Below are 71,399 nucleotides of genomic sequence, written 5' to 3'. Positions count from 1 at the left end.
AACTTGAATTTGTTTTTTTCATCCTGGATGTAATTTTTGGATAATTAATGTGAACCCTACTTCTATACTATTCTTAAGTGCTTTCATTTTTCATTTGATTTTAATTATGATAATGGCTTCTGTAGTTATTGCAACAGACTAAGGGGAGGGAGAAATAATTTCTCTTAAACCAGGTACTTTCAGTAAACCCAAGGAGAAGACCCAAGTGTCAACTTACTACATGTAATCAGGGTTAGATATAGATAATGAAAACTGTTGTTCAGTCAGTTTTCAGTTATGTCCAACTCTTTGTCCAGACTCTCTTGGGGTTTTCTTGGCAAGGATACACTAGAGTGGTTTGTCATTTCCTTCCTCCAGCTCATTTTATAAATGAAGAAACTGAGGCATACAGGGTTAAGTGACTTGCCTGAGTTCATACATTCAGTAAATGTCTGAGGCCAGATTTTAACTCACCTAGGTAAGTCTTCCTGACTCTAGACCTGGCACTCCTATCTGACTCTATTCACTGTATCACCTAGCTCTGTAGAATGAAAACTAGGTATCCAAAAAAAAATTTTTTTTCTAAATAGTGATGAGGAACTTTGAACCACTCAGTCTCTTTAAGGGAAGACCTCTGATCTCCATTATTAAAGAATTCTCTTGTGCCCCATATCTACCAGATGTGTTGCTTCTTTCTCCCTATTTGAACTGATGCTTCATCAAGAACACTAAAAATAATTATTTCATTTGAAGTGTTCTTATTTCTTAAAACATAATTGTAATGCAAAATCTCAACAATTTGGACTCATTAATTCCAAATGTATATTTATATGGAGACTGAAACTGAAAATAAAAAATTTACTGAGAAAATAGGATAAATTATATTAGGGTATGATGGGGTATGAAAAGAATAAGCTTATCCACCATTTGGAGGGAGAGAGACAGACAGTCAGACAGAAAATCACAGGATTATAAATTTAAAACTAGAAGGGATTTTAGAGGTCTTCTAGTCTACCTCCCTCATAGATGAGAATGCAGAATCCTAAAGTGCTGAAATGACATGCCTGAAATCACAGAGGGTAGTAAATGACTTATAAATTTAGTGTTCTTCCATTGCTACTACTTCCTTGTTAGGGCTACTGATATGATCATTATAAATTATTTTACCTGGGTCTGCAAGTACCTCTATCTAACCAGTCACTGAATATTTTAATAAAAACTATATTTTTATTCAAATATTTTATTTAAATATTTGTTTAATTTAATAAATAAATATTTTATTTGAATATTTATTGTATTAATTAAATTATATTTATTTTATTTAAATATTTATTTAAATAATAAATATTTAATAAAAACTATCTTTTTCTTTTTTTATGGTAAGCATTTTACTCTTTAAATTAAGCCTCCTTTATTTTTCCAAAGGAATGAAAGTGTGCCATATCAATCTGTCTTTTTCCAATCATTTATGCTATGATATGGGACAGATAATATTATCCACATTTTACTGATTGAAAAAATAAGGTGTACAAAGACATTAACAGCTTAACCAGGATCATAGAGCTGGCTGGATATTAGATGTCCTCATTTTCAGCCCAACACTATTTTCATTAGGAAAGCAAGATAATATAATAATAGAATGCTAATAAAGAATTTTTTAGATTGTTTTAAGTTAATAAAATCTCAATAGCAAGGAAAGGGGCAGCGCGATTATATAATGGAGCAATAGAGGTGGTAGATTTAACTAAATAATATGGATTGTACCCTGTTTTGACAATGGGGGTCCTTATGGATATAGATATTGGAGCTTATCGTTGTACAATCTAGACAAATCAGTATCCCCTAAGACCTCTCAGGAATAGCAAAGAGTACTTTTCGTCATTACTCTTTCCAGGAATGATTGTATTTTTATCGAATTGAAAGTAGATATATTATTTTGTAAGAGAAAAGGCAAGTTGTTGGTGATGGAGTTTTCCAAGTGTAAGGGAATCTATACCTCAAGTGTTAGTAATACTAGTAAGTAATAGCAGTAACAGCAGCAGCAGTAGTAGTATGCCAGGTATTATACATAAAGGACTGTATCAAAAAGTGAAAGAAGATGTGGTATATTGTTATACAAGTACATTGAATAGATATATCTAATTATAGAATGAACTAGGGTTTGTTTGTTTTTTCCCTTTTCTGAAAAGAATAGAAGGAAAGTAATAATCTTTGGATGTCATCCCTTGCCCCCCTTATTTGGGAGCTCAAAAGCTGATAGTCCATGTTTTGACATTATTATTAGACTTTTCTTTTTTAAGTGATGACATCTTATCATCTTATCTGAATTGAATAATTTTTGATTACTAAAATTTCATTCTTTCCTAATGAGCCTTTTGGGGTAATCTTATAATTATTCTATTTATATTATCCCTAGGAATCTTAACAATGGATAAGTGGTGATGCTGTCTCTGGGTATTAATTCCTAGTCTCACAGTACTACTAATAATTCCTGCCCTCAGTGTGTTTCATTGCTTAGGAGTTTATGCCTTATAAATGAAGAAGTCCAGATTTTGCAAGGGAAAGTGTTGCCTTTGAAGGCAACTGGATAGGTAAGTTAAGCAGCTCTCATACTTGCTACTTCATGCAATATACATTTTTCACGTGCAAGTTTATCTAGGGACCATTGTATCAAACTTATCTAGAACAGTAATCAAAAATAAAACTTTTAGTATTGAATCTATCAGTTTTCACCTTTTTCTTTTGTGGACTGCTAGCGCTCATCTCTTTCAATTAAGTTGATCTTTTAAATTATTTCGTATTTTATATTTCTGTGTGGCATTTCTTTAATTGATATGTTTTCTCTTGTTTAAAAACACTTTACCTTGGTTTCCAAAAGGTCACTTGAAAACATACATATATTTAAGCCAAGCCTCAATGTGTTCAAACTCGTATAATGGTTTTGAGTGGAAGTAAATGGCACAATGGATGAGGTGCCAGACCTGGAGTCAGGAAGATGCATCTTCCTGATTTCAAATCTGGACTCAGACACTTACTAGCTGTATGACCCTGGGCAAGTCATTTAACACTTTTTCCTCATTTTTGAAATGAGCTGGAGAAGGAAATAGCAAACTCCTTTAGTATCTATCTTACCAAGAAAATCCTAAATGGGGTTGGATGAAGAGTTGGACATGACTAAACAACAACAATACTATTGTTAGACCATTTAGTAAATTATAGAAATAAGCATTTCAGTTTGTTATGGAGAGAATGGCAACCTGCTTGTTCTGGGAACAGTTGATAGGAGTAAAGGTAATGGGATAAACATGGAATTCTCTTCTAACTAGACACAGTTTGCCCAGTATCTTTATGCTAATCTTGACACATCCCACTATGATTTGCTTTTTCTGTGAGTACTTCAAAATAGACAATTCTTTTATTTCTCTCTTCTCCCTTGCTTTAAACTTCCTCAATTAAACTATCCTGGCCTAGATAGATGTTAGATTTTTAAGGCATTTGATTAAAGGAATTCACATTAAGACTCTTTAACTAAGGGGCAGCTAGATGGCTCAGTGGCCTAAGAACCAGGCTTAGAGATAGGAGGCCTTGGGTTCAAATTTAGCCTCAGATGCTTCCTAGCCATTTGACCGTGGGCAGGTCACTTAACCCCCATTCTAGTCCTTACCACTTTTCTGCCATAGAACCAATATGCAGTATTGATTCTAAGACAGAAGAAAAGGGCTTAAAAGTAAAAAAAAAAAGACTCCCATAATTATTTGCATTTTAAAAAATAACTTTATTAATGAACCTTTAGTGGAATTAAAAGCAATGTAGGAGAGAGATTTTGGAGAGGAATGGAAGATGGAGCTTGACGGCTTCTGAATCATGCCATATTAGAGTCAGTTCTCTTAAACTGATTTTACTTTTCATGACTTATTCATCCTTCTTCCACTTAAAAACCTATAGATTATCTAAAAGTTCAGTGTGTGTGTGTGTGTTGTTTTTTTTTACTCCTAACTACAGATCCTCTCTACTCTTAACTGTGGGAAAAAAGAATTCTTCAATCCAGCTGGGTAGAAAGAAGGTCATACTTGATTTGTCCATCCTCTTCAGACAAAAAAAAATAAGTGTATCTTCCTGCTCTTGGTAAAATTTCCAGCAGGGTGTAGAGCATGGGCTATTCTAAACACAGGAAACCTCAAATTAGGGTGTCTAAATTAAGACTTAATATACCACTTTTAAAAGGTTACTTATCTATGATCACTAAAATGAAATATATAGAATGTTGTTTTAGAGGTTTTACAGAAGAAATGCCTATTAAACCAGACCATCCAAACATATTTCCTAAATTTGGGGGCAAATCCAAGTATCTTACATTGATTGAGAAGGGACCTTAAAAATATAGTCTAATCCCTTTGTTTTGCAGATAAAGAAACTGAGTCTCAAGGAAGGGAAGTGGCTTGACACTTGTTAACTGCCTGATATATTGCCTTTTTATGTAAAAGAAAATGTTTAAAAATACACACTCACACTCAAAGGTAAATTGCTGTTCAAGTGATTTAAAGGTGCAAAACATTAAGAACACTTAAATGTTTAACCTTAAAAACAGTTTTTTTTTTAATTTTAGTATCCCTCAAGATATTTGTTTATTTCAATTTCACTAGAAATATTTTTGCATTTAGGCCATATAACACACTTCTTTCCATTTTTTTCCACCCAACAACAGTGGGCAGTGGGGAAAATTTTGCAATGCAATGTTCCATACAGCTGGTTGGTGGAAGAGCTAGCCAGAACACAGGTTTCCTGACTCCCAGGCTTGAGCTCTGTTGACTCCTTCTGAACCTCTGTGTGTCTGCCTATAAAACAGCAGTTCTCATCCCTGCCCCCTGGCCCTACCTCTCAACAATGGTGATGCACCCTGTAGGTGCTCTGTGCACAAACGGCCTACTGGTGCAGAAGATCCTAGGAAGCCCCAGGAGCCACTCAGGAAAGGAAAGTTGCTTTCCGAATATAAGGTAGGGATAGGTGAGTGGTGGGCAACTGTCCTAATGGGCCAGAGATGGAGGGTGGAGGGACCTATCAGGGATGGAGCCACTGGAAATGATCAGCAGTTGGACAGCTACTTGTCAAAGATATTATAGAAGGGACTCCTATGTAAAATGCATTTTCTCACTAGTTCTGTAGCAGGTAAGAGTTTGGACCAGATAACCCTAAAGATCCTTTCCAACTCAGATTCTATGATTCTATAAAATTGATATCAATAGGGGGTATCCTATAGCGAATAGAAATACCTGTATTTGAATGGAAAGCAAATGTTAACACTATTTTTATCAGCTCATCATCTAAATATTCATAAAATCAGAAATTTTAGTTGCCTACTGCAGGATATAGCCTTGATTTTTATAATAGATGTTTTATAAATGCTCTCAAAACTGCAAAAATATTTTTAAAACTATAATGAAATGTTGAGAAAGATGATTAGATTAGATTCTTATCCTTACTTGGCACAAAATGACTGAACAGACAGACCTACCCATCTTTAGGTCATTGTTCCTAAACAACTAAATTATTTTGGTGGCATGTTTTCCCTAAAAAATGTAACAGTATTCAAATCTAAAAATAAGAAGACCTGAAGGTTGCAGTTTATAGAGCCATGGTCCAGAATCTCATCACTTCGGAACTATTGAGAAAATGTATCCTGTATTTTTTTTTTAAGACCAATTACAGCTAGGCTTATGCTAAATGAAAAGCATACCTTTTGTTTGGTGAAATGTGCTTCTGTTAAGTTTCTCTATTGTCTTCTTTTTTTTAATCAAAGGTCTACTGACCTTTTTTGTTAGACTTAGTGGGAAAAGCTTCCTAATTTGAAATTCCTATTTGAAGATCAAATTTAAATAATGTATGTTGAATTGACCTGGAGAGCACAATATAAAGTTAGCTACTTTCTCTATAGGATGTTAATTAAGACTTTGGGTTATAACACTTAAGTTTCTCCTTATTTATCTCAATTCAAAGAATTTGGATAGGAATTTTTAAAGAAATCTAATATTTACCTTTTAAGCATCATAGCTCCGTGATTGCTTCAAAATATTTGATAATATACTTTTAATTATCCCCTTTTGGGTTGAGGAAAACAAAACTTTCTTACATGATTGAAATTTGTGAACCAGGTGTCCTAGATATAAGCAAACTACCAGTTCTGTTAACATTTCGTTGGATACATGTCTTCTGGTACCTCATCCCTTCTCAGCTTCTCCATTGTTTTCATTATCTATTTGTTGCCAGGCAGTTTTTGGCAGATCATGTTAGTATGTCCATAACTTCATGATTCGATGTCATTCTCCTTTTTGTACTTTTATGTACTGTGTGTCAGGTTCTTTTGATGAAAATTTACTTAAAGGAACATTTTTGGTGAAGTTAATTATTTCACTATTATAATTGATAATATTTATCACAGTACTTGGGTTTGATTTACCAAATGCACTTAAATTGGAAGCAAGTCCTGCATCTGGGCCTTTTCATTCTTGACTGTAAATGGTGTTGAATTATAGAAGGTCATAGTAGTATTCCATTTAGCAATTAGGCCATACAACTATATTTCTGACATCTCATTATCAGAATTCCTATTCAATGGTAAAGCAACATAAAACAAAGAATGACCTAACAAGCTAGGCTACTTGCCTCCTAAAACATTGTAAGTTTTTAGCTGATTCTGGTCAACCATCATTTCTCAGTAACAAAAAATAGCTTGGCCTTTTGTTCTTTTTTACCCTGTTAAAGACATCAAAGGCCCTTTAAACCAGTCCATCCAAGAACTGGTGAAAGGGGTTAAATTCAATTCTTGGGGAATCCTGGCTTCAAGACTTGCCACAGTGTTAATCATTAAAGAATCACTTTTGCCCAAGATTTGTGTTCATTGTAAATCTGAGGGCCATTCCTTATCAAGTCATGACATTGTACTGCCTTAATAAAAATTGCCCAAGTGGCATTGTGTCTGCTGAATGGATTTTTCTTGCACCATCTGTTTGGCAATTGTATTTTTTTGTTGTTGCTCTCATTTGAAATGTGCTGATGATCTTGTTTTTATTCCATAGCATTGAACAGATGGGTTGATTATTCTTTTCAGATATTAATAAGGCAGCGGAAAGAAGAAATATGAATACGGCTCCAGCAAGACCCAGCCCAGCACGAAGGTAAAGTACCCTGAAGCAGCGAGTTACCCTGGGAGAGTCGGGCTTTGGGGAGTTAAGCCAAACTTCATCCACCAAGTGTCTCTTCTTCCCTTTCCCCCCAACAAATCAGAGGCGCTCAAGTGAACAATAAGAACATGAACCATGTGTGAAGGGCCTTGCTGCTTTTTTTAAACATCAGGAGATGCAGAGGAAGCTTTCTGTGTCCGGTGCCAAACCCAGCAGCGAAGTTCAGCGTGCAACAAATGTTGCACGGGATTCGAAGAGGACAAACTATTGTTTGTCCGTGGCTCATGTATCACTGGCAAACCTCTGCATCTATAAGGATTGCTTGAGGTCTTCAGTGTGTCCCATGCTGCCTTGCCGCGCAGTTATCACTGTTTCATCTCTTCATTCTTAAAGGCTGCCAGTACAGACTGGTTTTATGAAAAGCGCTGCTTAAGAGGGTGCTATCCCTTTGTCACACCTTTTATTCCATGTACATTTGGGTTACCAACTTGGAAATGAAATCTACCAGCCCTGTCAAAACCTCTTTTGGAAATAAAGGGCTTTTTCCCCACTCTCTCTCCTCTGGGCATATGCAAATGATATGGTCTTGATGTGACTCTTCAGGACACAAATGTGTTCCTATCTCTGTCAAAGGGAGAAACCTTAATTTTGTTATCCCTTGCACAAAGGGAAGATATATCGTATCTTCTCTATCCCTACAGTTCACAAGTGCAGGCTGCATTTTCAGTTTTGATGTGGATTGCAGATATATGTTTCATGCCTGGTGATCCTAAAGGAATTAAGTGAATACTCAATATCAATTTTTGGCTTTGGACTGAAGCTAAAATACAAGTTTACTCTAGTAAACTGAATACCACTTGTATCACAAGGTAGAAAAGGATACAGTGTATCCTTGTCTGTACAGTTTAGCAACACAGGTCACACTACATTGTGTACCTTAGCTTAACTGAACAGTTACATTCAACATACTATTTTGGGATAGAAGCTTCTGTATGTTGTCAGCTTCACTTCACAGATGAAATGACTGCTATGTAGTTTGTGTGTGCGCACGTTCCTATGTAAGTGTCAGATGTACTACATTGGAGAACACGGAGATTCTATATGGCCCCATGCTATACATTTCAAGAACACTCTGGGTGCATGGTTATGCTTTTTCCATTTTGATTGTGCTGCAAAATAAAGTGACAGTGTAACTACAACTACTTTGCTACTCTCAGATCTTCTGGACACCCTTGTGGTTTGAATGCCAAGTGTTAGCAAATACACTACTAATACTACTGATCTAGGAAGGTACATTGGTATTTTGTCTGTTATACTTCACAGTTTAAGAAATACTTTATATATTACTGCTTGTTCAGATTAACACTGATGTTCTTCTGTACCACCATGTTTGCCTATCTTCCATCTCTCCTAGTGTCTTGCATGTCTTAAACCTGTTATTCATCAGCTAGTCACTCTACCCCTTTTTTCCTATGGCCTCATCACTGCTTTGGCCTTTCCTTATTTCAAAATCTTGACCATATAGTTAGCTAGTCCATCTTGATACTCTCCTTTACCATTGAGTTCCTTTACCTTTATCCTTCTATGCCTAATCCTCTTTTGACCCCAGTTCAAGTTTACTACTACCATCCACCTTCTCTCCCAAATACTTGTTGCTGAATATTAATGAAATCATACAACTCTACTGAATAGTTCTACTACAGATTTATGTTATCCAGGTTCAACTGGACCATTACCATGCTCATCAATCTTTTCTAGGTGACTCTATCCTAATCCTCATATAGTCTGTTCCCAAATTTTATCTTCTTTCCTCAAATCATGTATACAAGGCACTCCAACCTTAACAAACAAAAAAACCCTTTTCTCTGTAGAGAACCTTGAACTAAAAAAATTAAGTCCATTTGTTGCAACCTTTTAACCTCACCACAATTCTACAATATAGATCACTTCAATATCTTTTCCTACTGTCTTCTTTTCTTCTTTCATCTTAAAGAAAAAGAAGTAGATGGTCCTTTTCCTAACAAATGCCAGCCCCTCTGTTTCTATCCTTAATCCCATCCCCTTCCTCCTCCAGGAGCTTGCTCATGCTTTCTGTCTCCCTAGCCTTTCATTTCTCTTTTTCCACTTAAGCCTTTTTAAAAAGACCTTTGTTTGATCCTCCTCCCTCCTCAAACTACCATCCTACATTTGTCCTTTTTGTAGTCAAATTCCCAACTTAAAAAAAACTCTTTGTATTCATTGTCTCCTTTTCTTACCACATACCTCTCAACCTTTTATAATCCAGTTTCCAATCTCCTCACTCAGTGGAAATTGTGCTCTCCAAATTAACAATTATCTATTAATTGCCAAAGCCAATAGCTTTCAGTTCTTCTTAACCTCTCCTCAATATTCAACTATGCACACTCCTGCATCGGTTTTGTGACTATGCCTTCTCCTTGTTCTCCTCCCACCTGAAAACTGCTTGTCCTCAGTCTCTTTAATGAAACAATATCTTATCTTTGTCTTATATCCTGTGTTTCTCTGTATCCCAGAGCATTATCCTGGGCCTACTTCTCTCTCCATCCTTATTTGATGATCTCATCAGCTCCCATGGGTTTAGCTGTCACTTCTATGTAGATAACTCCCATATCCATATATCCAACTCCACTATCTCTTCTGAACTTTAGGCCTGCATCACCAACCGCTTTTTTCAAATCTCCAGTTAGATTTCCCAAAGGCATCTCCAGCACACTTTGTCTAAAACCAAATTCATTATCTTTCCTCACATACTCTTCCCTCTTCCTAGCTTCCCAATTTCTTTTGACAGTGCTACTATCCTTTCAGTCACTCAGGTTTACAACTCAGATTCATTGTCACCACTTTCTCTCACAGCCATGCTGTTACCATTTCTTGTAGACTTTATACCCATAATCTCTCTTGTATTCCTCACATTCTCTCCCCATTTTTCTCCATGTATGGAGCTACCAATCTCTCCCCTGAAGTAGAATAATATCTCCTAATTGGTCTCCCAATCTCCAGCCGCTCTCCTTTCCAGTCTGCCCTCTGCTACAAAGCAATAATCCTAAAGCTTAAGTCTGGCCATGTCAATGCTCTGCTCAAGAACTTCCCATGACTCCATCTTTCTTCGTGGATGAAAAAAATTCCACACTTTAACTTTGAAAATTCTTTATAGCATGGCTTCAGCTTTCCAGGCTTATAGCACATTACTTTTCTCACATACTCTTTATATTCTGGCCAATTTGACCTGTCTGGTGTGCTTGTGTACCAATTTACCTCCTGCCCCATGCCTTTGCAAAGATTGTTCCCTTTGCCTAATGCACTCTTCTCAATTTTTACCTTGTTGAATTCTTAGCATCCTTCAAAACTCAGCTCAAATTACATTTTTAAGAAGTTTGTCCTGATTACTTCCACCCCAAGTTACTAGTGCCCTCCTTTAGGAAATACTTTGTATATATTTTTATAGTTCTGTGTCTACATGTTCCTTCCCCGCCGCCGCCCCCCCCCAAATAAAATATAATCTCTTTGAGAACAGAAACTTTTGTTTTTGTCTTTATAGTCACAGTATATGACATAGTATCCAGCATGTATAGGCACTTAATAAATGCTTTGAGAGTGAATGAATGAAAGATATATACTGTGTATCTTCTCTGTATCTTAGAGCATACAAATAAAAGATTATCTGAGACCCCTACAAAATCTCAGCTGAGTTTCAGCAAAGCCAGTTTATGTCTGCTCTCTTTCTTACCTTACACCTCTCACAGTTGTGCTGCAGATGTTAGATGGGCACATCGGTATTCTTCCTGCTATACTTCATAACCCAAGTAAATACAAAAATTAGTCCTACATATCTTGTTTTCCTCTGACATACAAGTGGATACAGAGTATATCCTATTTATGTATGGTAAAATCAAAGAGTTCAAGTGGAAACTGAATATGTGGTGTCCAGGTAAATTGAAAGTGGATGTGACATTTATCCATTTTTCAAGAAACACTAATGGGTACAGCTTATGTTCTTTGACCTGAGTGGCTTACAGAGGAGATGCATTGTTTCACCCTTTTAATATCACTGATTATACTACAGAGAGCATTCACACTGTGTCACAGGGAGATATGATTTCCTTCCTTTCCTCTCTAAGTGCTGCTTACATTCACTGTAATGGTATCTGTGTGTGTTACCTACAAGAAAAAACAGTAGGTGAAATGACAGAAGACAATGTACCTCACATTAATATGGTTTGAGGGGGATGCTATGTGTTAAGTTGTAAATGAATGTTTAACCAAATGCTTCTATCATTTCCCATTGGTGGTAAATAGTCCACAAACATTGACTGTGTCCGGGAAATAACTATACAGGTCAAAATACAAGAATACCAGTGAAGAAGATACCTTTTATTCCAGCTTTAAATGTACCATCATCAGTAGAGGGAAAATAGTTTTACATCTTTTAAAAATAACCAAAACTATAAGCAATGTTATTTAGAAATTGTCTTTTCAAATGAACCCCATGCCCTTACCAAATGTGAGTGTATATCCAACCACTATATTTCTTTTAATGTCACCTTCCTAAGAAATGAGTTTTAAATGAGATTTTGGGGGGTGAGGTAAGAGTACGAATTAGCCTGCTGTTTTATGATAGTAAACAGTAGGGACAACTGGGCTAATTCAGATTTCATTAAGAATTAGTCTTCCTCTTGGTAATATGTTGCTCACTGGGTTCCCCAGCAGGCTGTCATAATATGATGCATTTCTAAACAACCATGCATATTTGCTGGAAAAAAATGAGGGATGTGTTTATTCACTAAAATCCTTTCTGAACATAATCTCTAAAAAGAAAGAAAAAGTGAATGCTAAAGTCAAAGAATAGAGCATCTCATCATTATTAATAATGTGATCCCTAAAGATAAACTAAAAGAAAACATTCAAAACAGAACATGTTAATTACTAGATCAATATTTTTATCTTTACTTAAGATAGGAGTTCCAGACAAAATAAAATTTTATTGTTAGAAATGTGGCATCATTACCTATAACACTTGCTCAGCAAAAGGAGGTGCTTTTTGAAAATTAAGTTTGTGAGTTTCTAGTGTATGGTTAATCTCAGAAAGGATTTTGTCATTTATCCTGAAGGTAAGTATCAGGTATCATCCCTGCTTCAAATGCCTTCTTCCTACTAAAGCCCAGGGTTATCACTGAAGACACTGAAATGTTGACAGATACCATTTGGTACTCACATGGATTTTATATTCCTCAGGATCCTTTCTCCTTGATTACTACTTTCTGCCATAATAAAAATGATGTGCCTTTTGCTATTTCTGCTGAATTAAGAGTATTTGTTTAGGTTAAGACTTCATTTTTTTTTCATTTTAATTTTTTTTATGATATTTAAGTGCCAGAGCATCCTTGTTTTATAGGGTTATCTTGTTTTCTTTAAAATGGTGAAACAAACACTACAGTAATTACAAAAACTTTCACAGGATTGTCGCCACTTCAAATGTCTAATGTGAACTGGACAACTGCTAGCCCATCTTTCTTTAAGTAATTTCACCTGAATGAGTCATAGGTACATAATTGCTTTTTGTAAAGGTGTGTTCTAATCATCTTGACTGGGAAGCTACAACTTCAGATGACTGCGTGAGAAATTCTGCTTTGAAATAAATTCAAGTCAGTGCCCAATTATCATTAAATTATTGGGCTCTTATAGATCTAGGCCATTTGGTTCCCATTTAGGATTTAGCACATCATATCATGTGTGATAAGGTGTTGAATAGCAAGGCTAAACAACAAGGATTAGGCATTAACTCCCTGAATATTCAAGACAAAGGCAAGGACTGTCATGGTGCCAGGTGCACTTCTTATTTCCCAAGTATTTCCATATGACTTGAAGAAAGAACCTTTAATCATATTTGGATTATTTTCTCTATCACTTCATCTTTAATTTTTGGAAAACATGTTTAATCCATCATCAAGAATTATGGAACTTGAAGTTGTTTTTCCAACCGATGAGATTCTTGTCTTTTATCATCACCAGATCTCTTGAGTGTGAGGCCGCCATATCTATAGGAAGTCTTCATGGTTTTTTACTTCTGGTTTGTCATATAGATTCAGGCCTCAATGAAAATCATCTATACTAGGAATGATGAATCCAGCTGAGAGAACAAGAAATTTTAAATTAATGCTTGGAGGAAGACCAATTTTCTTCCCCGGAAGAAAAATCAATGTCCTTGTGACTTGATTTGCAACATTTGAGGGGCTTAAAAGATTTCACATGTTCTCTTTCCTGAGGGATGGACATATCTATATTCCTTGTTTTTAATGGGAGTATGCAGCCAGGCTCTCACACAGAAGACAGCCATTCTGAAAATTGTATGTATATGTGACAGATTGAAAGCTTGAATAACTGATGAATTCTTTCAGAGAATAAGGAAAGAAAAGCTAGTTCCCCAAGAAAAAGGAACACATGATATAAAAGATGGTGATCAGTAAGAAGTAATAAAACAATGGTTCTACACCCTCCCTCTCCTTCCAAAAGGATGAAGACCCAGAAATCTTTCAGGATATGAACAAGGCCTTGGTACAGTATCCTACTTCTGAGGTAGTGGTTCATTTCTCAGCAAAAAGAAGATCCAAACAGTATTCTCAGATTCATAAATAAGTGTTTCACTTTATATTCTGGGTCTTTAGGCACCCAAATGGAAAATACAAAAAGGAATGGAAAATACCTACCTCTTAGTAAAAGGGACATTTTTGACTTGTGGCCTGGATTTCTCTCATATCAATCCCATTACTTCATAATGGACATGGCAGCTCCCCTTGGGCAGAAAGTATGTGTTTTCTTTTGAGAATCAGGGAATTTGGGACATAATTTTGGAAGCAATTTCTTTTTAACTTGCCTTTATTTGGTCTGTCAATTTCAATCCTGAAAGTTCATAGTCACCAGTTTCTCTTTAGCCTTTAATAACCTGGTATCTAAAGGAGGTGATGCATTTGTTTCCTTTACTAAAACACCTCTAGTGTCATGGGATGGTGTTGTGAACCTTATTATGCTTAAGAAATCTGTTTTTGAACCACTTGTTATCTAAGGTCAAATCTCACACACATAAGATTTTATTCTGGTGGCACTTTGAATCCTGAACATTGTAGTTTTCTTATTGTTATCAGTGTTCTCGTTTCAAGTAAGATGTAGGGGGTGGCAGCAGGGGCCATTTTGTTCTGGGTTGTGGGTTGTTTTTTTTTTGTTTGTTTGTTTGGGTCTTAAAGTGAACCTAAAGCTTTTTTGTCCCCATAAGAAGAGCAATCTTGCATGCTATTCTTCTTCCAAAGGGAAGAAAATTACTTGCCTTTTCATTTTAGAGTAATATCTTCCCTTCTATTACCCCCCACTACTCCTTTTCTCCTTTTCTATCTTTCCCCTGTAACTATTAACTTTTCTACCTTTTTACTCAGCAATAATTGAGGGAAGCATTAGAGGGTTGTCTCAGATGGACTTTAAAAACTCTTGTGCTAAAGGGGAGGTCTTATCTGTCATAAACTGGAAGCTTGAACCCATTATTTGGGAATCTAGGCTAAAAGTCAGCCTCCAGAGAAGGAGACTTAACAGGTAAGTGAGGTTTTTTTCTTGAGATCAAGATAAAGAAATTATAAGGTTTTTTTTTTCCTTTTTCCTAAAGTTATTTGCAATAGTACTGCGAAAATATGAAAATTTTACCCTCTCCCATAGGCTTTTCTGAGCCTTAAAACTGATTGGTTGGCTGCTTGACTGGCTCTGTATATGTGTGTCTGTGGTCTGTGGTCTGTCAGGTTAGTGACCACTCTGAGTCCTGGGAGCCAGCCGGGAACACTAAGAGCTGTTGCCAGCTCTAATAACTGCTTCCAAACATTCCCCAGGGTGGGTTTATCCGTCAATCCATAATGGCTTCAAAACACTCTGAAATTGCCTCTTCCCGCTGGGCCTTGAATGTTTGCCCATGTTTTGTTCTTTATCAATACCTCACAACATAATATGAGAACTGCCTGTGTACATATGTATCTATTATGTGTGTATACACACATACATACATAAACATGTTCTGTGAAAAACATTTATGTTTGCCTTTCCTCATTCAAATCCCTAACATTCTGTTATTATTTTTGCATTAACAGGTTACGTAAAAAACACTAGCAAACCTCAATACATGAATGACCAGTGCTTTTCTTAGTATCCCATTTGGTATTTTAATTTAGTTTTGCCCTATAAGTCTATGTCAATGGAATGAAATTAAAGTTACTTGCCAAAGCTGTTATGTTATCTGCAAATATTTTTAAGTATCTGCTAAGCTCTGCGCTGGGGATAGGAAGAAGTATGACATTCTTGCCTTTTGATAGGCTTACCAATGCATAAAATAGATCTCATATATTAAAAGATAACATTACAAGGACCTGTGCTAGGTGATCAATGAATGGTTTGGAGATTAAGTACCACCATCTTACTATAGGAATCCAGAAGAGGAAGAAATTACTAATGACAGGGTGGTTGGATAACATTTTATTAGAGGAAGGTGAGCTTTGAGCTGGGCCTAGAAGGGAAAAGTAGGAATTAGACAAACAGACTTGGCATTGAGGGGAAAGGGTGGGTAAAGATATCCCAGACCGGGAAAACAACCTGAGCAAAAATGCAGAAGTGGGAATGCATGTGTTGTGACAAGCAAAACTGTTTGGCTTTATCTAAGAGTTCATGAGGTTCAGAAAATTAAAAGGATAGGGAGTAGAATGCAAAAATCCTTAACTACAAGGTTAAGAAGTCTGGTGTTTTTAGAAAAGGTGGTGATGTATGGAGGCAGAATATTTCAAGAAGATTAATCTGGTCTCACGTGTAGAATCAGTTGGAAAATTAAAACTGGTTCAAGTTGTTGCAGTAGTGCAAGCATGAAAAGTAAGAGCCTTGAATAGGTTGATGGCAGTGGAAAGGCAAAGGGAAAAGATGGATAAGAAAGGAATCAAAGGGGGTAGATAGGTGGCTCAGTGGATAAGAGTCAAGTGGCCCTAGGTTTAAATGTGGCCTCAGACTTCTAATGGTATGACTCTAGGCAAGTGACTTAACTTCAATGCTTAGCTCTTACTACTCTTCTGCCTTAGAATCAGTATACATCACTGATTCTAAGATGAAAGGTAATGGTTTTCATTTTAAAAGAAAAAAAGAATCATAAAGGAAAGATCAATCCGATTGGGTAACAGAATGTCAAGAGGAAAGGAAAAATTAAATAAACCGGACACCAAGAAATTTGAACCTCGATAAATGGGAGACCAATGACAATGAAATGGAAAAGTCTGGAAGGAAGTGGGTTTGAATTGAGGTAAAGGTAATGAATTCAGGTTTAGATGTATTAAATTTAAGATGATGGTTGCATATCCAGGAGGAAATCCCTTCTAAAGAAAATCTATTTGGAGTCACCTCATGGTCTCTATGGTATGATAAATATATTAGTCAGTGCATAGAGATTAGTGTTCTGTATTAAATCCCTATCTGAAAACTGCATAAGTCTGTTTTAAGTCAGCACATAAATTTATGTTTCTCATAGTATTCTACAGAATTAGTATTTGTAGTTCTAGTATACCTTGTTGTCCATTTTCCTTTCAGTTTAGCTTAATTTATTGGCAGACATTTTAACCATCATTTTCTAAAAGCTGAAGACAGTCATCACTCAAAAAATTGTTTTTTTCATGATATGCCGTTGGGCATAAATTATTTTATAAAAACTCATTATTTTGTAATATGTGACTTCTTATCAGTTTGTCCCTTTCTTTCCCTTGTGAGGCTCCTACTGGAGAGCCATACAGTTCTTACTATGGGCATTTTGTTTTTTTCTTTGCTCTTTCAGAACTCTTTGGACTATATATGTGATCAAATGGGGAGACTGTCTTTAAAAATCCAGCAGTGTCCTAGCTACTCTTGTTTGTTTGCTCTGCTTTGGAGAGTAGACTTTATTGGGAGGTGTCAGTTTGGCTATACCAGGTATATAAGAGTTGAAGGGCCATTGCTGTCTTTTTCATCACAGTACTTTCCTGCTCCCTTCCCCACAGGGATCCATATGGTTTTGGAGATGGTCGGGATGCAAGACGGGATCGGTCCCCAGTTCGAGGCAGCCCAAGGAGAGAACCCAGGGATGGCAGGAATGGCCGAGATGCCCGAGACTCCAGAGACATGCGGGACCCCAGGGATGCCAGAGACATGCGGGACCCCAGGGATTCTAGAGACATGCGGGACCCCAGGGATTCTAGAGACATGCGGGACCCCAGGGATTCTAGAGACATGCGGGATCCCAGGGATATGAGGGATCCCAGAGATGCCAGAGACATGCGGGATCCTCGGGATATAAGAGATCTCAGGGACCTTGGAGATCCTCGAGAGCTGAGAGATCCCAGGGATATGAGAGATCTACGTAATATTCGGGATGTCCCACGAGACCCTATGTATGACAGATACCAAGAAGTGAGGGATTCACGGGATCCTGTCTATAATAGGTATGTGGCAATTTTGTATGATACTGGTAAGATCCATACTCTATATAAAGCCTAAGGAGGGTAGTGTACATAAGCCTCACACTCTAGAAACCAGGAATAAGATAAAGATGTTTGTTCTTAACATAGTGTTTGTTGTAACCACTATGAAAGCAGGAACTCTTACTTTATTGTCCTTTGTAGTAGTAGGCATGCACTGAATACTTGAATAGTAAATTAATGAAGATACACTCATTGTGATTGAAATAAGTCATTTATGTTTATGTGTGGAAAAAACACTGGGTACAAATTATATTGTAGAAAGTAGGTAGTTTGGGCAAAATAACAGGAGTAACAGCTATATTGCTGCTTTTTATTGGTGGGGAATGCAGCACAGATGATGATAGTTAGCATTTATATAACCTTTTAAAATGTTCCAGGAGCTTTACAAATATCTTGTTTGATAATCACAACAACCCTGGGAGATAGGTGATATTGTTATCCCCATTTTACAGATGAGAAAACTGAGGCAAGGTCACACAGCTAGTAAGTGCCCAGGTCTTCCTGACTCCAGGTCCAGGACTCTCTCCCTTGCGTCTTCTAGCTAACTCTTACTAAAGAGTTCTTATGGGCATTGTGTTCTTTCTGTGCTCTGGCAGGCACTCTGGCAAATGGGGACACTGCCTTTAAAAACCCAGCAGTGTCCCAGCTACTCTTATTTGTTTGCTTAACTCTCAGTGTATATTTATTTACTTTGCAGGAGAGAAGAATCATATGACCGTTATTTGCGCATGGAAGAGTATTACAGAAGGAAGGATGACACTTATTTTGATCGTTACAGAGAACATTTTGATGGACGAGCTCCCCCAGGCCCAGAAAATCAGTCTCGTGCTAAAGGTTGAGTATCACTTTTCTTTAGTAAAATTCATTCCTATCCCATGTCCAGCAGAACAAGAAGTTTAATAGCTACTTATTGGGGGTTGGAAGAAGAAAGGGGCCTCAATGCGTTAATATGTGTTTGGTACACATAGTATAAAGAAGTTAATAGTGTCTGGACACAAGTAATTTAGTCTGTTTTAAGATCTTTGGGCAATTTAGAGAGGAAGTAGTAGAATGACTCTTAATGGTCATTCTTCAGCTATTCTTTGACTGTCCTTGCAGAACGTCTGAAGCGTGAGGAGCGGCGTAGAGAAGAGCTGTATCGTCAGTATTTTGAGGAAATCCAAAGGCGCTTCGATGCTGAAAGGCCTGTAGATTGCTCTGTGATCGTGGTCAACAAGCAGACAAAGTAAGAGGCCCTATGGAGATTTCTCCCAAATATGGACCAGTTCCTCATCTATTAGGAAGAAATCTAAACTCCTACTCAGAATTAGTGCCATAAGGGACATGGGCTGTATAGATACTGGTGATGGTATGCCAATCCTGAGATCCCCAACACATTCTGCCACACTGCTCAGGCAGTACCTCCTGCGCTCAGTAAGCATCCAGCACTGAGCTCAGCAGAGAACAAAGACTTCTTTGTAAAGGGCCATGACCTTGCAAAGCTGCTAGTCTTCAGTGTTACCAAAGCAAGAGAGTTCACTGCTGTGCTGTGCTCACCTCTATTTAACATTCTGTTCATCAAAAGGTTGAGTGTCTACTGTGGAGCTGAAAAGAAAGAACGTGGTGGGATATAAATTTGGTCGTTGCCATGTTATTTGACTGCCTTATAGTTTGAGATTAAAGAATTCATTCCAAAACAGTGACAAAAAGAGGTAGGTATAGAGACATTGAGCAGTAGGTAGACTTTGTCCTGCACTATTAAAAATGTTCACTTTTTAAAGTATAGACAGCTTTCTTTTGACCAAAGAAAATGGTGCCTGGAAAATCGTGGAAGGTAGAGTGGGAACCAGGAGGCTTGAGTTTGAGTCCCAGCTCTGCCTCAAATTCCCTTTGTGATAGTCTCAAGTTCCCTGTCTATAATGTGAGAAGGTAGGCCCTTTTCCATTAAAAAAAAAATCTTATCATTTGCATTTGAGCAAGATTGACTTCCCTCAGGAATAAAGGGAGAGGTGGGAATTAGAACCAATTCTAGAGCAAAGTCTTTATAGATTTGTAGTTCATAAGAATGTGTTAACCAAGGCCATCATTATTTCCACAGAGACTATGCTGAGTCCGTGGGGAGGAAAGTTCGAGACTTGGGCATGGTGGTAGACCTAATTTTCCTAAACACAGAGATGTCACTGACACAGGCCCTGGAGGATGTTGGAAGAGGTGGATCTCCCTTTGCCATTGTCATCACCCAGCAGCACCAAGTTCATCGCTCCTGTACAGTTAATATCATGTTTGGGACTCCACAAGGTATGAAGCCTCATGGCTATCAGTTAGAAGTTATAGTCCCAATCATAATGACTTCTTTTATCCCTCTGTCCCTTATCCTTCATAGACATTTGCAATCAAAATCAGAAGTAGAAGGGAAAGGAACTTAAGAGACAATGATAATGGACTCTAATTCTGAAATATGGCCAGCAAAACCCTGACTTTAGTAGTTTGCTGGGTAATTACATGATATATGTGGGAAGAGGGCAACACTAAGTTCTTTAGTCCTTTGGATGATAGGTAGGTGGGGAAAGGATATAGTATACAAGCTTAGTGAGCTGTACCTTACTTCTATATTGTGGACTCATTGTGGTATTGAAAAATAATTTAGAGTGCCCCAAACTAGTAATTAGGAGATCTAGGGCCAACTCTAATTCCAGCTCTGCCACTTAACTATGTAATTCTGGATAAATCACATTCTTCTCTGGCCTATTTTTTTCTTTATCTGTAATGAGAGAATTGCTCTAGATGGTCCCTATTCTAGCTTTGACATTTTATGTACTCTGATGTTCTTTGTTTTAAATATGAAACTTTATGGTGTACTAGGCAAAACTTTTCTCCTCCCCTTCAGAATATCATCTTCATTTATGCCAATAATTCACAGGAGCCTGTCTCCAGGAAGGAATTCTGCTGATTGGACATTTTATCTTTTAATCAAATACTCCCCATAATGCACAGCACTACATTTAAGAAGTATCATGGTGTAATGAAAAGAGCACTGGATTTGAATCCCAGCTCCAACTTTAACTGTATGATGAGGAGCCAAGACATTTAACCTCTGGCCTTAACCTTTCTTGGTTCTCTCAGTTACTAATGATCTTCCCCTCAGAATTCACACAAAATTTTGTTTTGTAGTTCCATTACTTTTATTTTTTAATAGTGTATATTTGGCTTTCTTCTACCAAACTAAGTTCAATGAAGACAGGGACCATCTAAACCTTACTCCTCTACCCCCTACCCCACCCCAAGAACCTAAGTACTTTGGTACTTAATTGGGTACTTAATATAGTTTCTTGTTATTTATTCAATCGAGCTTATTGGAGGTCAAGAAAAAGGAAGATTGATGTTGACTAGAACAGTAGGAGAAGGCTTAGTAAGAGAGATGGAGCTAGAATTGGATCTGAAGGAAAGATGGGAAAGAAAGAAGAGACTACTGTTTTCAAGGAGAGTGAGTAAGGATAAGATGGTTAGGAAGGCAGGATTTATGTCTTTCCCTTCCAAGACATTACCTGAACTTTTCCTTTGCACTTTGTGCTTGTCCACCAATAGATCAGAAGCCTCTTGAGAACAGAATCTATTTTAGTTGTTTTTAATCAAATTTTGTTATATGTTCCCCTCCCAAATACACATAATCATGAAGCACAGGTTCCCATATTGACCATTTCCAAAAATATGTCTCATTGGGAGAAGAGTCTATGTTGCATCATTGTATCTTCAGTATTTAGTGTATAGCCCCTCACAGAGAAAGTGCTTTAAAAGGTGTTTTTTGGCTTTGAATCCCTGCCCAACCTACCTTCTAGACTGGAAGAAAGCACTTTGTAAATTGAAATGTTAAAGAAATATTAGCTCTTTTTATTTTTCTTACAATTGAATGGTGGAGCCTCTCTACCTACTTTCTAAAGAACTATTTTGGTCCCACAAAGCCACATAAGGAGGGATGAGTGTGTTAGGTTAATCTCTAAGAGTTAGGCCTACTGAAAGGAGTCAGACATTTGACTCAACACATGGACTAGTGGCAGGAGGAGACTGACATTCTGAGTAGGAGCTGGGAAGAATAGACATTTTAAAGGATATGGGGACAGAACATTCTGCTTCTAATCCCCTACAGATATAGAAGCCCCTAGAAAGAGGTCCTGCCTTCCTTCTATTTGCTCTCATTGATAGTGCAACTGTGTCTATGTGAAATTAGTGGGGATGGGGAAAGAAGTTATTTATATAACTTTGGCTTTTACCATTAACTTTTGAGCTATAAGAGATATTGAAACCCAATTTCTTGCAAAGTTACTTATTCCCAACCAAAGTTACCATTCACCGTTTCCTGGTCTCTCTTTGCTCTTTGTCTTTCCCATCACTATAATGATTTTCTTGTTGGTTTAGGGTCAGGAAAGACAAGGTGGAAACCAGCCCTGAAACTACTCAGAACTGTCAGTAGGAGGAAATAGCTCAAGTGCGTGTGTCGTTCTTTCTCGCAGAGCATCGTAACATGCCCCAAGCAGATGCCATGGTGCTGGTAGCAAGGAACTATGAACGCTACAAGACTGAATCTCGGGAGAAGGAACGAGAGGAAATCGCCAGGCAGGCAGCCAAGATGGCAGATGAGGCCATTATGCAGGAAAGGGAACGAGCAGCAGCAACCCCTGTGGAGGAGGGGGTACGAGGGGGCCACCCACCTGCCATCCAGAGCCTCCTCAATTTACTGGCTGATAACAGGTACCTCACTGCCGAAGAAACAGACAAGATCATTAACTATTTACGTGAGCGGAAGGAACGACTTATAAGGAGCAGCGGGGACCTTCTGCCAGGTGAGCTGTGCAGCAGGGCCAAGGTGAAGTTCTGACTCTACATTGCTAATCTCCCAACTCAGATGGGAAGGGTGGCACTGACCCATATTCTGGGGGGATGGGTCATCCTGTATAGTTAAGCGAAACAAAGCACATTGGCTATGTCTGAAAATGTATTCCTCATTTCACACCTCTAGTCCACTATCTCTGCCAAGAGGTGGAGACAGGCTTCACCATTGTTCTTCTGAAGTCATGATTGATCACTGCATTGATCAGAGTTCTGAAGTCTTTCAAGGTTGCTTTCATTTACATTATTGTGGTTGTAGTGTAAATGGTTCTCCTGCCAAACCCACTCTCCTTACTCATCTACATATATTCCTGATGGAAAAGAGAGGTTTGCTTGGTATATAACCATCAATTCCAATCCTTCGTTTAATGTTTTTGAAGAGACAATGTGGTATAGTGGAAAGAGTACTGGATTTGGAATCCCATTTCTATTATTTATTCCCATTGTGACCTCATACAAGTCACTTAATTTCTCTGGACCTCAGTTTTCTTCATTTGTAAAATGAGCAGGTTGAACTTAGATGATCTCTAAGGTCCCTGCCAACTCTGAATCCTATAATCCTGTGATAGAGGATGGGGCTAAGGCTGTCAACTTCTTGGGCCCACTTCAGTAATTTTTTGTGGGAACTGGGGTGCTTTCTAAACATGACAAAGTGGGCTAATCCTTTGGGGAAACTTGAACCATAACATTTGTAGATGAATAATAAAAGTGTTATGTGTACCCCACACTCCCCTCCCTTTGCCTCTCGGCACCCCGCCCTTGCCTAGGTCTTGAGCTAGAGCCCTTTGTTTTCTGTCTTTTCAGCTACTATTTCCCGACAACCCCTTGGGGCAACTTCGGGCACTTCACTGAAATCCCAGTCCAGCCTGCCTAGCCCCCAGCCTCTCCAGAGCAGTCAGGCACTCCCTCCGGCTACACCAGCTCCAGCATCAGCCCCCACCCCACAGCAGGAGCTTCAGGCCAAAATCCTCAGCCTCTTTAATAGTGGTGCCGCCACTGCTGCTGCAGCTGTTGTGGCCAACAGCAGTCCTACCCCTGCCACAGCTCCCCCTGCAGGCACACAGAACCAGAATTTTGCCACCATGGCTAACAACCAGTCTCAACAAAGATCACAGGCCTCAGGCAACCAGCCTCCAAGTATCTTGGGACAGGGAGGCTCTGCCTGCAACGTAGGCCCCAGGCCCGGGGCGCCATCTCAAGGGCTCTTCGGCCAGTCCTCCAATCGCCTGGCACCTGCAAGCAATGTTGCTGGCCAAAGGCCAGTGTCCTCCACATATATCAACTTTGATAATCCAAGTGTACAGAAAGCCCTGGACACCCTGATCCAGAGTGGCCCTGCCCTTTCTCACCTGGTGAGTCAAACCACAGCACAGGTGGGACGATCCCAAGCCCCTCTGGGATCCTACCAGAGGCATTACTGATGCCAATCTATCAATCCCACTCTCTCTTCATCCCCACTCCTCCCTTCTCCTCCCATTTACCACATTCTTAGAGTTTTTCCAAGGGTGTTCCAGCCACCTGACCACATCCATATTGAATGTCATGAGCCCATATCGCCACCTTTCCTTCCCACACCCAGCTTTGTTACTGATCTCCCTCCAAGGGCAGAGTTTGATAGGCTTCAAGGTTTATAAAGCTTATGTTAGGGTGTCTGCATTCCTTGGTCTCAGGTGATGAAGAAGTTGAGGCCTGGGTTTGTCCCTTCCTTAAGGCAGCTGAAATATGTTTCTGCTCCACTTAGTTTGGAATGATATTTGTTTATCATGGTCCAGAGCCATTGCCTCTTCTCATTCAGTCACCAGCCTCTTTAGGAGGATGCAGCATTGAAAGGAAAGCTTGCCAATTTAACATAGCACAAACTGATATTCTTCAAAACCTACTCAAGAGGGAATCAAAAAAACAACTGGCAAACTGGGATTAAGTAGATAACTGTCACTGAAGTCGCCTCCTTCCAGAAAAGAAGGCAAAAACTAGGAGAGAGGCCAATTTGGGGTTTAATAAAATCTTCCCTCCTCCCCGACACAGGGTTTGGGGAAGGCATTGGCTACAGTGTAACCATGAAAGCTTATTATTAGCAAGGCCATTTCAACTCTTCAGGGTTTTTGCATTTAATTTAGCCATTCTTACAGACCAAATAGCTCCACTCACTAACAGTTTAGCCCAGATTGGATGCCCATCTCCTGGTCCCCCTCCTGTGACTGGCCTAGAAGCTCTCCCAGGTGGAGGATGGGGAAGGAGCCTATGTTATATAACTTAGGCTAATTCAACTCTAGAACTGGCCCTAGAATTCCATTTTCTCAAGATTTTTTTTTAAGCCAATTAGCTTGGAGAAACAGAATGTTCATCTCAACCCACTTGTTTGGTTTTTTGAGGAGAGGAGTTGTGAGCAAGGGATAATTTGAGGGCAGATGTTCTAGCAGCTGCAGTACATCTTGGTGTGGACACCCAACCTTCAGTTCCCAAGTTTTGAGCCTGAATGAAATTGTTGGTAGGAGAGCATCTGGCTTCTGCTCTCTGTTGGCACCAAAGGAAACTGCTCTTTCCTTGGGGACATGCTCATTCCATCCCTCTGAGCCAAAGCTTCTAGGGTTTGGGAGGGCCAGAGGGTTGAGACCTCTAGTTGTGCCAGTGCCTGCAGCTGTTTGAACATGGTTTAGAAAACTCAAAGTCCCTTAGGTGGCAGCTTTTTATGTTCCAACTTGTTTCTGTTATATAGTGTTTTTTTTTTCTCTTTGAAACTCTTGTGTTGTTAATAAAATAAGAACATTACTTTTTAATTAAAGAAGAAAAATGTGAAAATTGTGTCTGTCCTAGTAGATGGTTTTCAATCTGAACATCTGAAAAGGGCCTTTCTGAAACATCCCACGATGGAGTCAAATAATGGTATCATTGATTATATGGCTTCAAGTGTACACTTCATATTAACCTTACCTTAAATATGCTACTTTCCAGCTGTTGACCCAAACAATCTATCCATCCATCTAGGGTTAGCTGCTATCTTTAGTAGGAGACCACATCAGAGATTTGTTTAACCTCTTCTGGTACAGCTCACCAAGTAATAAACTCTTAATAACTGCCTGTTGTAGCAAAGGCCTTCTGGCTAATTATACCTTGTCCTGAAACCACTTGTTTCCATTATTCTTCCACATGATTCCATACAAACTCTATTCATGTCCTTTTTACTAGGAAAAGCATTGTGGATTTTGTGATTCCCTATTCTGTGTAATGATTATGGGAAGGCAATTTCTCACCAGCCTGAATAACTTCACCATTCCATCCTGACCACTTAAATGGTTAATGGAATTTTAGAGCAGAAAAGCACTTTAGAGATGATGTTGTCCAGCCCCTTCATCTTATGAAGGAGGAAACTGAGGCTCAAATGGGAGGAAGGGACTTGCCTAGGTCTGCACAACTAGTTTAGAGTTAAAATTCCAACCTGATCTCTCAACTTCCAGTCAAGTACTCTTTCCACTATATCACATTCATCTCTGCTGCTTTTGCTCTTTGCCCAACTGGATCTAGACTGGCAAGATGGTCAAGCATCCAGAGAAGACAGACAGAATCAACTCTGTGTAAGGGAACTAGGTCTGGGCCTTTCAGATACCTTGAAGCCCAGGTCAATATGAAAATCAGGTGCAGACCCCTTAAAGAAAACAATGTTTTCCTGAATACCTCTGTCCTATTCCCTTTTCTTTCCAATATCAACTTGAGTCACTGAAAGCCATGAAGGGTGTAATAAAATTCTTTTTATTGCATTTTGTGCAGACAAGAGTCTAAAAAATTAATACAGTAAAAGCTATAAAGCATTAAACAGGAGCATTCAACAACTGAAGAGAGAACCAACCCCTCCCTTTTAATATTGGCACAAAAAACACAAAGATAAATACTGAGAAGGAATGCTGAATACCCAAACACTTGCACAGAAAATTAAAGGCAAGCCCAAGAATAAGAATAATAAATACTCTGGTTTTGGTTTGCAACCTGTCCTATTTACAAGGTCTTTAAACTTCTTTGCATTGCCCTGCACAGAGATCTCTAAACACAAAAGCATACTAATCACTACAAGGCTATTGAAATATTGCACTCAGAATAAAAGTCACTTGGATGGACATAAAACATCAAGCTACAGTGATTATAAAGGTAATTTAATGAATGACTTGTGGGAACATTCATAACAAATATATTGCACATGTAGCACAGAAAAGGGAGGGGGATTTTCAGGGGTCTGAGTTTTTTGTCATCCACAGAAACTCAGCCCATGGGCCTGCTGCTTTACTGCTGGGATCTTGGGTCTTGCCAGCTGGGAAGTCTCAGCCTAGACAATGCAGCTTAGTGCCCTGATTGATGTGGGTGCCTTGTCCTCCAACCATCCCGAGCAATTTCTAGGTTTGGTCTGTTTCTGGCAATTTCTAGCCTTTGGCCAGGGTGACCAGGACTTCCCATTTTTTAAGCTGTACAGAGCTACTTCCTGGACACTATGGAATCTGACCTGGGAGCCCTAAAATTATTCACCCATTCCTGATCAAACCATCTCCCTCACCCTCCATACATTTCTCTTGGTGTCCCTCTAAACTCTACCTCAGGCTGGAAAGGGGCAGAAGGTAGGAGAGAAGAGGGTGCAAACAAGACAAAGGTAGTGTTCAGATGATCTTAAGAGGTTCCAAGACCATTGCTGGCTCCCACACAAGCAAAGTATTCTTACAAAGGGTCTGGTTTAGGTTGGGTGCTCCTGGGATGGGGAGGCACTGCACAGTCACGAAAGTCAGCGTGCAGGAGCAGAACCAGACAAACATGCAGTGCCTTCTGTTCAAATGGGCCCTTTCTGGGGGTGGCCAGCAAGGTTAGGTCTCACAGAACCACAGCTCCATCTGTGATAACGGGTGAGGACAGATAGGATGGAGAAGTGGTTCCGGATGTGGATGAGGCACAAGAGACAGAAGAGTCTTGGGTGTCTGAGCAAGAAACAAGTGAAATTTCCAGAGCCAAGCCCACGTTCAGCCCTCCTACCTTCTTCCCTCTGAAAGTGGAAGTCATGCAGGAGGAGAGAGCACTTGGCTCCGAGGTCTTCTGCCCAGACTACCTATAATGAGGGATCGAACAGGCTCCAATTCTCCAGTCCAGAACCTGATGGAGGCGGGTGCAAGGACAGAAGCTAGAGGGAAGTTGGATGCAGGGTTTCTCCTCCTGGCAGGAGTCTGACGCCCCTGTCCCCTCAACTTCCCATGAGGGAAGTAACCCCACATCCCTGAATCAGCTTGGGACGGGTCTGACTGCCTTACTCTGATAACCTGGCCCAAAAGATATTGGAGGATACGAGAAGGAATTGCTGTTTCTGAGGATGGGAGTAGGGTTAGGAAGGGAAGCGCGGAGGGGAGACACGTAGGAGGCGGTGCTGGCTGGGCGCGGGCAAGTCTTTGGCGATGAGCCAGGGTTGGAGGCGGGAGTTGAGGCAGGAGACAAGCAAGGAACCAGCGGGATTGCCCGGGCTACTTCTCCCCAGGTGAAGGCATCGGGGCCGGGAGAGAGAACTACAGAGCTTGCCCAAATACACAGGGCCCTCTACTAGGAGGGAAGCACTCTAACCCCTAAGAGTCCCAAGCCCCAGGGTGCGAGAAGGCGGGAAAGAGGAGCGTGACCGTAAGCGCGCATCTCAGCAACTGCAGCCGTAGTGGAAGCTCAAATCCCCAAAAGTTAGAGACTTCTCTTCCCTGATTACATTTTAAAAGCTGAGTGGCGCAGAAAGGGGAGAGGGAGGACCGAAAAGGAAAGGAAGATGGAGACGGGATGGAGTTGCCTGGGAGATCCACGAATACCTAATAACTAAGAAGCCGAAGCTACTTCCTCAACCATTTGGGCTTAAGCACTTGGATATCTAGGTAAACCCAACCTCCTAGTCCCAGGTGACTTCCCATCCTCAGTCTCCCCCGAGCTGGAGCGCAGCCTCTCCTGTAGGCAAGCTCAGTGCTGGCGTGGAGGAGTTAAGTTCATTGCGCTTCTAGTCACATAAATGTGGTCACGTTAAAAATACACGGACTGTTTCCTGTAAACTATGTACAGGGGCCTGCCTTGGCCCCAGCCTCGCTCCAGATCCCCGGCACTGTCCTATGGGTTCCGGAGATCCTCAAGAAGGCCGTGAGGGGCTCCGAGAGGCTGCAGCTTTGGCTGGCCGTTGGCTCGCTCCAAAGATTTCTCCGGGTGAAGGAGGGGGAAAGCTGAGACTTCAGGGAGGGTGACTTGTGGCCCAGGGACTAGCAGTTGAGGATGTGCTGGGATCTGCCCTGTGGCTCCCAGCTCCCAGTGCGGGCACGCAAGGGAAGTAGTAGCCTCCACCCAGTCCAAGCAGCACAGTCCCAGGAATTTCAGTGTCTCCTTCGTCTGGGCGGGGGCAGATATATAAAAATGGGAAGAGGGGCCGGCTCAATCTGTCTCTCGGGGCCCAGCCCCAGATAAGGGGAAGCTGGAAGCTAGTCGAGTCCTTCTCTCAGGGAGACCCGAGGCTCCTAGGTCCAGAGTCCTGCGTCTTGGGGCTGGGCGGAGGGAGGGAGCTGGGGACACGGGCAGGGAAAGGGAGTCTATGTAAACAGCGGTGGCGGCAGGGACGGCGCAGACGGAGATCCAATGGTCCAGGGCAGCTGGGCCCAAGAGCCCCTGGAGGGCGTTCCCGTTCTCAGGAGTAGATAGTGATGACCTCACGGCCACCACCGCGAACTAACATCACCCGGTCCAGGTGCTCTGTGAGAACCTCCAGGAACTCCATATCTGTAGGCAGGTTAGTCAAGGAGAAGGGCCCATGAGAGTCATTCTGAGACCAGGTTTCCCCTTCCCCAATCTCTTCGTTCTCGACCGGCTTTCTCAGAGCTGTGGGAGCGAAAAGGGATCGATACTGCCCACCAGGGGTCGCCAGGACTGCTCTAGAGCGTTTATGTCTCTGTCCTTGGTTCTGAACCCCAATGCCTCGCTGCGGGCTGGACAGAACTATGATGAGCTGCCCTGAAGATAGACCCCAACACCCAAACCCAATCCCTCATCTATTCCCGCGCCCCTAACCTAGCACCCTAGCCCCATTTGGCCACCAGGATACAGTTCTCGTCGCCCTTGCGGTTGCGTGGTGGTCCGGGCATATTGAGAAGCACCAGCTTCGCATCCTGCGACTTCTTAACGATGGCCTCATTCAGCCTCACAGCAGTGTGCATGCGTCTCACGTTGGACTGGTTCCTGAAAGTATCCAGGCATCGGGGTATGTGAGCACAAGAGGAAACAGGAGGGGATCTCCCCACTCAATCCCCTGTCGGGGTTTTTCCAGGTAGGATAAGGGATTCCAGGGCCCAGTAACACTTAAGTACCCTCGATAGAGGAGGCCCCCAGGAAAGAGAAGCAGAATTGGGCATCTGGGGGTATTAGAAAAGTGAGGGGAGCAAGGACCCTGACCAACCCAAAAGAGAAAGAGGAAAGGGCTCTCAGAACTTACAAATTTTCCCACTCACTTCAGGCAGCACAAAAGAAACAAAAAAGAAGTAGGGAAAGAGGAAGGAAAGAAGGAAAGGAGAAGTTGTCAAAGCAGGACCAGGGAGAAGACAAGATGTTTATGAAACCACCAGCCCCAGCCTTGAGAAGAATGTAGGTTTAAGTTTTCTGGACCAAAAACGTGCACCCCCTAACACCAGATCTTCTGTCTTCAAAAACTCATTGGCTTGATTTGATAATTTACATCTACTGTACTTCAAATTATCCAAAATGCTTTCCTCACAACCAACTTTTTAAAAGTGAGGAAACTGAATCTCAGAAAAGTTGTGGTTTTCCTATGGTCACACAGATAATAAGCCAGGCTTTGAACCCAGGTCTCCTGACTCCCAATGTAGCCACCTTTCTTAAGTCCTCATAGCTTGAACCCTGAAAAGGGTGAGGCCACCCTCCCCCCAGGCCCTGAACCTTGGTCTCCAACCCTCCCCTTTCTCCATGCTTATCCATACGGCTTCATGCTGAAGAAATCCTTGATTCCCTCCGAGGACACTGGGCTGGGTCCTTTGTTCTTCTCAGCCACCACCTTATCTTTAGTCCAAGTGAGATGTACCTTCTCAGGAGCAGCCTCTCCTCCTTCAGGCTCCTCCCCAGGAGATGGAGAGCTGCTGGGGAAGCTAGGTGCACTTTGGTCATGAATCAGCTGCACCTATTTGGGGGATGGAAAGATAACCCCTGAGTTCTTTCTACACTTCATAAGGCCTGCTTTCTGCCACCACCACCCCTTACCTCCTCTTCTGGCTTCTCTTCACTGTCCCCTGCAGATTCCTCAGGGACATTGAGCCGAAGTCTAGTGTTAGCAGGGTTCTTCCTCCGAATTGAGCCACGGGATTCATCTGTGATGCTTTGGATCTGGTGATGAACCAAAGGTATGCTTGTGGGCTAAGGGTCAAGACCTCAAACTCCAAGGAATCCTAGCACCAATAGCCTATCACACATACATAGCACCAATACCCTAACATTCCACATTTAACCAATCACTCAAATTCAAGAATCACTCCAAATTCATAACTTAGGGGACAGATTATACAAAACTCATCACTGGCTACCCACAGGACCCAATGTCCATATATCAGTCACTCCACTAGAACTCTACACTCATACTTCAAAAGGATCCAGCTCTTATATTAGAAGAGAACCAAACACCAATACCTCATAACTCACACCTTGAGAGAACCTGCTATCCAATATCCCAACCTATATGCCAAGACTACCTAAAATCCACACCAACCTTGACCTATTCTGTTCCCTTTCAGTTATCTAGTTCAACTTTGTTTGCTGTTGGTGCATGCCCAGTGCTGAAAGCAGTATCTGAATGGTTAAGAATACTTAAATGTGGGTAGTAAAAAATAAACTTTAGAGCCTAGGGATTTAGAGGACCCATGCAAAATGCTGATGACACCCAATGGATAGCAGTGATGGAAAAGAGTATTAAAGGAACCTAATGCCTCTCTCACAGTGGTCCTGGTCATACTTCTGGGCCATGAACATCTCCTTACCTCTCGCTCTCTCTCATTCTTGGTCAGATGCATTTGTTTGAGTATCTGTGAGCGTTGTTCCATCACCAGTGTCTTCTCATAGGTATAGGCAGAAATGTCACTCTCATGCTGCCAGGTAAGATAAAGGGAAGAAAAAATGGAGATGGAGATGAGAACTAGGTTCTTGGGCAGAAGGTATGGAGGACTTAGGTCCCTGCTGCTTCTTTCCTCATAAAAAATTAACAAGTCAATGTGCCCACAACATACACACACTTATAATGTACTAGAAGAATTTTTAATTTGTTTGGTTGAGGATGGGAGAGTCCTTGGTAGAAGGGTCTTGTCTTTGCTGCTCTTTCAGTAGAACACTTATCCTTGGGCAAAAGAGACACCTTTAGGGCATGATTTCAGGGCAAAGGAAACTCTGCTCCTACTTCACCCTAAAATATGTCTGCAACATATAACTAAAGTTGTCCCATTAGAATCTCATTGAATTGAACATTGCTGGTCCCTCCTGGGTTGTCCTCTTGCCTAGATTAAGAATTACCCTCTCCTGAATCCTCAGTAATAAGTATCCATAGTGGAGATTCCTGAATAACAAGTAGCCCAGTTAGTCCCATAAGAAGCTCTTTCAGTCAGATAAGGAATGAGTCTATCTGCACCTGTACTCTGACTGATTTCATTCATGAACCTCTGCACCAGGAACAAATAGTTCGCTGGCCTTTAAGAAGAGAAGAAAAGCCCTAAAGCTCTCATGATTCACTCTACCTCTCTACCCACCGTACTCCTCCCTCTTCCCCTACCCCCACACACCAGCATACTTGCTTCCCAAAGCACAAAGACAACACCCACGGGGAACTCCTTTCCAGAGTTGTTGACTGAATTAATCCCTCCCTCCCTCCCTCCCTCTATAAGACTTGCTGCTACCCAACTTCCCTCCATTTCCCTTCCTCCATACCACCATCATGCATGATCCATTTTCTCTTGCCCTAAACTTCATGTAGCCAGGCTTTCCCAGCCTTCCAATATGAAAATTAACTAATTAATAAACTCATAGTACAAATATGCTAGTAGAGAGGGCTATAGAGGCTCTCCAGGGTCCTCTCCCCAGTTCCTAAGCCACACACAGTCATTCTAATGAATTACCTTCTGGAGAAAATAAATGATTGTTTAAGTCTTTCTATCATGCTATATTAACTTGTATAGATGAAATAAAAATAAAAGAAAATGATTGAACAAAATATAGATGGGTTTGGTGTAAAAATCTCTCTGGCATCAATTGAAAAAATGCAAGCTGTATTATAATATTATATATAATAAGTATTTATCTAATATAGCTTTATAACATAACTTTTCACCTAGAATATTGCAATCACCTTCTAATTGATCTCCCAGCCTCTAACTGGACCTTACAGTTCTTCATCCAGCTGCCAAAGTGATTTTTACTAAAACACAAATCTAACTGTCACACACACTCCATCAACAAACTCCAGATTCAGTTACCTCTATGATCAAATAGAAATTCCTCTGTTTGACATTTAAGTTCTTCACAACCTGCTCCTTTCCTATCTTTCTAATATTTGAAAGTACTACTTTCCCTCCATGCAGTCTACAGACCAGCCATACTTACCTACTTGGTCTTCACGCTCAACTCTCCATCTCCTAACTAAGGTTTTTTTTTTCCTCACTCTCCTAAGTGCCTGGAATACTCTTCCTCCTCACCTCAGACTTTTATAATATCTAATTTTTCTTAGAACTCAGCTCAAGAACCATCTCTTCCTTTTCTGGTCTCTAGAGTTGCTAATGCCTCTCTTCCTAAGATTACTTTCCAGCTTGTCTTTATATGTATTAACTTGTGTTTTCTCCCCCAATCAAATATAAGTTCATTAAGAGTAAGGATTGTTTTTGCTTCTTCTTTGTAATTCCCAGGACTCAACACAATGCCTAACATGTAGTAAACACTTGGACACTGCTTGTTTGTTAATTACATAGAAAACACATAAATACCCAAAATACTTCCAAAAGTTATAGTCTAAGACTATCACAAAGATTTCTCCACTCCCTTAAAAGGTTGCCTGCTCCTGACCAAATGCAAATTCCCATCATTCCCAGAACCTAAAACAAATTTGGGCACTTGTTGAATGAATGTAAGTAAACAAATGTGTGAATTAAGAAATGACTATGAACCAAAAAAAAATGAATGAGATAGACAATTGAATGAGTAGGTGGATGGATGGGTGAATGGATGAATATGTGAATGAATGAATAATGAATGAATAAATGAATGAATGAACCTAATTGAATGGATGAATGAATGAACAAATCAATGAATGAAGTGGGAAGGAATAAATGTGTATGAACCTGGGTTGAATGATATATAGGAGAAAGACTTGAGAACTACAGGCTAATAGAAGAAGAGACCATCCATCTGGCTTTAGGGCAGTGATGGTGAGCTTTTTAGAGGTGGAGTGCTGGGCCCTCCTCCTCCCCCAGATTTTGTGCTGTCCACTCCATGTGCTGGGCTTGCCCTGCCACCTACTCCTATGGGGCCTCTGAAAGTGAGGAATGTCTTCAGTGAACATAGAGAGGGGAAGGGGATTGGTCTGAGTGCTCCACTCCTCTAGCTCTGCTGCCTGTGAGTCACCACCTTACCCTCTATGAGCTCCCATTGGGCTGCTGGGCAGAGGGGCAGGTGATGTGGAAAAATGTCATCAGGCAGGGTAGAAAGAGGCAAGGAAGCAGCTCCACTGAGTCCCTCTGCTTTTCTAGTAATGATCTCTGGGAGGGGCAGCCTCATGCCCACAGAGAATGCTCTGTGTACCATCTTTGGCACCCATGCCACAGGTTTACCACTGGTTTAGGGAATCAGATAAGAAGTACTCTCCCTCACCATCTCCACCACCTCCACTTCTGCTGTAATTCGAAGGTGGTACAGGAAAGTTGTCAGGTCCTTCTTCATCTGGATACTGTTGTCATCCATCTGTGCCACAGTGAAGATGCGCATTTTACATTTGCGCCAGACCTGAAGGTGGGGCATAGGAAGGTGGGGAGGGGGAGGGTGGAGACATAAGTTAGAGACAATGAGATACCTCCCTGAGAGAGACATTGGAAGAGATGCCCAGGCCCCCACATTTCCTGGCAGAAGGAACTAGGGGTAAAATTCAGTTGGAAAAGAAATCCTGTCTTTATTCTTCCTAACCAAGAAGATCTCTCTGATTTATGCCCAAGGTTCCCCCATTATAGCCAAAATTACTTTATATTAAACATTCTCTCTAGGATCTTTTGGAGAGGCAATTTGGATTAGCATAAAGAGCAAATGACTAGGGGTTAAAAGACTTCTGGTCTTGGCTCTGCTGCATATTTTAATCAGATGCATCCTGTTATCATGATTGTAATCTTGATATGATTGTTACATCTTGATAATCACTTTAATTTGAGCAAGTTAAATGGCCATTACTGGACCCTAGGATCTCTTTCTGTGAAAAGAGGTATTTGGTCTAGGCTACAAGTTCTTTAAGGGTCCCTTCCAGCACTGACATTCTATTCAATGCTCTCTTCTATTTTCTACATTTTATAATCTAAGAACCCTTCAAGCCCCAAATTTCAATAACTATCTATATGCTTGCTGGCTACCTTCCTAGGAGGCATCCTCAGGAGATCTCTGGACACCTGGAGGAATAAGACAATACTAAAAGGGCATAAAGGAGGCATGGAAATGTACCTGAAGGAAGGAGATACAGTACTTCTCAGCTTCCCCTCCTTTGAAATGTTTTTTTTTTCCATTTTTCCAATTCCTGCCTTGTTTCCCAAACTCTAAACCCCACATACCACACCCATCCCCCTAAAACACACACCTTATGGTGCTTCAACAGGAAAGGCAGTAGCATGAGCATGCCACCATCATGCACAATCCACCAGACATCAATGCTGCCTTCAGAGAAGCGCTCAGGATTCCCAGGAAACATGGATACGTTCTTGGTGACGAGCAAGGCCAAGTGTCCAGCTGTGGTCTCCCGAACCAGCTCTGAGAAGACAACAGCAACATAAGACTCAGGCTTAGAGCTCTGAGGCTGAGCACCCCTCCTCCCTCCCATGAATGATTAGCTTCTCCTCCAAATATGACAATATTGAACACTGTTCCCTTGGAGCCTGCTTCCAGCCTACTCAACCTGAGTAATAAACCAGGGGTCAGAAGCCTGGAGTTCCAGTTCCAAGTCCATCGTTTATATACTCTGTGACCTTGAGCAGAATATTTAACCACTCCATGCCTCAGTTTCTCCTTATGCAAAATGGAGATAATAATCACTGCTTTAAAGACTTGTGAGGCTAAAATAAGAAACATATGAAAGCCTTTTGCCAAGTATGATAAACAGGATTATTCAGTGTCTGTGAACTATATTTGCCTTCAGCCTAGTGTAGTCCATGTCCATGATGCCTTGTAAACCATCCCCTGAGGCACAGAGACAAAGTTAGAAAGGCAGGAGGAAGAATAATAACTGCCATTTCTATTTCACTTTAGGGTTTGAAAAAGCATACATTTTCCCATTAGTGCCTCACAATCGTCCTGTGAGGTGGGTACTATAGGCATCTCATTTTATACACCAAGAAGCTGAAGCTTGCCTATGATCACAAAGCTAGTATCAGAGCAAAGATATGAACTAGGGTCTTCTAGCCCTCAAATCCAGCACCTCATCTTCTACTTCTCAAACAGACACAGCAGGAGAAGAGGCAAAGAGAAAAAAGCAGAAGCGGACACAGACATGGGGACAGAGGACCAGCAAAGATAGTCAGAGACAGGGTCACAGGAAATCATGGAAAGACAGACAGAAATGGACAGAGAGAAGACAGAGATAGGAGCAAGAGGCCAAGAGACAGTCTTAAAGAGAAACAGATGATGACAGACAGAAATGGGTCAGTCCCAGAAAAGAGCAGGCTTTGTGCCCCTCCCTGGTATAGCCCACTCATAATGTCCCTGCAGGCTCCTTACCAATGAAGTTCCTCCAGGTCTGGTGGTCTTCCTTCTGACGCCAGTTTCGGGGCCAGCCAACTAGCACAGTGTTATGCTGCAGGCCCCCAAGCCCTCCTGACTGGATAAGATGCGACACCCCATCCCGAAGGTTAGAAGAGATCACCACCTGGCAGAAACCCTTCACCTTTTCAGCCTCCATCAGTCGTCGAATAGACTTGGGTGGGTGAGAGGGGACATGATGTACAAAAATTAGAATCAGGAGCCACTGAAGCCTTTAACTTCCTCAGAACCTCTGACAGACAGGTCAGTGCCAACAGCCCCATGGAGCAATACCTAAAGCTTTCAGTCTGCATGAGGAATCAGGGCCCCCATATCACAAGACCTCCATTCTTCTCTCTATGTTTTATCTTCGTCATTCCTAGTCTCATCTCAGGGGATGGTGGGACCTCCCAGCACCAGTGGGCTTCTAAACCTGTGGAGACCCTCATACAATGGAAAAGGCCCCAGACTGGCAATCAGGAAGTCTAAATGTGAGTCCCATCTTTTCCTCGAATGCTGTGACTTTGAATAGATCATGTGACCCTCTAGGCTTTGCAGAAATGAAGAAATTGGACTGGATTATCTCTAAGGTCCCTTCTAACTCTATCATCCTATAATGCTATTCTGGAGGAAGTCAGATATGAAAACAGAAAGAGGACTTGATTTTTAATCAGAGAACATAGATTCAATTTCTGGCTTTGTCACTCATTTGCTTTCTTCAGCAAGTCTCTTCTGTTCATCTAGGCTTCAATTTTCTCCTGGGGAGAATCAGGGGGATAGGACCATCTATGATCTCTAAGATTCCTTCCAGCTTTTACATTGCATTCATCTCTGGATCTCGGTTTCTCTTTCTGCAGAAGATGGGAGTAGGACAAGCCAATCTTTTTTTAAAAACCTTAGAATCAATACTGGGTATTGGTTCCAATGCAGAAGAGCAGTGAGAGTTAGGCAATAGTAGTTAAATGACTTACCCAGGGTCACACAGCTAAGAAGTGTCTGAGGCCCAATTTGAACTCAGGACCTCCTGTCTCCAGGCCTGACTCTCAATCCACTGAACCACCTAGCTGTCCCCCAAGCTAATGTTTAAAGTCCTTCCAGTTCCCAATCCTATGATACTTTGATACCTCTTCTGCCCGCTGGGCCTGGGGATGGTTGTCCAAGAAAGTACCCTCCAGCACAGAGCCCACAATGGTCAGACCCTTCCCAGCCTTGAGTTGTGAGGTCAGTGAGAGTAGCTGTGGATGCACCACATTCTGGTCCTGGTCCACTCGAACAAGCACGAGAAGCTGTGGCCTGGATTGAGAGGCAGAGGAGGAGAAAATGAGAGGATGAGGGAGGATGGGAAGAAGAATTCTATGAAAAGATGCAGGTTCAGGGCTATCAGGGAATAGCAAGAGAGAAGTTGCAGGGCATTTAGGCATGAGACATAAATCTGGCCTGGCCCAAGGGGAGCTGGGTCTTAAAGAGATGGGGGTGATCAAGTAGAGTGCAAAGGGAAAGAACCATAGACTAGGTGGGAGTTATGAGAACTAGACTCTACTCCCAGTTCTCTTAGTAACTTATTGTATGACCTTGAAGAAGTCATTTCCCATCTACCACTTACTCTCCTTTTACTCCATTCCACACTACATTGCTGACTCAGAGCATTTTCTCTTGTTGTCTCCCATGCCTAGAATGCTACCCTCCACCTCCTGGCTCCCTTGGCCTCCTTTAAGTCTCAACTAAAGTCCCATCTTCTGCAAAAAGTCTTTCCCCATCCTTTTTTATTTTTTATTTTTAAAAACCATTGCCTTCTCTCTTAGTATTAATACTACTAGTTCCAAGACAGAAGAGCTGTAAAGGCAGGTCAATAGGGGCTAAGTTAAGTTACTTGCCCAGGGTCACACAGCTAGGACCCAGCACCTCCTATCTCCAGGTCTGGCTTTATCCACTAAGCCACCAATCTGCTCCCCCAAATCCTTCTTTACTTTAGTACCTTCCCTCTGAGACTATCCTCCAGTCTATTATTTATATATATATATACACATAGTTTGTATATTGTCTCCCCCATTAGACTCTGAATTTCACAAAAATTTTAGGGGGCAACACCTCCTGGGTTCAAATCTGGCCTCAGACACTTCCTAACTGGGTGACCCTACACAAGTCACTTAACCCCCATTGCAGTAACCCCTTACTGCTCTTCTGCCTTGGAACCAATATACAATGTGATTCTAAAATGGAAAGTAGGGGTTAAAAAACAAGAAGTAGACTGTTTTTGCCTTTCTTTGTACCCTCAGCACTTAATACTGTGCCTGGCACACAGTAGGCCCCTAATTAATGCTAATTAACCCATCGAGTGCCTTCTCATCTCAGCTCCATTTTGCTTGTGTTTAAGCACTGAGAGATACACTGGAGATGGTTCCTAAGGTCCATCCCGAGTGTGAAATTCTATGTTTGAAGGTCCCTTGTTATTTCTGACATTCTGTGATTCAAAGATAGTCCACTACATGGGAACAGGTGAAAACATAGAAATCCATACAACTTTAGGGTTCAAAGTCACATCTGCAAACACGGAAAATTCTTTGAAGAGGACTTATTGAATAGGAATGGAGTAGAATAGATGTCAGAACAAGCAGAGCAGGATGACAGGATCAGATCCAGAGTTTTCTCCTCCCCACACCCCTGCTACTCACCTCCAGTTTTTGGTATGGGGAGGCCCTTCTTCTAGCCGCAACAGGGCATATCGGGCAGCGCTGAGGGATAGTCCTCTAATTCCATCTCCCCACTCCTTCTCCGCCCTAATATCAAAGAAGGCATAGAAAGACAGGAATTATGGGACCTGGAGACCTATAGTTCTTTTACTTCAGGGGGTAAATGTTATAGGGCAGTGATGGAGAACCTATGGAACCTCCCCCCCAAGTTTGTTGCTAGAAAGACAGAGGGACTCTGTTGAAACTGCTCCCTTTCCCCTCTCTACTGTGCCTGACCACACTGGGAGCACACAGGGGGTAAGGTGGGTGGCTTTAATGTGGGTGGCTTTAAGGTGGGTGGCTTACAGATGGCAGAGCAGGCAGGGAGTAGAGCGCTCAGTCCTCCCCCTCTTCACCTGCACTGAGGATATTTTTTCATTTCACCTGCCCCACCCCCCCCATCCAGAAGCCCAATGGAAATGCTTTCTCCCTTCCCTGTATGAAGTAGGGTGGAGTGGGACATGGCTTGTGGTCTCTAGGGATAGGGCACAGCACTTGGTCTCTAAAAGGTTCACCATCACTATTATAGGATCTGAAATCTTCAAATTTTGTTCAGGAAGGGAAGGAAGGAAGGAAAAGAAAGGAAGGAAGCAAGCAAGCAAGGAAGGAAAATAAGGGAAGGAAGGAATCAATTTATTACTCTACATTTCTAACCCAAACCTATGCATTCTCTCTACCATTTCCCTCACCCAAGACTCTCATTTCCCATACCTCCAATTTCATCCAGTTTCTTCCTTTGCCCCAATGCCAGCCCAATCTCTCCATCACCCCAATATCTAATTCCTTTTCCTTATCCCCTCCATCACCCCAAACTCTATCTGTCACTCACCCTCTATATTCAATGTATTTGTAGATGAGACCAGCAATGAGCATGGCAACCAGGGCATAGTACCACGAGCATATGAACATCAGGGCCAAACAGAGGCTCATACCCAGGAAGGAGAGTGTCCTGAAAGAATGTAGGGCAAGGCCAGGGAGTAAGCATCAATTTTGTCCTCTCCAGCCTATTGCTTCCCTAGGCAGGGAGTATACCTAAGGGCTGTCAAGGGCCTGGAATGTTCTTAGAGCGTATGTATGATGTGCAAGGTTCCAAGGCCATTCCTAGATGCTGTGGGGTACAAAGGGAAAACTTAGGGATATCACTGGGGAAGTGAAGAGCCTTAGACTCATCATAAAGGTCATTAAGAATCCTGAACCCTCTCTAGAGGATGAGGAGCTCTAGGGAAGATCTTCAAGGCTTTTTTTAAGGGAAAAATCTATATGCCCCTCCATAACACATGCATTTTGGTGGGATACTATTATAATGTCATGTCAGCCTATAGGATTGTGTGGATGGGGAGAGCTCAGGCTACCTACTTTACCACTTCAAGAGCTAGTTTCATGTTGGAATTTTCATCCCTGGGAAAGGAGAAAAACATCTTCTTCTTCTCCCTACCTCCCAACCTAGTGATTGGTCTGAGAGCTGCTGCTAGGATCTCTTGTGTATTGTAACAGTTTTGCTCAGACAATAGCCTCACCCTCAACTTTTGGCAGGTTGATTTGAATTGGGGCAGGGGCCAGATAAAAAAAAAATTCAGCCTTCTGGATCCACAAATTAAGAAGGCTACTAGGATAGGGAAATGTATAAAAGATAGGAGAAATTGGGGAAGAATTAAGAGATGAGGCTTCCCAGACACCCTGAATGGTAGGAAGCAGTGAGACAGCTTTTTAAAAACTGACCAGTAGTGTTTAAAAGAAATTAGGACGGGCAGCTGGGTAGGTAGTGGATTGAAAGCCAGGCCTAGAGATAGGAGGTCCTAGGTTCAAATTTGACCTCAGAGGCTTCCCAGCTGTGTGATCTTGGACAAGTCACTTGACCCCCATTGCCTAGCCCTTACCACTCTTCTGCCTTGGAATCAATACACAGTATTGGGTCCAAGACAGAAGGTAAGGGTTAAAAAAGAAAGAAAGAAATTAGGCTATGAAAGAGTCAATGGATAAAAACAAATGGAAATACTCCCTCCTTATGGGATAGAGTCCTTCTTCAGAATCTTTCCCTCCCTTCTTGGAGGGTTCTATAGCTAGCAGATCAGGATGTGAAGAGCTCTATAAGAGGGATGGGAGTTTGAGGGTTCACGCCCAGAGTGCACACCAGTGATAGTAGCGGAAACGGGGCCTCCAGTTAGGTGTCCTCAGTAGTGTCTGCACCGCACAGGCTAAGTTCACAAACATGTAGCACATCAGAAAGAACCTGGAGAGAAAGGACATGAAAGACACAGAGACAGTGACAGGCTTGTTCCCAGAAGGCCAAACCAGGAGCAGGAGAAAAGTTGTGGCCAGGTAGATTTAGTTCATTTAGGGAAAACACCTTCTAACGATTAGAACCACCCCAAAGTGGAATGGGCCATCTTAGGAGGTAGTAGTTTCCCTTTCATTGATAGATTCTAGAAAAGGCTGGATTTGTGGAATGGATTCTTGCTCAGGTATGGATTGGGCCATATGGTCTCTGATGTCCCTTTTGGTTCTTTAGTTTCTGGGATAGGGACAGAGACACAGAGAGTGACTGTGAAGCATTTTGGTGAAAGGGGGAGAGACCTGGCCTGAGAATCAAGGAGAACTGGCTTTTAGCCCCAGACATGCCACCAGCAATCTGTGTGACCTTAACCATGTTATTTTTCCTTTCTCAACCTGATAAAAGTTTTTTAAAAATGGACTGTCTGAGCTCTAAAATTCCTCCTAGCTCTAACATTATGTAATACAGTGGAGAAATGAATAGGAAGAATAAAAATGCAAAAACAATATAGACACCTGAGAAAGCTAGAGAAACAAACTCAGAAAATAGGTAGGAGTTGGCAAGGGTGGCTAGGTGGGTGGCAATAGTGATCTGGGATCCAATAGGGGATTGTGGATTCAAGTTCCATCTTCTTTTGAGCAATGCAATAAAATTCCAATAGGATGGAATGAAATGGATGCCCTCCTAGAATTTGTTGTAAAGGGCAATGACCTATAGGTATATTATTGTAAGGGGCAGTGGCCTATAGATACATTGAGAGGACTATAAGGACATACTGATTGTTGTATCAGGATTCATAGAGGAAAATGAAGGAAAGACTCTGCATTGACAAAATAGAAGGAAGAAAGATCAACGTGGAAATATTAGAGAGGAGAGCTCCCATGGAAAGTCTGGTGGGGATAATGTCCTTTGCATGATTACATTTACTTGTTACAAAGGAAGGTTCTATTAAGGAGAGGAGTAATTGGGAAGTAGCAATAATATGCAAAAAACAGCATCAAAGTCACTTAAAATTGGGGGGAAGGATGAGTGAGAAAAGGGACCCTCATGTGGAAAAAATGGAAAGAAAGAAAAGGAAATTCACTTTGATAGGGATGGAGGAAAAGGAGTTACTTGGAGAGAAATTAGAAGAGGGAAAGGGCATCCAAATTAAGACAGTGAGGGAGAAGAAAAAGGGAGACCCACATGGATAGAATAGGTGCGACTTCATCTAGGGAGGCAATGAGAATGCCAATCTCACAGATGCAGGCAGTCAGGAGCAGGGCCCATGTTGGCTCCCCGTTGGCTTTGCCATGGCCAAAGACCTGAGGGCAGAACAACAATCATGTTAAGACTGGGACCGAGAAAGTAGGATATTCCCTTTCCTCTCCCTTAATGCTAAGATCTGAGAAAGTAGAGACTGAGGCAGTAATGGGTTGGAGAGGCAAATTAGATATTAACCCCTCCTATCCCTTTCCAGGGCACCAAATCCTTTCCAGCTACAGGAACATCCCCAGGATGTACATGTGAGAGGCTTGGATCACCTCTAGGAAGAATGACTGACCAAGTGCGTCCTGAAAGGGGTGTGGGATATGTGATATTTAGGGTCTCTGGGGAGTACAAGAAGGCCTGAGGCCATCTCAAGGAGGTATGAGACATCCAAGCTATTAGGAGGGAGGAGGAGACCTCAGGGTTATTCCTAGGGAATATAAGAAAGGGGTCTACAGTATGGAATGTAGGGTAGCTCTTAGGAGTGCAGGACTTGGTGATTTTTAGGGAAGTATGGCCTAGAGTTACCAGTAGGGAATATGATATGGACTATGCTGTTCCAGAGACAAGGTTTACACATGAATAAGCCTCAGGTCTTATACACCAATATGAGCCAGGGAGCCACTTCCTTCTCCCCTCCCAACCCAATCCAGCAAACATAGGCAGTCATCAGAACAGATAAGCCTCCAAAGCATAGAGCCCAGAATCACCTGAATTTTACCTAGAAATGACCCTGCTCCCCAAAAGGTGATACCACCCATGAGTTCTGAGCACCCAAATGTGATACTCCCCTCCTTTATTTCCTCCACATACACACACCCCTCCCTCCCTCCTAAATAATATGCCACTGACCCGCAAGAAGGGCACAATGCCATCCCTGGAGATAGCCTGCAGGAGGCGAGGGGCTCCTGTGAGACTCTGCAGCCCAGCACCACAGGTGGAGAAGAAGGAGCCGATGACGATGACCCATGGGGAGGGCCAAGCCAGGGTACCCACCACCAGGTTTCCGTTCACTGCTTCACCAAACCTGGAGGAAGGCATCTCCTGGGCAGGGGCTCCACTGATAAAAGTGGCACCCACTTGATCCTGCTCAGGCCCTCCAATTGAGCCCACCATAGTCCAAGATAACAGATATATATCTCACATGGATCTTTATGGTCCCTTCTAGCTCTAAGTCTTATGATCTCATGCTCCTATGAGGATATACTATGTACCCAGCCCTACACCCAATGCCATGGGGATCACAGAGAATCCTGACACATGGTCCCTATCCTTGGGGGAGTTCAGAGTCTATTTGTGGAGCAAAGGCACATACACCTGATAAACAGCTGGACAACCACATACAACAGGATACCATTAAAAACAATGTGACAGGATGAATATGTGTTATAAGAACTCAGATAAAAAAAACTATCACTGCGAGCAGTCAAGGGAGGCTTCTTTAAGGAGGAGGGAATGGCAGAGATGCAAAGTTATGGGCGGAAATGCCTAAGGAAGGAAATTGTGAGGAGGTGAGCCTGGTTGGAACAGAAGATTCGTGGTGAAGAGGCATGGAAGAGAAAGTTGGAGCATATTGTGAAAGGGCCTTGAATACCAGGGTAAGAGTTTGGATTTTGTCCTAAAGACAATAATAGTCATTGTAGATTCCTGATCAGGAAAGTGGTATTTCAGGTGCACCAGGTGGTAGGTACACATATAGCAACCCCTTTGCTCCCCCTTCAGTCCTTCCTCCCCCATCCTTTCAGCCCTCTTTGGAGTATTTGGCTTCCTTACAATCCTCATCACCCAGCTTACTTGTCCCTCAGGACGACTCCCTCAATGCAGGCCCCAAACAGGACAACTGAGCTGATGTCTTTGGAATTCAGAGTGAAGGACAATGAATCCAGGATGACAAAAAGATACCATTCTGTCCATAAAAAGTAGGACCCCTGTCTCTGGCCTCAACCACACACACACACACACACACACACACACACACACACACACACACACACACCCCACCCCATCCTCTATTCCATCACCTCATTTAGTTCAGCTTGGGACTTTGGCATAATCAGCATCTACAGCTTGCAGTCAGAAAAAAAGATTTTAGTCCTGGAACTATCACCAATTTGTGTGATGCTAAAGAAGCCACCTTTGTGGGTCTCATTTTCTTCCTATGTAAAATGAGGACTAGACAATCTCTTGAGATATTGACCTAGCATTCTATAGTTTTAAGTCCCGTTCAGCTCTGATGTTTTATGAATCTAAGGATACAGACAGCAGAAGTGGTAGCAATAGCCAAGATGGTGCCAGTGGGGATGGACTTCTGGGCATCACGAAGGTCCCCGGAGCGATTGGAACCAGCCATTATCCCTGTGGCCAGAACCAGGAGAATACAGTGATACTACATCTCTAGACCTGTATGCAAACACATCATCTCCCTCATCCCCAGAGTTCCTGCCTCTCCCTCCTACCCTTCACCTGTGACCGAGGGGAAATAGATGCCGACCAGGAGGGTGAAATAAGAGGTCATGTCACTGAAGACATAGGGCTGATCCAAGTTGAGAGGAGTTGCCTCCGGCAGGGGTATGGAAGGCATTCCATGCTTCTCTACAATCACATCTTTGGTCAGGTAGGAGCTCCAAAGGTTTTCTGTGGAGAGAAAGGTATCCTGTTGAGGAACGAGGTCAGGTCCCTTGGGATTAAAGATCAAAGGTTTGGGCCTTTTGTATGGAGGGGTTAGGGGGTTAGGGCCATAGTTTTCTAGTCTGGAATCTTTTCCTTCAAAGAATCCATTCTTAGAGGTTCAGCTCAAAGAAGTAGTTGTTCCTTGCTTCCAAAGCCATCAAGGAGAAAGAATTGATCTCTTTCATCTGTTTCAAAACACCTTATCCTTCCCTTATGTGCTTACTTATATACTAATTCAGATTGTAGAGATCTATATATAATAAGCTTTATCCCTTCTACTATATTATAAATTCTTTGAGATTAGGGACCATATCTCATTTGTCTTTACATCTTTCCCAACCAGGAACATAGCACTTTGCACACAGTAGGTTTTTTAAATAAATGTTTGATGAATGAATGGGGGTGCGTTTCTGCAGCACCTACTATTTGTCCAGGCACTGTGCTAAGCATTTTCTAATTTTCTCATTTGATCCTTACAACAACTCTTGGAGGGAGGTGCTATTATTATCCCCCATTTTACAGATGAGGAAATTGTGGCAGTGAGGGGTTAAGTGACTCTCCCAGACATGATTAGTAAGTGTCAGAGGTCAGATTTGAACTCAGGTTTCTTTGACACCAGGACCAGTACTCTATCCATTTTGCCATCTCTCAATTTATTGCCTTTGCCTCTAGAGTGCTCCTCCTAGAAGGCTGTAGAGTTTTATAAGGATGGAATGGGAAGGCTGAACCGTGGTTCTATAATATAATAATACCTCACATTTCTAAAGCACTAATAGGTTCATAAAGCTCTTTCTTGACAGTCTTGCAAGGTAGGTGGTGCATGTGTTAAATAATATCCATATTTTACAGCTAAGGAAAGAGTATCAATGTTCCCTATTTTCAGAACGAGAACACCGAGTCTCAGAGAGAGGACCTGAGCTGCCCAGGATTTTAGAAAAGGATCAAATTAGTATTCAAGTCTGGTCTGATCTGAGTCCCCCCCCTCTTTCTCCTATATCTGGATGTTTCTAGATATTGATATAAGTACTGTTATGTCCATTTCACAGGTGAGAAAATGAGACTCAGATAATCTACCTGCTCTTCTCTCCCTAACCCCCAAGTCCCTAGAGGGCAACAGGACAGCCAGGAGTGAATTCAGGCAGAAGCCTGCAGGGCCTTCTTTCTCTGTGCCACAGCTGCCTTCAAACCTCCTGCCTCCACAATTCCCTGTCCATTCCAGTCCAGGTCCAAAGGCCCCTGGGAAAATGCCCACTAGTTTATCCCTTTTCCTCTTGATCCTGACCTTCACCCTTGTTTCCATACCTTTGATCAGGCCACTGGCAGCTCCAGGGATGCCTTGGATCTCGGTGACATTGTTGCGAGTGAAGTATTCATCACAGGTGGCATTGAGGAATCGGGAGGAGCAGAACAGCCCCCACAGCCTGGTGGTCACCGTCTCATTGCCCTCCCAGGCAAACTTGGCACAGATGTCAAAGCCATGACGTGAGAGGGTACGATTCCCCAAAAGGCAGATTCTAGGGGGAGGGGGTAGAGACTTAATAGAGCAGGGATCCCCTCAGGGACAGTGGGACCCTAGCCTGGAAACTGAGGGGAACACTCTGTCCCTGTGGGCCCTTTTACAGCTAGAGTCCCAATCCCCTATATTCCACCTAGCAATCAGTCTTCCCAGAATGATAATAACGACTTATACTTCTTTACAGATTTAATATTTTCAAAGCACTTTTCTCACAGCCCATGAGATAGTTTGGAGAAATATTATTGTCTCCATTTTATGGATGATGAAACTGAGGGCTGGTGAAAAGAAGCACCTTCCCCAAGGCCACAGAGCTAGTCTTTGATCTTGTAAACTGAAATCTTTTGGCTCCAAATCCAGGAATATTTCCACTATTCCATTCTGCCTCTGCTGTAATAGCTCACATTTGTCTTATTGGTCTTAATAGAGTCTGCCCCCAAATATAGGTCAAACCCATCCAAGAAGATCTCTTTGAAAAAAACATTAGATTTATACTGAAAATAATACTTGTAATAGGACATAGAATAGTCACATTTGGAAGAAAAGTGCAGCCTATATTTGGATCAATACAATATATAACACATTATCATCCTAGAGTATCTTATTTGGTTATCTCATTTGATTCTTCACAATACCCTTATGAGACAGGCAGAATGTATTATTACTCCTATTTTATAGATGAGAAAACTGTGGCTCAGATAGAGGAAGAGGCTTTGTCTATAATCAAATAACTAGTAAATCACAGAGCCAGGACTAGGTCTTTTGGTTCCTAGAGCAGTGTTCTTTTGGGACACCACACTGCCTCTTGGGCTATTCTCTTTCTAAAGGAGATTAATTCATCCTGTTCCCGTACCACAAAAGGGCTGAGGCAGAGGAGAAGCAGAAGACAGGGAACAGTGGCCAGAGTCACAGCCCAAAAAGGGGCAATGTCCTTGTATCTTGAAATCAAGGATCAGGGTTAGAGAACTGGAAAGGCTCCTAACTGAGGTCCAGAGAGCCCAAGGGACTTGTCCCAAGTGATACAATGAGTTATGTGGCCAGGCTGGGACTAGAACACCAGCCTTCTAACACCCAAACTTGGACCTTTTTCTTACAACCCATACTCCAAGCTATAATAACTCACGGGAAATTGGGTGGGTCAAAGGCAGACTTGATGACCCCCGCATAGATGGCAAGGATGGAAAGGATGACACAGCCAAGGAAGACAAGTGCAAACTTGTTGACATATTTGACACCAACAAAGACGACTGTGGCCATGCATGTGAGCACACAGGTGCCATACACACGCATGTTGTTCAGCAAAGCAGCAGCCTCTCCACTCGCATCCTCCGCCTTGAAGATGGCCATGGCTGGGAATATGTATGCCTGGAGGGACAGAGATAAAAGTAAAGGAGGCCCCCTTCCTTCCTTGGCTTCTACATTTTTTTAAACCCTCACCTTCCATTTTAGAATCAATACTATGAATTGATTACAAGGCAGAAGAGTGATAAAGTCGAGGCAATGGGGGTTAAGTGACTTGCCCAGGGTCACCCAGCTAGGAAGTGTCTGAAGTCAAATTTGAACCTAGGACATCCTATCTCTAGACCTGGCTCTCAATCCACTGAGCTACTCAGCTGCCCCTGCCTCTACATCTTATAGGCTCTTAAATCTCTCAACCATCCCATATCTCCTTCTGCTTCTGATGACCACCTCAGCTGCCCTTATCCCTAGACACCCCCTTTAGCCTCCATCCTGTCCAGTCATGGCTGGACTACTTCCAGAAGGCCATGAGACCACTCTCCAGTGACCTGAAATATGTTTTGTGCTTCTCATTTTTTTCCCAACAGAAGCCTAAGCTCTAAACTTTGCTCCAGGGATTTTGCCTGTGATGGATTAATCTGGCCTATTTGAGGAAAAAAACCATTTGCCCTCAGTCTTCTCCTCTTTGTACCACCTTTTTCGTCATCCAAGCCATTAACTGTGTTACTTTTGGCAGCCTCCTTACTCTCTTTTTTCCCAAATTCAGTCACCAAGTCCCACTAATTCTATGTCCCTCCTATGTCTTTATCTTTCTCTCTGCTCTCACTACCAACACACTGATTCACTTTTCTCTTAGACTGTCTCAGCCTTCTGGTTCTCTCAATCCAATACAGACTTCATACTATGCCAAGAATAACTTTTTTTCTAATTCAGAAATCTAATTGTTTCACTCTCCAGCTCAAGAACCTTCAACTGCTCTCACAGGACATTTTGTTGTTGTTCAGTCATTTTTCAGCTGTGTCCAACACTTTGTGACCCCATTTAGGGTCTTCTTGACAGAGATACTAGAGTGATGTGCCATTTCCTTCTCCAATTCATTTGACAAATAAAGAGACTGAGGCAAACAGGATTAAGTGACTTGCCTAGAGTCATGCAGCTAGTAAGTGTCTGAGGTCAGATTTGAACTCAAGAAGGGAAGTCTTCCTGACTCTAGCTCCTGCTCTCTATCCACTATTCCACCTAGCTGTTCTTTCTAGCAGAGGGCCTGTAGAATAAAATCCAACTGTCTTAGTTTGGCACTTAAGACCCTTCACAATCCTTCACCAAACTGTTTTTGTAGGCTTCCCTCACACCACTTTCCCAGGCAAATCCTCTGCTCTAGACAGAGTGGTTCTCACTTTCCCTGGAACATTTGGTCCACATTGTTTTCTTCCTCATGGACTAGTCTATCCAAATCCTCTATTCAAGATCTTATCTGGCCTTCAAAACCCAGCTTAAATCATACCTTCTCAACCAACCCTTCCCTTATCCTTTATGTGAGAGTGTTCTTTCTCTCTCCAGACCACCTGCAACACTGATTGTCAACTTCTCTTGCAATGGTTTGTATTTTCAGGTTTTGTTTCTCTTTTCATGTCTTGTCTCTTTAACTGGACTGTGAGCTCTCTGAGGTCAGGCAGGGACCTTGCTTCCATCTTATAGCCTTCTCACTTCCTAATAAGAATAGTCACATGCATATCATGTTTTACACTTGGCAAAAGGCTTTCCTTAGAACCACTCTATGAAATAGCCACTACAAGTATTATTTTTTAACCTTTGCTTTCTGTCTTAGTAACAACTCTAAGACAGATGGGCAAAAGCTAGGCAAACAGAGGTTACATGACCTGACCAGAATCACATAGCTAGGAAGTGTCTGAGAACAAATTTGAGTCTTCTGACTCCAGGCCTGGTACTTTATCCACTGTGCCACCTAGCTGCCTCTGTAGTACATGCATTATTCATTTCGTTTGAGAAACCTAAGGGTCAGGAAGATGAAGAGATTTGTCCAAGGCCACATGGTGAGGCTGGGATTCAAACCCAGAATCTGAGAGTTGGACAGGACCTAAAGTGAATTCATCCAATTCCTGTCTCTACAACATCTCAGACAAGTGGCTACCCAGAATTTGCTTAAAGACTTTTAGAAGAGGAGGACCCATTCTGCTTTGAGACAGCCCTTAGCACAAATTCTAAATCTACTTCCCAACAGTTTCCATTCATTGCACCACCCAATCCTCTACATGGGCAGTCTTTTAAAGAGGTGTGGTAATAGTCCTACCTTAGCCTTCTCTTCTCTACCCTAAACACTCTTTATTCTTCATATGGCATGGTTTTCTGTCCTTAGCTATCCTGGTTACCTTTCCAGATCTTCTGGAAATACTCAAAGAGTATTTCTCTTCCCACTAGACCACAGTACCTCCCCTTTTTTGTATCTTAAATAAGGGTTTGTTGATTGACTAATGGCAACCCTCCAGAATTCCATCCCTCTTCTCACCAGCAGGATCTCGATAGTGCCCAGAATGTACATGGCTCCTGCAAAGGTAGTGCCAAGGTAGAAGCAAAGGCCTACAGCTCCCCCGAACTCAGGGCCCAGTGACCGAGAGATCATATAGTAGGAACCACCAGCTGTGGGAAGAGAAGGCCATCATGGGATGGAACAGAGCTTGCTGGGAAGAGACTAGGCTAAGGTCAACATGCAGAAGTGATCATTTGAAGAGATCATGTCCATACACCCGCTGTAAATCCAGCCACCCTAAGGAGACACTCTGTGCCCAAATTAGCAGCATTAATTAGCAGGTTTCTAATTACCCCCAAAATGAGGTTATAGCTCAAAAGACAGGAATGAAAGTTCCCAGTGAGTGAAGGAGGAATCCTGACTCCGTTATGACCCATTCATCATCAATAATACCAACCAATACTGATGAATCCCTATTCTTCCTGAGGGCATTGTTAATTCCCCCACTTCCTCCCCAAAGCACCTGCATTTCAGATTCCCAGGGCATTCATCATCACCCAGAAAAACAACCAAAGATAACCAAGAAGCTCCCTCTCTACTTGCCCTCCCCTCAAACCCTATCCCACCCAAAGAGGTCCCCATACCACACCTGGCACAACACCATTGGTAGCAATGGCACTCATGGAGATGGCAGTCAGCATAGTCTGTGGGGACACAAAGAACATCAGAAATGGGGAAATATTGGAGGGTTGGGGGAAGTGGACAGAGAAAGAAAAGACATAGTTTGTATCTCCATTATCAGCTCTCCTCATTTCTGCCTTAAGAGTTCTTGATTCTAACCCTACCTTGGCTCTCACTGCCCCTTCCCCCAAACTAGGTCCATTCTTCCCAGAAAATGGCCCTTTTCCAAGCTAACAAGCCCCATCCCTCAACAGATAATAATCATAATAATCATGTTAACATGAAACACTTGAGTGCATAAAAGAATCCTACATACATTCTGAATTTCATAACAAACTGGTAATGGAAATAGTGCCAGAATTTTACCTCCATTTCACTGATAAGAAAACTGAATCATAAAATGCAGAAGTGACTTGCCCAAGGTAATACAGTTAATCATCAGCACAACTGGGATTTCAACTCTGGTCTTCTGAGGTGGAATACAGTGATTGAAAAAAACAAACAAACCCTTATTGGTTCCAAGGCAGAAGAGCAGTAAGGACTAGGCAATGGAGTCAAGTGACTTGCCCAGAGTCACATAGCTAGGCAGTGTCTGAGTCCAGATATGAACCCAGTACTTCCTGTCTCTAGGTCTGGCTTTCAATCTACAGAATCACCTAGCTATATCCAAATACAGTGATCTTTTGCCACATGATAGCTGTCTCAGCCCTTCCAAGTGCCTCTCAGAACCCCATGAATACCCTCATAATGTCCATCTCTAGATGGGAAGAGGGTACCACTTAGGAGCATCACATCCTACCACAATCCCTCCCTCAGCCCCGCTTGGGTATCCCAGTGAACATCCAGGCAGCTTTGAATAGAGAGAAATTCCAGTAGGGCAGCCTAAGTAGGGGGACTGGGAAGGGGGCGGGATTGGGGAGGAGCAGGCCTACTCATTTTGCCTTGGTAACTATGGGGGAGTTCACAAGCTGATGGCATATATATATATATATATATATATATATATATATATATATATAAAACAGATATTTTTTAGTACCAGCTGGGAAAGGGCTTCCTTCTCCCCCACCTAATACCTCCCAGGCATCAGTCATTACAGGAGCAGGGTTCTGGTTCTGACTGGAATTCCTTCTTCAGGCCTCTCTTCAGTGCCTTTTATCCATGCACTGAATGAGAACTAGGGGGTTAGGGAGGTAGAGTAAGGAGAAGGGGTACTTACACATGAGCAGCAGATAAAGACCATGCAGAAGGATTCCATGATGCCTGCAATGCCCACCACCCAAGTAAGCCTCAGAAAAAGGATGACACCAAAGATGTTTTGCAGGCAGGGAAGGTATACACCCATGAAGGTACCCATCCGAGGAGCCTAAAAAGAAAGATATGGGTCACACTGACTTCTTCTTATCTTTTCCATCTCAACTAGCTTTAGTCTCTGGTTCCCTAGCCAGCTGTTTGTTCCAAGCCACATTTCAGCACTCCATTATAGAAACACACTCCCCACTATATGCTATTGTAATTCCTCCTCCCTCCAAATCAGACCCAAATTGAATTTGAGCCTACCTTGCATCTCCCATCTGTCAGCCCTCCTCCCATCTCCCATCCCTTCCTCCATTTCTAATCCCATCCCTCTCCTACCCTTCCCCCAGGCCACTATGCCTGCTCCCACCTGCACAGGTTTCTTTTTGCCACCTTCATTGTTCTCAGCCTCCTCATGTTCCCGGCTGCCTTGTGGCAAGTTGGTATAGTTGGCCAGACCACTAAGCAAGGATGACACCATGGGACTGGTGTCCATCTCCTCCTATGGGAGAAATTAGGGTTAAAAAGAGAATGGACTTGAGACATAAGTGACAATGAGAGCTAGGAAATGAACTAGGGAAAGAGCACAAGACAGGGACAGAACGGAAGGTACTGGAGAAGGAACTTGGGAGAGGGTGACAGAAATGGGGATGAACCTGGGAGATGGGAAAGGAATGGGGAAGGATGGAGAACATGGACCCGAGAATGGGGCAGGATATGGGGAAGAGACCACTAGTGGGTTGCAATGGAAGAGATCTAAAGAAGTGATCATAAAGGTGAAGATGCCCAAGAAGAGAGGGACAAAGACAGAGACAGAAGGGATAGAACTGGAATGGCATTATAAAAAAAGTGGAATGACAGCTTTTCCTTAGCCAATGCCAATGGAAGGCAATCCTGCCTACTCCAGGGTCAGTCAGAGATGCCCCCCTGACCCTCGTTGTCTCCTGCCTACCTCAAACAGAGCCATGTTCTTGCCATCATATTCCTTGCCCTTTTCAGAGTCAGTGCTATTGATGAAGGGACTGCTTTCCTTGGGGTTGCCATCACCTGAAGTAAAGACACAGATGAGTTATGGCCCTGACTTTGCAATGTACCCACATCTGTGCTCACTGCTATTCCTGGCCCCCTCCAGAGCTCTTCTGAACCTTGTTCTGGAGCAGAGGTTCTTAATCTGTCCTTCATTGACTTAAAAATGTATTGATATAATTACATTTCTTTTTTTTAAATGAATAAAATTTTTATTTAGTCAATTTCAAGCATGATTCCTTGGAAACAAAAATCATTTTCTATTCCTTCCTCCCCTCCCACCACCCCTCCCATAGCCGACACGCAATTCCACTGGGTAGATAATTACATTTCAATAGCATTTGGTTCCATTTCTAATTCTATGTATTTTCTGCACTTAAAAATATTATTTTAAGGAGTCAATAGGGGTTGCCAAACTACCAAATTGATTCACAATATTGAAAAGGTTAAGAATATCTGTCCTAAAGAATCAAAGTAGCTCCCAATAGGCAGGGACTTTACTGTAATCATATTCTTTTGCAGTTCCTAATAGTTACAACACATTTGCATCTCTTTAATTTTACGATGAATTTTCCTTACAAAAATTATCCTGTAAAGTGTAAGGCTTACTGAATCATCACACCTCCTTTGCAGATAAGGAGACTGAGGAAAGGAATCTTCCTAATGTCAAAATGGAAGGACCTATATCCCACAAGGACAGCTTTTCCCAGGGATGTAATTTATGATGGTGAGAGGCAGGGTAATGCAAGGAAACGAACAGATATAATAATATTAACAACAACTACTACAACTAGTAATGTTTGTATAGTTTCTAGAGGCTTACGTGATTTACATGTTATCTCATTTGATGCTCATAGCAACCCTGTGTGGCATGCACTATTATTCCCATTTTTCAGATAAGGGAATTGAGGCTAAGTGCTTCATCCATGGTCACACAGCTAGAGAGTATCCAAACTCTCTAGCTGGCAGCATCCAAACAGAGGTCTTTCTGACTCCACGTCCAACCTCTCTGCCACCTAACTGCAGCTAATTCCACCTGGAGTTTTCCTCCTTTTACTCCCTGCTTCCATTTTCCCCAACTTTCTTGGCCAGTCCACAAAATTGGTGTGATACTACTCTCTCTGTATCTTTCTCCCCTTCATAGGCCCTTGGACTCCCCAAACTTCAAATGTAGAGACCACCAAGATTTATCTAGTCCAACATGAATCAATATCTTTAACAAGTGGTCATTAGGCTGCAGCTTGAACATTTACTTTGTTACTAGATATTTACTAGACATATGACCCTGGGCAAGTTATTTAACTTCTGTCTCAATTTTCTCATCTACAAAATGAGGATGATAATCATCCCTCTTACCTCCTAGTGTTGTTATGTGGATAAAAAGATAACATTTGTAGGGTGCTTTGCAGACTTTAGAGTTATATAAATGCCAGCTATAATTATTATTATTGCTAGCACTACTATTATTGTTGTCATTATTTTCCCTTAGTTCACCACAGAAGTGGAAGAGAGATACAGGACTAAGGGCTTTTTGTATTTTCCTTTGTTTCTTAGATTGCCAAAGCCAAAGAATTCATTCCCAAGGGGCTAACCTACTAGCAAAGAGCAGAGAGCTGTCCTTAGTCCTCAGAAAGCAGACTGTCTGCTTCTGGGACCAAACTCTTTCCAACATGGTAAAACCTGCCAGGTCTTATGCTCTACTGGCAAAGCCTTCAAGAATCCAGGGTCACCTCCACACCATGATGAGGCATCACAGTAGGATTATGGGATCAAAGAATTAAAGCTGAAAGGGACATTAGATGTCACCAAATCCAACCCCTTCATTTTGCAGATAAGGTAACCAGGGCCTGGAGTTAAGTGACTTGCTAGCATCACACATATAGCAAGTATCTGAGGTGGGATTTGGACCCCACTCTTCCTAGCTCCAAAGAGCAGCACTCTACTATTCCATGCTACCTCTAGGATTCAATAGATGAATCAAGAGATAAAGAAAAGAAAACTCCAGTTAATTTGGTTCTGACAGGTCCCCTCCTTGCCTGGGAGTTCCAATTCTCCAACAGTGTGGGTTAGGGGTGTGGTATATATTCTTCTCTAGACTAAAGTGAGTAAAGAAGTCTAGTCATGGCCTGGACATTTTACTCTATTTCAACTCTAGTAGATTATTTTGATAGGTTACTATCTTGTCGTCTCCTTTCCCAGATAAGCACTTTAGCATAAATCAGTCTGAAATCTGGACCTCCCCTCTACAGGAGAAAACCCCTTCCCAAAGGAACGTTGGTATTCTCCATTTCTCCAATTCCCTTTAGTCTTAATGCTCAGACTTAAGAACTCAGGGTCTCTTGCCTGAATCTCAGTAAGAATCATCTCTAATTTCCTCTATTCTTTTTTTTTAACCCTTACCTTCCATCTTAGAATCATACTATACTGTGTATTGGTGCCAAGGCAGAAGAGTGGTAAGGGCTAGGCAATGGGGGTTAAGTGACTTGCTCAGTCATACATCTAGGTAGGTCAAATTTGAACCCAGGACTTCCTGTCTCTAGTCCTGACTCTCAATCCACCAAAACACCTAGCTGCCCCCAATTCCCTCTATTCTTAAAAGATCTCTGATAGTCTAGCCACTCTTAAAGTCAAGAAAATTTCTTTTCTCTTAACTCTAGCACACACTCCAGGAGCCTTCTTTATAAGAAATCACAGAACATAGAATATTAGCACCAGAAGGAACCCTTTAACATAGTCAGACCCTTAAAGAGCTTGAGAAGTTAGAAAATATGCTTTTAGAACTGGAATGAAAAATAATCTAATTTAATCCCCTTCATTTTACATATGGGAAAAATGAAATCCTGAGAGAGGGAGGGATTTACCCAATATCAAACAGCTAATTAATGGCAAAGGCAGGACTAATATTCAGGTCTCTTGGTTCCTAAAATTCAAAGCTCTTTGAACCTCAGCTAATATGCAAATACGGCATACAGGAAAATGAGGTAATGAGAAGGTCCATTACTGTGGGTGTGAGGTGAAAGCAAGAAATATTTTCCCTTTTCCCTCACCCATAGAGTTTGGAGTTGAATGGAGTCTCAAAGATCATTCATTCATCCCTTGATGTGTGAGTCGATTTGTCTAAGTGTGCGCAACTAGTTAATGGTAGAACCACTAGATCAGAACTCAGATGACTATACTCCCAATCAGACACTCTTTCTATTTATTCTACAATGCCCTCTACACATCTTCCAACGAAAAAGCCTGAGATGAGGAGTCAAAAACATCGAAGAGAGCAACTGCTAGGCATCTTAACAGGTCTTCAAATCCCCATACATATCCCTCAACCTCATCCTAGCCCAAATGGAGCTTCCTCTTAGCACTTCCCAGCGTTTCCAAATTCTGGACTCTCACAGTCCTATTCTTCATCCGTCCCTCCCTGACTGAGATGTGGAGCACCTTTACTCCCAAGTGGTCTCCCTTTCCTCCAATGATTAATCATTAACTCGGGTGGGCTGGAGTTCCAGCAGAACAGAGGGGCCCTCTGATTCCTCAAGGAAGGTAGCAGTGCATGGAAAATAGCCTACACATATTTTACTCTTTCTTATCTTTTTCCCCTGTCAAGCCAAGAACAGTGAAAAGGGAAAGAGGCGTGTCTCCCTTGCTTTTCTGCGGACAGAAGAAGTGGCCCAATTTTTATTGTGCTGCGGGGGGGGGGGGGGGGGGGGGTAGCGATGGTGGTGGTGGTGGTGGTGAGGAGGTATCTCTCATTGTTTCATACTTCTTTAGGACCTAGCCAGTGGAACAAGGGGAAATGCAGAATCACTCCCTCAAGTCCTCCTTTCCCCTTAGGATGGTGCCAAGTGACGCATGGAAAAGGGTCTTTCTCCTTCTTGTCCTCTAAGGATGGGACCAATGGGCAAAAAGAAGATTGGAAGTGTCTCACTCCCTTACACCTCCTCTATTACCTAGGAAAAGGCCAGTGGTGCGTGGGGGTGGGTGCATGAGTGACGCAGTCCGAACTCCCCGCCCAGCCCTCCCGCTATGAGGGTCTCAGCCGCTGAGACCTCCGAGCTGCGTCTCCATGGCAACCGCGCGGGGCTGGAGCGCAGGGGCCGCGCGCCCGCAGTCGCTTATGTAACGCGGCACGCGGCGCGGAGAAAGGTGGGGAAGGAGGGAGAGGGGGAAAGGAGGAAAAAAGGAAAGAAGAGCGAAGAGGAGGGGAGTGGGCACCTGTATTCCTTTCTCCGCATCATCCTCTAAGTTCATTGGGACCTCGTAGCCCCCACTTTCCTTTAGATGGGATTCAGTACCCTCCTCTATATAATGGGGAACACTAGAACTCCTTGGCCTGGGGGAAATCGGCCACTGGGGACCCTAGGAGGCCTGGGTAACGTTTTGGGCTCTCAGGCCCACCTTCTAGTCAGGACGCCCAGAAGGACCTAGGAGGAGACGTGTTAAATAGAGCACAGGAGGCTGGGGGCGGGGGAGTGGGGGGAAGAGGGAAGACGGAGAGGGGCGTGGCCGGAGTGGGGGCGGGGCAGAGGAGGGACTGGGGATGGAACCCTCCTCCCCTCCCCCTCTGCCTCTCAGGGGCCCCAGGGAGCACTCAGCTCGAATCGGCTTTCAATTAGCTGCAGCGGCTAGGGCTCCCGGGGCGAAAACAACATCTCAGCACGGACAGTGGATCCTCCTCCCGGGGCCTGGGGACTGGAATCCCCATTCAAGGCTCCTCGGTGTTCCTCCATTCTCCATGGCCCATGGGGCAAAGGCCTAGATTCCCCCCCCCCCCATCATTTCTACAGTAGGAATGTTAGAGATGGAAGCAGCCTTAGAGACTATGTAGTTCAGTCCCATATTTTGCACACGGGAAACTAAGTCCCAGGGAAGAGAAATAACTTGCCCAAGGTCATAAAATGAGTCAGTGGCAGAATCAGAACTAGAACCCAGTCTTTTGACTCCAATTCAGCACCCTTTCCACTATAACACACTGCTCTCTCCATCTCAGATGTCCATAAATCTCTCAAGGCCCTGTGCTGACTGGCTCCTTCCCAGTTTCACCCCTTAATCACAAAGGATCTTGTTTCTAACTCCCTTGGCCTAGTCTGGCCTCCCAACCTAGGCTCTGGACTCTCTTTTTTCTTCAGGGAGAAGAGGGAGAAAGAGAGAGGGGAGGGAGAGAGAAAAGGGGAGAGGGATCGAATCTTCTAAACTGGGAACCAAACTCCAAGAATTCAAAGGTTTGGAGGAGAGATTGGATTTTTAGTCTTCCCTTTTCACAAATCCTTCCCAAACCTGGGGGGTGGGGGGTTTCTACAGTAATCCCTAATACTCCTGGGAGTGTTGGAGGGTAAGATTGGAGGAAACAATGGTGCTGGGGTCAGAAAGCTCCCTCCAGAGGCTTCTAGTTAGAATGGAGAGAGGTTCTCTCCTTATTAAGGATATGGGCTTAAGGAAATTAGAAGATAGGGAAAGACCCTACAGGAAATGTTCAAATCCACATTTTCCTCAAACCCTTCACTCCTCTCCCCACCCCCAATCAGAAGGACCTGAACGCTGCAGCAAGAGAGATTCTGCTGGGCTTCCAAAGCACGTCCCCTTATTCCCCCCCCCCCCCACCGCAGCCTGAGCCCGGTGTGGGAGTGGGGGGAGGGAGGGACGAGAACTGAGAGGCAGGTGACTCCAGGGTCATGATGGGGGTGGGGGGGGTGCTAATGAAGCCTCTTGGCTCTGGTGCTTGAAGGGTCATCCTTTAGACTCCCTGAGGCTAGGAATTGGGAGGCCTTTGGTTTTCCGGGACAGAGATTTGAACAGTGGAAATGGCCATACAAAGGCTCACCTTCTGCTTTCTCATCTCCATGTTCATACTACCATAATACACACACACACACACACACACACACACACACACACACACACACACACACAGCCCTAACTCCTTACTTGGCCTCAATTTCTTAGGATTTCCAGAGGCAAACAGTGAAGGGAAGAAAAACCTAGAGGCTGTAACACCCTGGGGTCTTTCAGTCTCTGCAGCACCTTCTCCCCAGCAATCCCAGATCCACAGGCCATAAGCTCAGGTTCAGCTCCTCTGGCCATCTCATAGAATCGGCTGCCAGTAGCTTGGGCCCTGTCCATCAAGCAAGGCCCAGGGGAACGTTTACAGCAGCTGAGCTCAGACAGCCTGACTGGGAGCAGTCAGAGCTCAGGGAGCACTATGTCTCTAGGGGGTGGAAAAAGGGAGGGGGGGAGGTGACAGGCTTGATGGATTGACTGACCGACTAGGGAGACCGGGAGCAGAAGGGGGCGGCTGTCCCTGGAAGCTGCTAGGGAGGGCCAGGGTAGGGGTAAAGAAAGCGGGTGTCCAACGGACTGAAGGCTCAGCCTGAACGTCGAGCCATTGGCAAGCCTTCTCAACCACCGCAGAGCAGTCCGCAGTGCAATGATCATTGCTGCGAGGACCCCAGTGATCAGGTCCCGCGAAGCCCCGCAATTTAAGAAATGCGGAGCCCAAATGACTGGAAGAAGGTTCCCCACCAACCCCAGAGTAAAGGAGGATACTATAATCCTGAAGGATGAGGGAGATGACCTGGCTTCGTCTCTGAACATGGCCAGATAGATGGGGAAAAGGGGAATAGACTCTAGTTAGGACCAAATACCGAAAGGGCTTAAGTGTAACCTAATCACATCCTACAGGGTGGCCCTATGGTAAAAGGGTTTCGATCAAACAAACCTTCTACTTGCCCCCTCCCCACTTTCCCCTACCTTCCAATGTCAGTATCAGTAAGACTGCAGCCCCGGCTAGGAGGTCGTCACATGACTCCCACCTCCTATTCCCCAACCCTCTACTCCCACCTCCAGTATCCCCTCTGCTGGTGAGCTCCGTGCGGTGGAGTGGGGGGAGGAACTGCAGTGGCTTTTGCCCAGAGTGCAGCTAGGCAGCAGCACACTCTGCGCTAGGGAAGGGGCACCGACTCCCGGGGTCCCCTCTCTTGGGATCACGGGAACCCAGATCTGGCCCTAGAAACCCAATCCTAAAACCCCTTCTTTAATCCGAATCCTATCCAGCCCTTTGGTCCATTCGGACCACTGCAGGAACTGTACCACTTCTACTGCTTAGCCCCTGGGGCCCCAAAGCCACTGCCCCAAGCAACCCCAGGGCTCTGCGTCGGGTGCATTCCAGAACCTCGGACAGCGCAGAGAGCGCATTCCACCAGAGCAGCGCCCACGCCGCCAAGCTGCTGAAGCTGCCCCTGGGGGCAACTCAGAGCCTTCCTATAGTCCCCAAGGGTTATCTATTTCTCCTGGGGATAGCCACCCCCACGCCTCCTCCTTTCTCCTCGGCAACACTTAGCCGCCCCGGAGCCTATAGCCCGGGTCCCCAAAGGTGGCAGCCCCCCATCTCTATTTTCCTGCTTCCTCCGCCTTGTAGGCCCCCCGGCTTACCCGGGTTGGCTCCCCCGTCGCCATCCTCGCAGTCCGTCAGGTTGTTGAGCATGGTGGCCGCCGCGCTGCGCCCCGGGGGCTAGAGCCTGCAGCTGCGAGGCGTCTGCCCCGCTTGAGCTGGAGAGCTTTCTCCTTACTACCCTCCCGACTACTGTGGAGCACACTCTTCTCTCTCCCTTTCGTCCAGATCTCCCCTCGGCGCTGGGGGAGGCTGCAGTGCAGAGCCGCCGGGTTCCCACACACACACTCTCTCTCCCGCGCACACACCCGGACACAGATCCAGACACACACACACACACACACATACACACACGCTCTCACACCCGCGCGCGCCCCCTCGCAGCGACCAAGCTGCTCAGCTCATCTCGTATGCAGGAGGCGTGAGCCGCTGGCGGGGTTTTAGGAAGGGAGGAGGAGGAAAGCTAGGGAAAAGAGGGTGCAGGGAGGGGGGTGGTGGAGATCGAAGCGATAGGAGACCCGCGGTTTGCGTGGCTCTGGGCCGGGAGGGCGGTGAAGGGGGGAGCAGATCCCCTGAGCAGACGCAGCGCGCCCCTCTCTCTGTGCGGGCGGGGCCGCGGCACGTGGACAGGTGCCATCCAGCGCCCTAAAAATAACACGGGGAACTGGGTCGTGGCCGTCGGGAGCCGGCCCCGCAGCGTCTGCTTTGGCCCAGACTGGGGCGAGGGTGTCGGGGGGCGGTGAGATAGCCCGGTAGGAACTCCAAGCCCATTCCAACCTCTCTGCTGGAGGCAGACTCCCCCTCTTCCTACTGCCCCTCCCCCTATGTCCTAGTGAAGAAGAGAAAGAGGAGAGAGGACCAGATGAGTGCCAGAGCAGAGACCCCCGAAGCTCAATCCTTCTGGGAAGAAGATGTGGTGAGTTCTCTCATCCTCACAAGTGAAAAAAACACCTGAATCCAGGCCCCAGAGACCAGCCCCCCTAGAAAGAGCACCATTAGATACCAGTATCATCTTGCTCCCTGGGAAACGCTGGGCGTTTGAGTCCAGGAGAGAACACTAAGCTTTCTGTGCTAGCTACTGCTTGGACTGACCTGGGTGTCTGAGGTTGTGGAAAACTGAGGCCTGGGTCATAGATCTGGAAGATAAGGCCGTGGTCCAGAAGGGAGGGTGGATAGTGGGGGAAGGGGAGAAGGTGGCCACCTGCTGGTTAGGGACAGGCTTTTCTGCCTTAGAATTCTAGTCCTTCAGTCACTAATCCATTAATCCCAGGATTTTGATCAGGAGCTGCCAGTACCAACATTCCCCCCACATTACTCCCTCCTTCCTTTTCTCCTTTCTCTTCCACCATTTTGTTATCTAGAGTCCCCCTCTATTTCTGACATCTAGTCTTGAGCCAACAGTCACAAACTGAAAGGTGTATGCAAGAGTGAGGTCCTAGGCAGCAACTTGTGATAAGAAGGAAGAAAGGAAAAGGAAGCCATGAAGGGGGAAGGGAGCATATGAAGCTTTAGAAGGATATCTAAAGAGAGGAGGTGAGATCACTCTCAAAATGGCCCTAATCACAGCCTCTCGGTCTTCCAGTGGATAGCATCTTTCCCACCCCCTTATTCTGGGGTTATTATTCTTCCTCAATGAAGGGAGTGAGGCTGTACCTTCCAGCTCCTCCTAAATCAGAAGGCTTTGATGGGGAAATTGAAATCTACTCAGCTTTTTTTCCTCTCCCTTCTCCACTCCCATTAAACAGAATGTCCTCACCTTCTCCCAGAGTCATCACCAATATCCACATGACACTACCACCACTCCACCCAGTTACTGGGCTACAAGTTAGGTTTATGGACTCTAGGATAGAAACCCTAAAGCTCCAGAATCCTTCTTTGGAATGACTATGAAAGATCTCTGAAAGAAAGGAAAGCTTAATGGGCAAGACAAGTCTCAGGACTTGTTAGTGTGCCAAATCTGGAATTAAGAGATCTAGATAAATTAAGAGATCCATTTCTGTCATTTATTGGCTATATGGCCCTATTTCAAGTGACTTAGTTCCTCTGAACTTCAGTTTATTCATCTTTAAAACATGGGGATTGGACTAGATGATCTCTAAAGTCCCTTTCAGTTCGAAATCCTATTATCCTCTCTCCCTAGCCATTCCAGGGAAGACTGAGAAACAATAGAGCTTTGTAAATACAAAGTGCTTTAGAAATGTAAGCTAATAGCACTACTAGACTATGAGCTTCATGAAGGCAAGAGCTGTGTCTTATCTGAATTTTGCATCTTCCCTCAATTCTATACCTGTGCTATAAGCTTAATAAATTATTGCTGGAGTAATTGGTAGATAAATAAATTAGACACTGTTCTAGGTCCCTGACTTCTTCAGGACCATGGAGAGAGGCCAAATGTCCAGATTGTTTTTCTTGGACCTGTCATAACCCTCAACACTTGGTCAAGCATATGGAGTCCCTGAGCAGTTCACCTGCTCTGTATGGACTGGTCATGAGGGAAATATACTATTGACTTCAGTGACCATTTGATTTAGGTATTAGGGGAACCCTTCAGAGAATGGGACCATTCCTTGTGAATGACAATGGAGAAATATTCTTCAGTCTCCTAACTAGATCCCCAGAAAGAATGTGAGAAAAATGATCAGAATGATAACTACACAGTATTGACTGTGATGCATGCCTCTCACTTCTCAGAAGAGAGGTAATGAGCTATAGTTGTAGGGAAAGATATATATTTTCAGACATGGTCAATATTTTATTTTCTTGACTTTATTTGTTACAAGGAAGTAAAAAGTTCTATTAGGAATTGATAGTGATGTAAAAAATAACATCAATCAAATATTTTAAAAGAAGAAATAAGGTGGGGCAGCTGGGTGGCTCAGTGGATTGAGAATCAGGCCTAGAGATGGGAGGTCCTAGGTTCAAATCTGGCCTCAGACATTCCTATCTGTGTGAGCCTGGGCAAGTCACTTGACTCCCATTGCCTAGCCCTTACCACTCTTTTGCCTTGGAACCAATACACAGTACTGATTCCAAGACAGAAGGTAAGGGTTTAAAAAAATAAAAAAAAATTAAAAGAAGAAGAAATAAGGTATAGCAAATATGAAGTTTGCTATGGGCTATTTTTCCAAGTTTATTTGGTAACTGAGTCTGCAGAGGTAGTGAAAAGACTAGCTATGGAAGTTTTTTACTCTGTTGCAGCCATCTCTACTCTGAAAGGTGGGATATGGATCACAAGAGAAACTGCCTTTCTTCATGACCCATGAAGAATAAGCTGGAGGTATTTGGCCAGAGACTTTTTGACTACTTGTTGGGAATAATGTAGAGGGAATCCCTACTTCAGGGTAGGGGTTGGACTATTCCTGAGGTCCCTTTCAGTTCTGATACTTGTGATTCTAAGGTTTTCTAATTCTGGGGACAGCAGCCTACCTTGATCCAACCATAAGGTGTATCTTGGACACAGAGGCAGGCTGAGAACGAGAACCTGGGATGAGCACTAGAAAGTCACTAAGGAGAGTATTCAGAAAGAACTGTAGTAGTGACCATGATTCTGGACACACAGCCACCTCCAGAGCACCATCTTCTGGTCAAAAGAGCCACCTTTCCCTCCAGACAGAGATCTTAACTCTACACTGCTTAGAACTCCTGTTTGTCATAACATAAAGGTAGCCTATTTATGAAAACCTAGCCTCATGATAAACACTTCTTTCGGAAAGAGGCCAATTTAGAGCTCCGACTTGGACCTCTAAAGCCCAGTGCCTCTGAAAACTGGATATTTGAAGGCATTATTTGGTTATTTCACAGTTCTCTAGACCATCTCTGCAGTCATGTTCTCGGTCCAATCCAGAGTCTTATATGGTAAGAACTGAGAAATTTTAGCTTGAGGATGAGGGAAATTTTGTCTTCTGTCCCAATAGACCTCCCGATCTCTTATTTGTTTTCCCATACCTACTCCTACTGGAATCCAACATTCAGGTCCCTAGAAATCCTTATCCACCCTGGAGATCAAATTCCCATCTCCCCAGAATTTCTTGGGACCAGAGGTTTGAACAAGTACAACATTCTAGACTGTAGGATCCCCAATTAAACAAATGCATAGGTACCCTTTGCCCTACCCTCATCAGGTTCTCCTGCCCCATTTCCAGAATATTAAAGAATGGAGGAACAGAAAATTGGAGAACAAAAATCAATATCAGAGCTGGAAGACCTAAGAACATAGAATATCAGAGCTTGATAGGACTGTAGCAATAGCCTGGTCCAACTCCATCATTGTGGAAAAAAAACTGTGCTCCTACCATAATATTATTAAAGAAATGTTCAATTCAAGGCAAATGAATCCCATATCTGCTCTCAGGAAAGGAGAGCCTATATTTTGCTGATATGTGCCACACTGAGGGGAAGGAAGAACCTTCCAGACCCTCCAACCCCAGCGCCCCAGAAGGGACAATATTTCTCTCACTGTGGACCTTATTTCACCTCTCAGCCTCTGTATTCTGCCACCCTCATTCCCACCCTAGTCTCCATGACAGAATGCCTCCAGGCCCACTGATACTCTCCTCCAACATCTCCCCCTTAAACCTCAGGCTGTAAATGATGAGTCCAGCAGAGTCCCCCGCCCCCTCACTGCAGAGCAAGTCAACCACCACCACTATCTCCGTGGCAACCAGTGGCTTAATTAACAGGCTGCAGCTCCATTTCCATGGCAACAGGACCCCAAAAGCCACAGATTCCCTAAAATTTGGTCTTGTCCCCTCTGCCCTGATCCCACATTGAGGTCCAGGGTATGAGAACCTCAACCTCAGACTCCTAAGACTTAGATCACTCTGGTTCATTCAGAGGGAGGAAAAGAGTAGGGGAGCTTGTTGCCATGGTAACAGCAACCTTCTTCATAACCAGTTTGTTGCCATGGAAACTTCCAGGCAGCTCACCTTGTGTATGAGGTGTGACTGAATGGCCTGACCATTCTTGGATCCCATGCATTGGGATGAGAATTGGATGTGTGTGGAATGGAGTTTGGGGAATAGGCCATATGCTCAAGAGCATTCCTGCCTTCAATATTAATAATATTTTTCTCATGGCACAGATAGGGAAACTGAGGTGGAGGTAATTTATTGGTTCCCTTTTTGCCATATCAATGTCATTCTCTCAATGAAGAGAGGTCATGAAGAAACAGAAGCAGCGTGGGTAGACAAGAACTCACTCATTCATTGCCTATCCTCATCATTCTTCCCATGGTACAGGTTCAGAAGAGAGGTAATGTGGCTTAGTATATAGACTTCCTTAGAGTCAAGATGATCTGTGTTCAGCAACTTCCTCTGACACATACTGTGTGACCCTGGGTGGGTCAGTTAATCTTTGGATTAAAAGGTGACCCTCTAAAACTAAGTTGCAAAGCAGGTACAAATTTGCATTGGTAAACAATTTTTTCACTTGGAGTTCATTATGGTGATAAATCTGAGGTCAAGGGCCAAAATAAACAAAGGAGCAAAAAGCCAATAAGAACTTTACTGGTGCAAAGGAAATTGTTATTAATAGAATTGAGTGTAGAGGTATGGCCAAGGCTCATTCCCCACCAAACTCTCCTGTGTATGGTACAGATTTTCCCTTAGATCTAAGCTGCACCAAATTCTAGTACTTCCTCTCCACTCATTGTCTCTTCAAACCCCTTGTCTGTACTTTACCAACCCCTGTACTGAAATCATTTTCTCAAAGATCACTAAAAAATTTATCATTCAATCCATTAACCTTTTCTTCAATATTCATCTATTTGTGTGTCTTTGTAACTGACACTATTAACTACTTCTCTAATCCTTTTGATTAAGAGACTTCATACTTCCTGTTTCTCTTCCTGCATCTTTAATAATTCCTTATCTATTTCCCTTACTGTATCCTCATTCTTTACCTAATTCCTAATTATGAGTTTTTCCCAATGTTCTATAATTGACCTCTGCTATCTTAGGAATTTCCTTCATTCTAGTAGCTTTGATTATCAGGTCTACATTGACTTTCCAATCCATATCTATAGAACTGATCTACTCCAAGATTCCTTTGTTTCTAGTTCAAAGTAGAATAGAGTAGTGTACTCTAATAGACATAGAACTGTCCAGATAAAATTTCTCCCTATTTTTCTGGCTGTCTGCAAGTACTAGAACTCTTGTTTCTGGCATCCTCATCCTTGCCCAAGTTATTTTCCACTCCAGTTACTATTTCTCCATTTTCCAAACTGGACCAGCAGAGACTTGGAAGGAGCTAAGCTACTTAGCTCTATATTTCCAGGGAAATTTTCTATACTATCATCATGCATATTTTTTCTCATTCCCCTTAGATAGATCTATTGCTCCACTGTCATCTTTGTGATTTTACAGAGCAAAATATCCTAATCTAACTATCTTTTCTCTCCTGCATTAGAATGTAAGCTCCTCAGGGACAGAGATAGCCTCCATTTTATATTTGTATCCTTGGTGCTTAGCACATAGTCTGATATGTAGTATTGCTGAATATATATTTTTAATTAATTGGAGGTAAAAAGAATCTAAGCTATGCTTTAGGCAGAAGTCTATAGTTTGCAGGACTAACCTTTCTCCCAGAATGAAAGTCAATGCCAACTGACCATGAAATTATTCCCTAGATTACTCACTTCTTCTTCCTTCCATATATACTTTTAACTTCACTCCCCTAAGGAACCCACTCCTCTTCTTCTAATGGAGAGGAATAGAGAGAGCTCCCTTCCACTTGGGGTAAGAGTGAAATAGAAATAGCTGGAGCAAAGATTCAGCCAGATATTACATTCCTTTAAGACATCATCTCTACACTTTCCATATAAGTAGCCTGTGGGAAGTTGGATGGTTGAACCTGCTTCAAGTTTTTGGAGGGGATTAAATGTGGCTTAATTTGCCTTCCAGGGTGAATCCTTAGGTATGATGCATGGCCACAAGTAGAGATACAGATAGGTACAAGGCACATACATAAACATAAATGCATTCACACAAGTATTGACTCACTAGCCCTGGGAACTAGGACTTCCTTGCTCAGTCAGATTTTGTTTGTCCTCTTGGGGCTAAGGGAGAGGGGTATGTATGTAGTAGAGTAAGTATTCTAAGATTGAATGGGACATCAAGAATCCCCCTTTCATCCCTAAACATGGGGAGAAAAACTATTTTTCTACCTCAAACACATAAATCTGCACACATGGATATCCATCCTATCCCATCTCTACCTCCATGAATACAACATCATTAGATACAGGCCATACAGAAAATACGCAGAGAAGAGACAGATTTGCACATACAGACCACACAAAATATTCCACTCAGAAAAGGACAGAATAGCCACATCTATATGCACAAGGATTTACATAGGCCAACCTTCCCAAACACACTATTCCATATGCAATCTATGTAGCTCCAGGGCATAAACTTCACTCCCCCCAAAAAATGCACATATACACAGATCACACACATACACGCATGGGCCATCCCATGAACAAGAAGAGTCTGAACAGTTTTGGGATGAATACATTTCTATATACCTAGAGTCCTAACTCTGTCCAATATACACACACAAAAGCATACATAAACTAGGCAACAAACTTACATACAAACTGTGGTTTATATAGGTACTTGCATAGTACCGGTGAAGTAAGTCAAATTTCCAGAGGGTAGGGGTACTAGGGCAAGAGAAAGGAGGGAATGCTTAATTGTAACATTGATCTAGCACTGAAGCACTGGGCTCAACCTCAGGGATACAGGATTAGCAATCCAGTAAGGAAGAAAGAGAAAGAAGAGATGAAGATTAGAATTAGGATGTGACTAGTGAGGAAAACTAGGGCAAAGGGTATGAAAAGAGGATTCACCCACCATGGAAGAAAGATTGATAGCAGGTGAGGCCTCAAAGAGGTATGGTAGAATAAGGCCCTTCTGGACTCCCAGTTAGACAGAGGACTAAAAGGAGGTTGTATTTCCCTCTCCTGCCTGAAGATCATATCCAGGGATAGGTGGCCCTAGAGGCCCCTAGTGGCCAGGGGGAGACCCCTTCTCTAGGGAGTATTCTAGGCAATAAGTGGTCTAAGATCCAACTATCCCACCCCAGTCTGACAGTCTCAGAGGGTCAGAACTGAAAAGGACCATAGACACTATTGAATTCACATTCATCTGTTTTGCAGGTGGGCAGAGGCCCAGAGAAGAAAGAGATTTGTCCCATATCACATGGCCATTTAGTCTGACAGAAGTAGAAGGCAGAGATGGGGAAGAAGATTATCTTGCAAGAAGAGGAGTTGAGCAGGAAAATAAGTACCTTGTTAGCAACAATATTCAGTTCTACTCCCTCCTCTCCTTCCCCCCACCCTTTCCTCAGTCCACTGGAGCTTCTGAGGATGGTGGAAACATTTCCCTTCTCTTTCAGTTCCTCTAATCTCCCCAGTTCTATCTTCCAGGATGTCCCTTACAGTCCAGAGATTCCTTCTCTCCCATAGGGAGAAAGTGAGGCACCGGGCGATTTGCAGAACAAAGACCAGGAGAAAAAAACAGAAATTCTGAGGCCCAATCCAGTGTCAGATTACTTTCACATTATCCTGAGTTTCCTGAATGTTGGGAGAGGAGGGCAGGGGTTCCCCCTGGGGTCTCTCAATTACTTTCATAGGATTTCTGTGGCTACAAAAAAAAAAAAAACAGATGTCTCCTCTACTCCAGCCCCAAACACCCATTTTCTTCCTAGAGGCCCCAGTTCATCCTAGGCCCTGGCTCACGTACTATGCTAAACTCCAGCTAATCCCCACCCCTCCCCTTCTCAAATCCCCCCTCTTTAGACTCCTCCTTTGGCCAAATCTGCCTGATCTATCCCCTCTAGGCCACTAACTAGGTACCGATCTCCCAAAGGACTCAACCCCGCCCTTTCTAAAGGCCCTGCCCACCTGAGATTAGCCCCGCCCCTTCTGCACGGGGCCATTCATCAAGTTAATCCCCACCTTTTGGCTCTGTCCCCGCCCTTTCTCCCTGACCAGCTCAGCCCCTCCTCCTTTCCTTTGGGTCCGGGGCAGTTTAGTTACCCTCGGAGCCTCCGCTACCTTTGGCGTCTTCTCCCCGGCAACCAAGCCGGTCAGGGTCCGAGTGGGGACCCGGACTGGAGGGCCCCTGATGTCCCCCGGGGGACAGAGAGGTGACTGTGAACCTCCGGCTCATGGCGCGTGGCGGGAAGGGGACTGGGGGTGGGTGGGTGGGTGGTCCAGGTACGGTGGACTCAGGTCTGGGCTGAGCTCTCTTAAGTAGCTGCAGCCGGGTCTCCAGGAGGGAGACTGAGCTGCTGCTCCCCCCGCTCGGCTACCGCTACTCGCCTCGCAGGGTCCTAGCGCCCTCTATGCCCTTTGCTTGGCCTCTTCGAGAGGGCAGCCCACAGACTAGGAAGAGGTGTGAATGTATTTGGCAGAGGGGAGGGGTTAGGGGTGGGGGCGGAGAGTGACGTGGATGGGGTAGCCCCCAGCCCGGAACTCGCTCCGCCTTCGAGTCAGGCTTCTCTTTTCAGCCAAAAAGGGTCTTCTCGCTGTCCTTTTGTCTTAGAACACCTCCCCCACCACCACCATTACGCACAGACCCTGCCTTCTCCCTGACCAGGGGCCCCAGGAGGACAAACGAAATCCGATTGAGCAAGGCTTCGAAAATCCGAGTTTATTAGAAACGTTCCCGACTGGGAGGAAGGAACCGGCCCTGCCCTGCCCTGCCCAGCGCTGCCACCAGCGGCCCGCACCTTCCTTTCCTTTCCGGTCTATCCCTATTTGCACAGCAAAACTTTGTCCTCTCCTGCCTAAACTCCCATAGCCATGGCCCTGACAGCTGAGGTGTTAGTCTTCTTGGCAGTGCAGGAGGTCGTAGGTCACGTAGCCTACTAAGTCCACCTTGTTCTCCTTGTTCACGCGCCAGAAGAAGATGCCCTGGCAGAAGTATGTATCTCCTGGAGTGGGAAGTGAGGAGGGGATGTGAAGATTGCATCTTAGATTTGGAAAGAGTTCTCAGATATCATCAACTCCTCTAATCTCCCCAGCCCACAAGGGAACGTCCTCGATAACCCAAACTCCATACTTTGGTATGAATCCCCTCAACTACATACTTTATGAGTGTCATCTAGCTTCTATTTTAATATCTCTGATGATGGAGAGCTCACTACTAAAAGAGGCAGCCAGATCCATTGCTGAAACATTTTGGAAATATTTCCTATTTATGGGGGTGAAAGCTTCCTTCCTGTAACTCCCTCTTCATTACCCAAGTTTAAAACTATGTTCTTATTCATATTCAATATATTCAGATATTAT

At 43.3% G+C, this 71,399-nt stretch overlaps 3 protein-coding genes across 12 annotated transcripts in view; 1 reads left to right on the top strand and 2 right to left on the bottom strand.

Moving 5' to 3' along the window:
* NCOA5 (nuclear receptor coactivator 5) overlaps positions 1-25,354 on the top strand; it is a 29,831-nt gene extending 4,477 nt beyond the window's left edge. For 2 of the 10 annotated variants that reach the window (XM_007474927.3, XM_056812357.1), the window contains exons 2-9: positions 4,685-4,973; positions 7,085-7,151; positions 17,213-17,653; positions 18,390-18,526; positions 18,791-18,917; positions 19,770-19,969; positions 22,180-22,509; positions 23,360-25,354. In XM_007474927.3, coding sequence (XP_007474989.1) covers positions 7,114-7,151; positions 17,213-17,653; positions 18,390-18,526; positions 18,791-18,917; positions 19,770-19,969; positions 22,180-22,509; positions 23,360-23,976 — 1,890 coding nt within the window. In that variant the 5' untranslated portion in view covers positions 4,685-4,973; positions 7,085-7,113 and the 3' untranslated portion in view covers positions 23,977-25,354. Of the gene's footprint in view, positions 1-4,384; positions 4,497-4,684; positions 4,984-7,084; positions 7,152-17,212; positions 17,654-18,389; positions 18,527-18,790; positions 18,918-19,769; positions 19,970-22,179 lie in introns of those variants that run through there. The other 8 variants (XM_016426745.2, XM_056812358.1, XM_016426746.2 and 5 more) reach the window with 8 other exon arrangements.
* Positions 25,355-26,281: 927 nt separating this feature from the next.
* Positions 26,282-61,766, bottom strand: SLC12A5 (solute carrier family 12 member 5). Its single transcript, XM_001366267.4, has 26 exons — positions 61,144-61,766; positions 53,648-53,742; positions 53,066-53,197; positions 52,619-52,765; positions 51,368-51,422; positions 50,758-50,888; positions 48,115-48,356; positions 46,781-46,992; positions 45,272-45,442; positions 45,065-45,163; positions 44,603-44,660; positions 43,661-43,835; positions 42,746-42,864; positions 41,420-41,518; positions 40,118-40,237; positions 39,232-39,336; positions 37,684-37,852; positions 36,539-36,734; positions 35,406-35,575; positions 34,442-34,573; positions 31,573-31,680; positions 30,803-30,925; positions 30,526-30,722; positions 30,024-30,038; positions 29,637-29,770; positions 26,282-29,314 (listed from the first exon to the last, which is right to left on the bottom strand). The coding sequence occupies exons 1-26, from the start codon at positions 61,193-61,195 to the stop codon at positions 29,223-29,225; spliced, it is 3,348 nt and encodes a 1,115-aa protein (XP_001366304.1). The 5' UTR covers positions 61,196-61,766; the 3' UTR covers positions 26,282-29,222.
* Positions 61,767-70,743: 8,977 nt separating this feature from the next.
* The window catches only part of MMP9 (matrix metallopeptidase 9), a 6,400-nt gene continuing 5,744 nt past the window's right edge, over positions 70,744-71,399 (bottom strand). The window contains exon 13 of the mRNA XM_007474926.3: positions 70,744-71,041. Coding sequence (XP_007474988.1) covers positions 70,932-71,041 — 110 coding nt within the window. The 3' untranslated portion in view covers positions 70,744-70,931. The remainder of the gene's footprint in view (positions 71,042-71,399) is intronic.

Source organism: Monodelphis domestica, chromosome 1 (genome assembly GCF_027887165.1).
Source record: "Monodelphis domestica isolate mMonDom1 chromosome 1, mMonDom1.pri, whole genome shotgun sequence".
Classification (NCBI taxonomy): domain Eukaryota; kingdom Metazoa; phylum Chordata; class Mammalia; order Didelphimorphia; family Didelphidae; genus Monodelphis; species Monodelphis domestica.
Note: the sequence above shows the minus strand (reverse complement) of the source record. Positions and strands in the feature narration are given on the sequence as shown.

Excerpts from the sequence above, each read along its gene's own strand:
- SLC12A5 (XM_001366267.4), bottom strand. The coding sequence starts at position 61,195 with ATGCTCAACAACCTGACGGACTGCGAGGATGGCGACGGGGGAGCCAAC. Across the intron at positions 52,766-53,065 it reads GCAAAAAGAAACCTGTGCAG|GCTCCTCGGATGGGTACCTT; the intron begins GTGGGAGCAGGC and ends CTTTCTTTTTAG. Across the intron at positions 51,423-52,618 it reads TCTTTATCTGCTGCTCATGT|ACTATGCTGACTGCCATCTC; the intron begins GTAAGTACCCCT and ends GTGTCCCCACAG.